The sequence below is a fragment of the Equus quagga genome, chromosome 9 (assembly GCF_021613505.1).
Source record: "Equus quagga isolate Etosha38 chromosome 9, UCLA_HA_Equagga_1.0, whole genome shotgun sequence".
NCBI lineage: Eukaryota > Metazoa > Chordata > Mammalia > Perissodactyla > Equidae > Equus > Equus quagga.
In genome coordinates, this window is record NC_060275.1 from 81,197,384 (window position 1) to 81,269,472 (window position 72,089).

At 42.7% G+C, this 72,089-nt stretch overlaps 1 protein-coding gene across 1 annotated transcript; it reads right to left on the reverse strand.

The window, feature by feature from the left end:
• Positions 1 to 21,834: 21,834 nt before the first annotated feature.
• On the reverse strand, positions 21,835 to 49,219 carry SNX18 (sorting nexin 18). Its single transcript, XM_046671743.1, has 2 exons — positions 47,471 to 49,219; positions 21,835 to 25,203 (listed from the first exon to the last, which is right to left on the reverse strand). Exons 1-2 carry the CDS (start codon positions 49,089 to 49,091, stop codon positions 24,950 to 24,952), a joined length of 1,875 nt encoding a protein of 624 aa, XP_046527699.1. The 5' UTR covers positions 49,092 to 49,219; the 3' UTR covers positions 21,835 to 24,949.
• Positions 49,220 to 72,089: the final 22,870 nt, after the last annotated feature.

Below are 72,089 nucleotides of genomic sequence, written 5' to 3' on the forward strand. Positions count from 1 at the left end.
AAGTTTTTGCCTGCTCCTCAATTCACCCAACCAAGCAGGTTTCCAGAAGTGGCAGGACTTTCTTTAAATCCTTAATATCCTTAATATTTGGAATCTTTTAATATAATGCTTGTAGGTGGTCAGAATTTGTATCTTCTGATACTCTCTTATTGGTACTAAGAAGTTGATCAGTGTTTATTGAAGGCTAACCCTTTTCTAACTGTGTTAGGCCCTTGGAGGAAAAAAAGGAAGTTTATGAGAGAGATTATGAGTCACTCACTTAAATGCATAGAATATAATCTCATGTTAATTATTGGACTAAATTTCTTAGAACTATTTCAGCCTGATTAGATAAATGATGATTAAGCATTCAATGGTTACAGTGCAACTACAAAACGATGATGGAGATTACATAGATATGGGTAACTGGGTTTCCTAGGACTGCTGTAACAAAGCACTTGTCACAAACTTCAGTGGCTTAAAACCACAGACGTTTATTCTCTTACAATTCTGGAGGATAGAAGTCCCAAATCAAGGTGTCAACAGGGCCATGTTCTTGCTGAAGGCTCTAAGGGAGGGTCCTTTCTTGGCTCTTCCCAGCTTCTGGTGGTTGGTGGCAATCCTTGCTATTCCTTGGCTTATAGATACATCACTCCAGTCTTTGCCCCCATCTTCACACGGCGTTCTCCCTGTGTGTCTGTGTGCCTGTGTCCAAATTTCCCCCTTCTTATAAGGACATCAGCCCTGAGATTAGGGCCCACTCTAATCCAGTATGACCTCATCTTAACTCAATTACCTGCACAAAGCTCCTATTTTCAAATAAGGTCACATTCACAGGTACTGAGGGTTAGGACTTGAACATACCTTTTTGGGGGACACAATTCAAACCAGTACACTGTCAACATTATGTAAACAATAATAAAAGGTTGTCAGACTGTTAATATACAGCTCCAAGTTCTTTGGCACTCCTCCCACAGGCAGTGCGGCCTTGGTCCCTTCCCTTGAACCTCGGTGGGCTTATGACTGCTTTGACCAATACAATAGGGCAGAAGTGATGTTATATGACTTCCAAAGCTAGATCATAAAAGGGCACACAACTTCTACCTTGTTCAGTCATAGAGCCTTGAGCCACCATGTAGAAGTCCAACTACCCTGAGGCCACCATGTTGTGAGGAAGCCCAAGCCACACGGAAAAGCCACATGCAGGCACTCCAGTCAACAATCCCAACTGAGTTCAGAATTCCACTGAACCCAACCCAGGTGCTAGCTCTGTGAGTGAAGAATGAAGCCTCCAGATGTTTCCAGACCCCAGATATTTCAATTATCCCAGTCATTTGAGTTTTCCTAGCTGAGGCCCCAGACTTCATGGGCCAGAGGAAAGCCATCCCCTCTGTGTCCTGTCCAAACTCCTCACCCAGTGAATTCATAAGCTATAATAAAATGGTTGCTATTTTATATCTGTAAGTTTTAGGTTGGTTTTGTGTGGCAATAGATCATACAATTTACAGAACATCATGAATAGTAGAGTCACATTTTAAAAAAGTATGAATGTATGTGCATGCACAGGAAAAGCCTAGGAGGTTTCACCCCAAACTGTTAAGAGAGGTTACTTGGGGCAGGGGAGGTACTCTCTTCCTTACACTTTTCTGTATTTTCTGAATTCTTTACAATTAGTTCACATTACTTAAACAATCAGAAAAAAAGAAAACAATTTTCATTCAGAAAAAAAGGTACCACTGAAATGTGGTGGCTGTGTTTCCATCCACAAGGGATGAAGGACTATTGATGGTGGGTGAGGTCTCTCTGTACTATAACCATCACCAACACACAAATTATTTTGCAACCAAAGGTCATTTTAGCTAAGTCCCCTGGGACCCACAGGGCTGAGTCTAGTCTCTTCAGGGCTGGGTCATGTGGAAGCAGCAGTGACTGAAATGGAGGCTCAGTTGCTTTCTCAGGCACTATCCCCCTTCACAGCCCAGCTCAGAGCCCAGACAACCACCCCCTCCTCTTCAAGTGGGGAGCACAGCGGTTGTGTAGCAACTTGCCAAGGGGAGAAGGTGAAAAGCACAACGAAGGAAGTGGGAATTCTCCACCGAGTGCCTAGAAAATGGGTGCGTGGCTTGTTTCCCCTGGCAGGGAAAGAGACAGTTTATGCATCTCCATGACTTGGCACAGGGGTGCCCACATCCCCCATGGAACTGGGCCTGGGTACTGCCAATGTTATTTCTACCACCGCTAACAAAGTTTCTGACATAAAGTGTGTCACTGGAGCACATCCTTCTCCTTCAGAGACATAGTATTCAAAGGTTAACAACACGTCCTGCCAAGAGCACAAACACAAATCTCGGCGTGACAAAGGAGGCCTTGGCCCTCTTGAATGGTCACACTTTAGAAACGGAGGGAAAGCAGGGGAGAAGCAAAAGGCCACAACTGAAAAGAACAGTCCTTGTGACTTCCACAAAAAATGTGTTAGAATGGAGCCAAGAGTGAGTTCAGTATTATATGTGTGGTTTCTAAGGAAACTTTAAAAGCAAACAGTGCATCAGGGAGGAAGGCACTCATCACACAGAGAAGTTCCCAAACCCAGGGACCAGCATTCTCTTCCAGCAGCAACTTCCCACTTCCACGGAACGTGCCATGCCAGGGATCCCAGGTACCCAGTCGCCTCCATGGAGGTGGAGGGAGTCTCAAGACACCAGGCAAGAAGTGGGTGCTAAGGTGCTCTGAGCCCCGCTGGGCCAACGTGAGATACTTTCTGAATATCCCCCAGGGCACCATCACTCTGTTTACAGCCCATATCTGTTCCTGCTAAATTTGTGATCTTATTTGTACCCACTTGTCAATCAGCAGACGCTCTGGTGGTTTAGAGTTAACTACTTATGTGGCTCTGGTTTCTGTAAAGAGATTAAGACAATTCCTTCCAGCACCTTCCTTTTGTTCTTCCCATCGCGTCACCCTGATGTTTTTGTAAGGACAAAATGAAACACCTGCAATTCCTCGGCAAGGCAGCTTGGGGCTGGGGAATGCCCCTAACCTTCCTACTTTAAAATTTGCGTGATACCCTCTGCCTGTTTCGGGTCCCCTTCTGACTGCCCTTCACAGTGTACACAGCTCTGACGGGATCCTTCACACTCCACGCAAGTCCCTGGCGGGGAATAGTTTCTGGCCCCAAGGCCCAATGGCAAGACCTTCCCTGAAGCGGAGGCAGGGAGGAGCTAATGGACTCAGAATGTTTCTAGTCCTGTTGGCAAGATCAGTCGTGGTGGAGACAGCTAACTGTCCACGAACATGAGTTCTTTCCTTCCTCCACAGTAATGAGCCCCTAGCTGGGAGACTTGGGAGGACACCTCTGTTTTCAGAGGTGTGCACCTAGGTGTGATGTGCCTACGTCCTCAAGAAAATGTGAGCAAAAGTGTCCCACTTCCAGCCCAGCCTTTAAAACATTGCACACGAATTCCTCCCCAGTTTTCCCTTCCTATGGACCTGCACCCACCGTCAAGCTCCAGATGAAAACAACATCCCATAACAGAGGGGGAAGCAGTCTTGGATTCCTGAGTGACCACGTGGAGCAGAGAAGCCCACCAACCTACTCTGGACCACTACACGAAGGAGGAATAAAATTCTGCATTCTTTGTCACTATATTATGAGATCTCTTTGTCAGGGTGAAAAACCAAACTTCTGGAATAAGGCCCCCAATGTTTACTGCATCCAGCCTGCTGCATCCACTTTGCACCAGACAAAGCAAAAGCAGAAACAATCAAGGTGCCCTGAACTGGCTGCTTTAGGCTCATCATCTCATTTACTGCAACACAACATCTTAACGAGATACTTTTAGTATCCTACCTGTACTGGTGAGAAGACAGAGACTCAGAGAGGTGAAACAACTTGTTCAGTCTACCCCATAGGAACCAACAAAGTTGGGATTTGAACTCAGCCAGGTATGTTGGATTCTAAAGTTTGTGCTCTCACCCACTACTTTTTGAAGATTTGCCTGCTGAAAGAGAATCTGAGGATGGAGCAACCCATCCCAGCCCATGTGGCTGTTATTTCTCATTGTTCTGATTATATCCACTGGACCCCTAGAGTTTGGTTAATAAGATTGTGTCCAGGCTCCCCAGGTTTCTGACTCACGAGGCCAAAGTTCAGGCCATGGATGTAGTAAATTCACCTGGGTGAGGAAAGCCACATGGTCGAGAGACAGCCAGCCAGGATTTTCGGGGACAGCACGCACCCTTCCGCATCTCTGGTTGGGGCTGAGGAAGGGTCAGTGGGTTTTTTTTCCTGAAATGAGAACATGTTCATTGTTTAATTTTTATAATAAAAGTATGGCTCATTCAATGAGTAAAATCTGAAACAGGATTGAATTGTATGCAGTTAAAAATAGAGCTCCATCCCTCACCCTACCCCACCCCCAACTTTCCCTCTTCACTGCGGGCAAGCCGAGGTCTCTACTGTTATCAGTTCGCAATATGACCTTCCAGCCCCCTTTTAAACAGATACATAAAGTTTTATGTACACAGTATGATATAGTTTGCAAAAAGAAGGTTACAGAGTAATATCATGGACATACCTGTTTACAAACATGAAAATAACTACTCTGTCTTTCTTTTTATTGAATTGTTTTCTAGCATTCCAATTTTTGTATGTACCGTCAGTTTGATCATTAAATGCTTTGAAATGGTAAACAATGTTAAAATAAACATCATTTATAAATATCATTGTTCCAGCAATTCCTTTTTTAGTAAGCTAACTTATGGAAATACACATGTAAATGTACAAGTGGGTATATAAATTTAAATGTGTATTGATATTTACAAATTGCCCTCCAAAATATGCTATCAATTTATATTCCCATGAACAATGTTTGACTTTCTTTGTCTTCACACCATCACCAACACTGGTTATTGACAATCTTTTTTAATTTTGACAAATCTGACAATGTAAAAATTCATTATTTTAGTAGATATTTCATTAATTTTTATTGAAAATGAGCATCTTTTATCATATTTACTCACCTTTTGTATTTCTTCTTCTGTAGAGTTGTCATATATCTTTTGCCAGTTTATTTTGAGTTATTTGTCACTTTCTTATTAAAGTGTAGGAGTCATTTATAAATATAAAATAAATGATTATTTTCAGTAATATTTTGCAAAAACTTTTTCCAAGTTTGTCATTTGTTTATCAAATTTTTTTAGTGGTCTTGACACACATAAAAATTCAATCTTTGGAGGCCAGCCCCGTGGCCTAGTAGTTAAGTTTGCGTGCTCCACTTCAGTGGCCCAGGATTTCACCAGTTCAAATCCTGGGCACGGACATGGTGCCACTCATTAGGCCATGTTGAGGCAGCATCCCACATGCCACAACTAGAAGGACCCACAACTAAAATATACAACTATGTACTAGGGGGGATTTGGGGAGATAAAGCATAAAAAAAAAGATATATTGCATTTCTGGTGTTAGAATACTAAAAAAAAGATACATTGCATTTCTGGTGTTAGAATAAAAAAAAAAAATTCAATCTTTGGGGGCCAGCCCCGTGGCCAAGTGGTTAAGTTTGCATACTCCACTTTAGTGGCCCAGGGTTTCTCGGGTTTGGATGCTGGGCATGGACATGGTGTCACTCATTAGGCCACGCTGAGGCAGCGTCCCACACGCCACAACTAGAAGGACCCAGAACTAAAATATACAACTATGTACTGAGGGGAATTGGGGAGAAAAAGCAGGAAAAAAATTCAATCTCTGGACATTCAAGGTATTCAAACTTTTCTTTTGTGAATTCTTTTATCATTTTGTGCTTAGAAGGTCTTTATTTTTTTTCTTTTCCCAACATTATAAAAGCATTCCAGCAAATTTTCTTCTTAAATGTTTATGGTTTTATTTTTTTATAAATAAATCTGATCCATAAGAACTTCTTTTGTTGTAAGAATTATAATTTGCTTTTTTTCAAAAACAGGAAGCAAATTGGCCCCAATTTATTTATGGATAATTATATCTTTTCTGCAATGATTTGAGAATCTTCTTCTGCATCTACTATATTCCCATTTAAATTCAAACTCATTCTAGACTTCAGATTCTGTTCCACTGATCTGTTTTGTCCTGTCTCAATAACATACTATTTTAATTATTGTAACTTTATAATATGGCTTAATATACAGAAGGCAAAATTTAAATTCTTTTGTTTAAGTCTTCTCTAGAGTAGCACATTTAAATTACTAGATAAAGTTTAACATCATTTTGGTAATTTCCTTCAAAAATTTACTGGGGTTTTTATTGTGTTTGTATTAAATGTAGAGATTAGGGGAAATTTACATCTTTTTTTAATAGAGTTTACTTTAAAAAAAATTCTCTGTCTCCATTTATTCACTCTCTTTAATAGTCTTACACAATTTCATAGTTTATTTTATAGAAATGTTTAATGTTTATTCCTACATGTTCAATTTGTGCTACTGCTGTGAATAATACTTTTTTCTCTATGTTTTATAACATTATTTGAATATGAGAAAGCTGTGTAGAATTTCTTTAATAATAGATTTTTTTTCCATAACAAATATTATCTTCCAGAACAGTTAGGGAATGCAACAGAGAGTTTCAGAAAGTGATCATTAGATGTGGTGACAATATAACCGTTTATGAAAATACGAATTCATAGCAGTGAAATCTGCTTTATTTTCCATTTTGATATATTACACTCTCCATTTCTCTCAGCTAGAAACAGCTCCTGTTTTCTTATTACAGAGCACAATGTCCATTTTCATAGCATAAACACAACATTAAGGTCTAGTGACGGAGTTGCAGATGTCTCTTCTGAGACTGAACTTGTTTCAATATTCCTCTGCACGTTGAAACTTTGCATCTACAAACAGTAGAATCCTAATGCAGTCATGTGTTTAAGTAAAAGATGAGAAAGTCTCTGTGTTGTCCTTCATTCACTAAAATAAAGTAAATCTTAATTAATTGTGGCTATTTTAGAACCTATAGAGCTTCTAGATCAGAGACAGTATATTTATTTACCCACATCAATCCTTTTTCAAAAACCTATAAGAAGATCAGAAGAATTCGTGTAGTACATTACTACTGATGTAAAAAGGATGGACACATCCATATATGTGCTTACATATGTACAGAAGGTCTCTACAATGATATAGGAGAAACTGGCATCAGTGGTCGCCTCTGGGGGAGCCTGGAGGATACAGGTAAGCACCCTTACTTTCCACTGTGTACTCTTTTGTACTCCTTGAATTTTCTATCACACACAGGTATTGAACTTACAGAAAGATATTTAGAAACAGTAATATTCCATGCTAGCAATGGAGTGGTGAGAACACGATAGCAATTTTTTAATGGGGCACACATTGGTACAATTATAATTGATATGTCAGAAGCCTTAAAAAGTTCTTTTATCCACATTTCTGATTCTTCCTGCAGGATGGCCTCCTAGAAGCAGGATTATTGTGTGTGGTGGGCAGAAGAATGGTCCCTCCAAATGGTCCCCCCAAATGGTCCCCCATGTCCTAATCCCTGGGACCTGTGAGTATGTTCTGTTACCTGGCAGGAGGGAGTCAGGTTGCAGATGGAACTGAGGTTGCTAGCCAGATGACTTGGAGATGGCGAGATCATCCAGGTAGGCCCAATGTGATAACTAAGGTCCATATAAGCAAAAGAGTCGGGGCAGGAGAGTCGGTGTCAGAGTGACACAGTGTGAGAAGGATTCAACCAGCCATTGCTAGCTTTGAAGATGGAAGGGCCCATGAGCCCAGGAATGTGGGCAGCCTTCAGAAGCTGGAAAAGCCAAGGAAACACATCTTCCCCTTGAGCCTCAGAACGAATGCAGCCCTGCCAACACCTTGATTGTAGCCCAGTGAGACTCATTTTGGATTTTGGCCTCTAAAACTACAAGATAAGTCTGTGTTGCTTTAAGCCACCAAGTCTGTAGTAATCTGTTACAGCAGCAATAGGAAACACTGTGTGAAGAAGAACTCATAAGAGTCAAAATCTGGAAAGAATCTAAATGTTCATTAATAAAAGAATAGAAAATAAATGATGCTATTTATATGAAGGAATGCTATACAACTAATAAACACTTGATTTTAAAATTTGTTAAATGTTTATGAGAAAATATTAAGTTGAAAAAAGTAGTTTAGAAACCTGTATCCAATTCTAATTATAAAAATGATACACAAATATATATGTTGTATCAGTTGGGGTTCGACTGCGGAAAAGAGAAATTAGTCAAGCTATTTCAAACAGAAAGAGAAATAGAAAAAATCAGATCCATACAGAATCATGGGGGAAACTGTAGGAGCGGGCTGTCAAGGGGCCTCCTGAGAGATCAAACCACCTGCCAGGGTTATAGCAACCTCTACCTGGATCACAGAGACTGTGGCCATGGAGAGGAGATGGTCCCTTTTCTTACTGCTCCCTCTCACAACCTCTACATTCTACTCACAGGGTATAAAGAATATTTAAATCTAACACCACATTGCTCTGCCTCCTTATTTATAGTACTTTTAGAAGACCAGCCAGAAACAAACACCAAAGAATCTATTGTCATTAGGAATGCAGGAGCCAGCACTGATCGCCTACTGGTTAAAGTTCGGCATGCTTCACTTCAGTGACCCAAGTTCAGTTCCTGGGCACAGAACCACATCACTCGTCTGTCAGTAGCCATGCTGTGGCAGCAGCTCACACAGAAGAACTAGAAGGACTTATAACTAGAATATACCACTATGTACTGGGGCTTTGGGGAGGGAAAAAGAAAAGAGAGGAAGATTGACAACAAATGTTAGCTCATGGCCAATCTTACCCAAGGGGAAAAAAAAAAAGCACCAAACAACAATTAAAAACATTAAAAAAAAAGAACGCAGGCTCTGGAGTTAGATGACCCAAATTTAAACCCAGCTCCAACTCTTCCTACCATGGCCCTCTGGCCAGTTACCTCACTCTTGGTGCCTGAGTACCTTTGTCAGTAAAGGGAAGGATATTTGTACCTACCCCACAGGGCTGTCTGAGGATCAAACGAGATCACAGAGGCCAAGCACTTAGCCAGTAGTTGGTGAAGTAGAACTGCTCCATAAAGGGTAGCGATTGTTCTTACAATACTTTCCTGTAGTTATCAGGTATTACGTATCCTGTATTAATTTTATCATCAGAAAAACAAAAACCTCATTTTAGAAAATTCCAAGCTGGATGTTAACCTTCCCAAAATAATCACAGTCTGATGAAAAAAATATAAATTTTAAAACTTCTTGCCTTGCATCAGGTTCTGTCCATAGTATATCTGCTTCCTGTTGATAAGGGGAATGATAAAGACACACAAGAGCTATTTAAAAGTCCAGAGTCAAAAGGCCCAGAGCATTTTCACTCTCAAGGCCTTTCATTCCACATAATAAACGTCACCCTCAATTTGTTGCATAGAAAACACCCTATTTCAGCATTTGACAATGAATAAGTTTGGGAGGAAAATTTATGATATAAAAAGGAGTGAAAAAATCAGTTTTCAGTGAAGGTGAGTTTGCTAGTTTGATTATTGATTTGATCATAGAGCCGTCTAAATAAGGACTTTATAACTGATCAAACGGAAACTTCTCAGAGGCCACCCCTTTGGCAGTAGCTATTCAATACGCAGCCCGGTTCCCTCATGAGGACCACAGATTCAGGTGCCACCCTCTCTCCTTATGGGACAGGGACTCTGAGGAGTACGCTTGACAGTTTACACTTTCACATACAGGATTTGTCAGTCAGTGTGATGGTCTCCCTTTGGGATGAGCAACTCCAGATTCTGTTGCCAAAAGGAGACTATAAGTCCAGTCAGGGCTCCTTTCAGTGTCCCAAACTGCACAGGACATCTTCCAAGTGCCACACAGAGTGATTTAGTTTATAATGACAGCCATCCTTTTTAATTAATTTTAAAACCTCCAGGCTAGTATGAGTCAGGTTTTACTCCTTCCGAATCTGCCGCAGGTTTGGGGTTGGTAATACATTCACCAGAACACGGTAGCGGGTAAACCATGATTCTCGCTGAATTTCAGCACGGCGTCTTCTACGGCCTGTGCTTTTTCTGCATCGAACAACCTCATGGTCCCCAGAGAGGAACAAGCATCCAAGTACATGAACTTTAAGAGACCTAAGAACCCCAATAGGAAGAGATTTTACTTTCATTCCCAAATTCCATTACACACAAGGAAAGGAAGTAAGACTAGTAATTAGTCAGCATTCGAGATAAGGACCGAGCAGGAAATGACTTTTCATGTGATGTCATTGAGGGCCACGTCAGAGCAGGAAGGGCAGGGCCTGTCCTTTATCCCTGACAGATCTTTCCCAGCCTCTCTGAGCGAAAGAATGGCACAGGCAGGGGCAAATTTAATAAGTTACCTCAACGTGGGTTTGCTGCTCTGTGTGACTGTGATGTAGACGTTACTCTGATATTGAAAGAAAGAATGAGGAAGGAAAGAAGCCAGGTAGGAAGGGACAGAGGGAGAGCGGAAGGAAGGAAAGAGTTAACATCCTAATTATTTAGTAAGATAAACCTTAACTGGAGAAACCAGGGGATGTTTCTAGGAATTTTACATCCTAGTTAAGTAATTGTGTCCTGGTGTCACTTTTAATATGGGCGTTTCTACTTGAGAGAACACCTGGGGTAGTGTTCGCAGTGTAAATCACTTTCATCTCCTCCTTTAATTATCAGGCACGAGGACATGGGAGAAAGATAAACTGCGCTCAGATCCCAGCTTGTGTGACTCTGGGCCAGTTAGTCTTTTCACCTGAAAAACAGACCAATTAATACCTACCACATAGGGCTATTGGGAGGATGAAAGGAGATGATGCATGACAGTGTCCAACACAGTTGGCACTCAATCTCTGCAGTAACTTATTCCCACGACTGCTTAGTGGATAACTAATTGTGTTTTCAGATTTTTTTTAAAAAAATGTGGTAAAATCTACACAACATAAAATTTACCATCTCAGTCTTTTTTTTCTTTTTTTGAGGAAGATTAGCCCTGAATTAATATCCGCCACCAATCCTCCTCTTTTTGCTGAGGAAGACTGGCCCTGAGCTAACATCCGTGCCCATCTTCCTCCACTTTACATGTGGGATGCCTACCACAGCATGGCCTGCCAGGCACTGCATAGGTCCACATCCAGGATCCCAACTGGCAAACCCCGGGCCGCCGAAGCAGAACGTGCAAACTTAGCCACTGCACCACTGGGCCGGCCCCACCATCTTAGTCATTTTTAAGTGTAGTAGTATGCACTACAGTATGTAGTTTAGTAGTAAGTACATTCTCATTGGTGTGCAACCAATCTCCAGAACTCTTTTCATCTTGCAAAACTATCAATCTGAGACTCCACACCCATTAAACAACTCCCGCTTCCTCCCTCCTCAGCCCCAGGCAACCACCGTTTTACTTTCTATCTCTATGAATTTGACTACCGGAAGTACCTCATGTAAGTGGAACTTGCCTTTTTGTGACTGGCTTATTTCAGATAACCAATTTTTTAGATTATTTTTTGAGACGACAAATTTTTACACTCAGACAAAAGTTTTGGCAACTGCATGTTATATTGCTGTATTGCATGATTACCCAATATTTAGTTAAAAATAGGAAGCTTTCCAAAATAAAAGTGATCCATTATAATGAGTTAGATCACACAAGGGGCAATGGATGGATTTCACACAAGTACAATCAATTCTCAAATCACATGTGTTGGCACTTGTGTCTTATCTCTTGTACAGCTTTGCAAATTCCTGGAGGTCAAGTAGTGCCTGGCATGCATTAAGAGTATGATAAATACTAATAGACTGATTAATAAGTTAACAAATCAATAGATTCAGATCCTATTCTATGAATTGCTAGCAGGAAAATGTTCATCACAGGGTACTTCCCTTACCTGTGCTTCTGTGCCACATCTTTACTCATCAACTGAGGGTACTCAGAGAATGAAGAATTATTGAAATATTAACCTAAGCAAAGCACAGTTTGAGAGATAAAGGGGATGAAAAACACTACATGAGTCCTTTGAAAGGCAAACCCATCAACTTCAAGATCACAGACACTTCTGTTCCCCATTAGCTTCTTCATGTCAATGTACATGTCAGATTTGTTTAGTTTTCAAATTCTGGAGTACTAACTGATTTTTAACAGTAGAAATGGCAAAGATTTAAAACATTAAAATATTCAAGACTGGTCAGGGGGAGAGAAATAGGGGCTCACATACAGTGCTGGTAGAAAAGTAAACCTTCAAGGGGGCAGTTAAAACTTTTTGTGCATTCTCTCCCCTGACCCCCACCTATACAAGTTTGTTTCGAGCTAATTTATTCTACACAGATAATCATAGAATTGTTCAAAACTGTGGTAAGCTGAATAATAGCCCCCCAAAGATGGCTGCATCCCTGTCACCAGAACCTTAGAATATATCATGTTCATGGCAGGAGGAATTAAGGTTGCAGACAGAATTAAGGTTGCTAATCGGCTGACCTTAATATAAGATGTCTCTGGATTATACCGAGTGGCCCCAATGTAATTCCAAGGGTCGTTTAAATGTGGATGAGGAAGGCAGAAGAGCCAGAGTGACTCCATGTTGCTGGCTTTAAAGACGGGAGGGAACCACAAGCCAAGGATGACAACAGCCTGTAGAAGCCTGAAAAGGCAAGAAAATAGACTCTCCTCTAGAGTCTCTGCAGAGAAACGAAGCCCTGCTGACGCCGTGATTTTAGCTCAATGAAACCTATTTTGGATTTCTGACCTCCATAACTATCAGGTAACAAATTTGTGTTGTTAAGTTACCACATTCACGAGAAATTGTTACAGCCACAATAGGAAACTAAAACAATGACTAAAGATGTTCACTGCAGCATCATTTGTGACAAAAAATTGTAAGCAACCTAAACACCATCAATAAAAGCCTGATAAAATCTCGTGTCATTGCCATGGATGTTGAAGATTCTAGGCTTTCACCAAACAGAGCTGCTGGAGACGACCTCTCTTCCTGCTTTTGGCTAGGGCTTGCCAACCAGTTAAAACAGACGAAGGGGAAATACGGCAAAGAAATTCCAGTAATAAATTGTCCTGCTTGTAAACGCATGGCGAACAGAACACAACACTGCGGCTGTGGCACCCCTGAGTCTCCCAGTCCTATTTCATTCTTACAACAAACCTATAAATATGCCAAGTGCCGGAAAACAGAGAAGAGAAGCGAACGACTAGAGGAGGAGGAGGAGAAGCAGGCACGAGAATTATACCAAGTGCGAGAAATGCCGAGGCCGAGGAAGCATGGGGACTTCAGGAGCACGGGGAGGGGAACCTCACCCAGACAGGCTGGGCAGGTGGGACAGGGACAGCTGCCAGGAGGAGTAAACGCCTGAACCCAGTCCCAAAGGAGGAGTGGGATTCAGCCAGACGAACAAGACTTGGAAGGCTGTATCAGCAGAAGAAACAACTTACAAAAGGCCGTGACATTGGCATGACATCCAATACCGATGTGTGGTGGGGTGGCCTCTGAGAAGCCCAGTAAAGGCTAAAGTGCTACACAAGGACTTTTATATAATTATCTTTTTAAGTTCTCTGAACCTCAGTTTCCCCACCTTCATAATAGAGTCATAAAACCTTCCTCACAGGAGAGGATTGAGGAATCTGCCCAGAGTCCCAGGGCCAGAAAAGGAAGACCAGCTCCTGGGAGCCCCTGCCCCATACACCTTCCTCCAGGTCGCGGCTGCTCCCCAGAGAGACCCCCCGCCCCAGGCAGACTGGAGCAGTCTTTGGTTCTTTAAAGCCCCAGTGCATTAAAAACGGAAAAAAAAATTGTGGTAGATTTTAATCATTTATATTTAACAGATCATTGCTTTTAACACAAACAAAATCCAGTGAAATAAAATGGTGCTATTCAAAATGGATTACAGATTAAACTATATTACTTTATAGTTCATTGCAGGCCCTGTGTTCTGGTAACGGAACAGAGATTTAAATGCATATGATGAACGTTTTCTTCTTTCAATCCCTTCACTGATTCTCTCTGCCTCTTTATAGGACCTCATTTAGAGAGAACCTTTGAGCCCTTGGTAAAGGAGATGCCTCGACAGCCTGCCCATGCTAGCCCCTGTTTATATGGGCTTGAAGAAAGAAAGCAAAGCTGTGCGTCAGAATCTTCTGGGAGCTTTTAAAACATACTAAAGCCTGTGCCCCTGTCTCTAAATTCTGATTCGATTGGTCTAGAGTGGGGTCCAGACGTCTTAGTTTTTAAAGTTCTCCAGGTGATGCTCATGTAAAGCCAGGGTTGAAAAAATACCATAACTGAAAGTAGGAGAGACTGAGAAAGGAATCCTTGAAAGTTTTATTAACTCATTTGCAGATACTTGTTGAAAGACAAACAATGGTAAAAATAAATAAACAAATGGGAGCAAAAGGAAGGTGCAATAGAAAGGCTGACCAAGGACAGACAGCGGTACAGCAGAGGCACCCTGGCCCACAGGCAGAGCTCAGAGCTCACTGCGCCCCAACCATGAGGAGGAACAGGTTAAATGTTTGCACGTTAGGGAGTGGGAAGGAATCCAAAAGAATTGTGAACTGTCTGTTAAAGTTTGTGGATTCAGTTTGCAAATGTCACATGGCAACATCCTGACCAGGCAGTTACGAGGTCCCCAGGGGGCTGGAGAGGCAACTGCTGGACCCTCAACCCCTATGATGGAGATTCCAGGCCTGGTCTGAGGTAGCCCCTATGACGACCAGGCAGACATAACCGCACTGAGAGAGAGACAAGATTCTCAGGCCACAACCAGGATGGCCAATCTACTGCTGAAATACAGATGCATGCACCCAGAACCTTGGAAGCCAATTTTCTATGTCAGAACTTTAGACAGGCTATTATACCTGCAGACAGTGGTGAGGTGGCCCCTAAGAATTTACAAATAAAATGAGTCTTCTCTGAGAGCTGACTCATAAAATCAATACTTAATAGATCAGACGACTCACTCTAAAGAGAACGAATGGCTCTGGAATAGAGCAAGATCGATTGTTAAACTATAAAGAAGTTATCGATCAAAAGGGGCAGTCAGCAGCCATGGAGGCACAGAAAACAAAGGAAGGCACTGTTCCTGTGCTTGCCAAGCTCCATGCTGGGGACACGGTGCCCTGGTCAAGGGACTCCCCCCACTGTCCTCAGCCTCCCCAGCTTCTACCTCAGTGTGAGCCCATCGCGTCTGGATCATCACACAGACTCCTAACTGGTCTCCCTGCTTCTGCCTTGGCTGCCCCCCAGGGAGCAGCCATAGTGACCTGTCACAGCAGCAGGCAGCTCATGCTCCTTTCTGTCCAGCCCTGCAGGGTCTCCCCATCTCACCAAGAGTAACAGCCACGGTCCTCCCCACAGCCTCCATATGACCTCCATGACCTGATCCCCCACCTCTGGGCTTCATCTCCTCCTCCTCAGCCCTGCACCACCACTCCCCCTCCCATCTCACACTTCCTCCTGCTCTGCTTCAAACATGCCAGGTGTACTCCTACCTCAGGGTCTTTGCACTTGCTGTTGATGCTCTGGAATGTTCTTCCCCTGGGTATCCACATGGTTCACTCTCAAGTCCTTCAGGTCTTTGCTTCAAGTTGGGAGGCCTGTCCTGACCACCTTATTTAACACAGCAAATTCTCCCACCCCTCACGACTCATGCTCCCACCCCCTTCCCCACTGCATTGTTCCCCACTGCACTTAGCACCACGGACACAGCACACCTTTCACTAATACATTGATTACTGTCTCCCTCCCTGGGATGTAAACTCAGGAGGGCAGCGATTCGGGCTGGTTTGTTCACTGCTGTATTCCTGGTGCCCAGAACAACGCCTAGAACATAACAGGCATCGAATTAATATTTGCGAACAAATGAACGAATTCATCAATCCCAGTGTCCAGGATGTCTCTGCTGAGACAATGGCTTCAAGCTTTGAAGCTAAACGACTCAAACGTGTGCCAATATTGGGGCGACTCCCTTTTTCACAGCAACCTCTCAATGACGATTTGGTTTCCCACGGGATCAAGCAGGAGAGAATGTGCTGGTCAGAAGACATGAAGTCTGGTCTCCTTCAAAGTTTTTGTACTGAAGGAGTGAAAGAACCAGCATGGCAGTTTAGTACTTTTTCATCCTTAGGGCTTTAGACTCCAAACAGCCTGATGGTAGTGAGTTCCCAGTCTTGACCTCTCACGAGACCCCTCGGCCGCCCGCTCAGAGGCCAGCTTTCCTCGTGATTCCTGGAGCTCAGCTGGCGCCTTTCTTTCAAACTCTGCCAGTTGTATTTAGGGAGATCAAACAGCAGCAACCTGGCCTGTATTGATTTGACAGTCAAAACAACAGCCATTCACAAATGGCTGGGTAGGGCGTGATGCGAGGTCATTGTCACATTGCTGAGGCGCGGATTTGAGTCCAGCGGCTGATGCACAGAAGCGGGCCTGCAGTGAACAAAGCCGGCACTGTGCCCGGCGCCAGCCTGCTCCCTCCTCCTGGGGCCGACCCCTCCGTCCTCCTGGAACTGTAATAGAGGTCTGTCTTTGTGGGAAACCAGCCTCATGGGAAGGCCACTGCTTGTGCTGGTGATGCGAACTCAGAGGGCCAGCATTTCAGCATTTCATTTCTTTCTGAAAATGCAATTTTGTGTTATTTGCAAACCTGGTGGGTGTCAAAGGTCTTCTGTTCGCCAAACCACAGTTCTCCTCTTTACCACCAGTGCTTCACAAATTGCGGGTCCCAGCAAGGTGCAAGACAGGGACCAGTCTTGTCCCCAAGGAGACTCCACACCACCTCCCCATTAGCTCAAGCATGTTCACCTGGTATTCTCGAGTGGTTGTAAAGCGATCAATCCCACAAGCTTTGGAGTCAGGGGACCCTGGAGTCAGGTGACCTGGGTTCAAAGCCCAGCTCTGCCTCTCGGGCTGTGTGACCATTACGGAACGTCTATAAGCCTCTGTTTCCTTGTTTATAAAATGGTTTTGTAGGGGAAGTCTGTAGATAAAATAATGTATGTAATAGCAGTTATAGTACCATACCTAGAGCATAATAAATGCTTGATAGAGTATTTGGTAAATGGTGGGAAAAAGAAATACATCTCAGCCCAGCATCTATGGGTACTCAGTTGCTAAATGCCATCACAGAAGTGACAGGAGGGCAGAGAAGGGGCAGGACACTGGGATTAGAGTATTGTGGAAGGCTTCACAGGAAAGGGAGGAAGATGGGGGGTTTGGGTTTTTTCTTTTTTGCTGAGGGAAATTCGCCTTGAGCTAACATCCATGCCAATCTCCCTCTATTTTTCAGTAGGTGGGCCACCAGCACAGCATGGCTGCTAACAGAGCAGTGTAGGTCTGTGTCCGGGAACTGAACCCAGGCCACCGAAGCGGACAACACCGAACTTAACCACTAGGCCACTGGGGCTGGCCCCTGAAGGTTTTTGATTTAGAAGACTAAAGAGTAACCGCATTATAGAAATCAACAGACTATGGTTTGGTCATATTCCCTCTTTACAGTCTACTTCACACGTTCTCATGACAGTTCACTTCCTAACGCTGTTGAGCTTCAAGGCGGAATATCACAAGGAAGGCTGATTTGGTCATTTTGGCGAGTCCATTGTCCATGCAGGATTGTTCCCTCTATGCTTGTACAATTACTTCCAGGGCCCAGAGACGCTGCCACAGACCTCTACCCCTACTCTCCTTTTTACATCTGTTTTTTTTTTCATTGCTAGTCCCTCTGTCAATTTTAAAATTTATCTTTAGTTATTTTTAATTTTATTTATTTTTTTTTTAAAGATTTTATTTTTTCCTTTTTCTCCCCAAAGCCCCCCCAGTACATAGTTGTATATTCTTCGTTGTGGGTCCTTCTAGTTGTGGCATGTGGGACGCTGCCTCAGCGTGGTCTGATGAGCAGTGCCATGTCCGCGCCCAGGATTCGAACTAACGAAACACTGGGCAGCCTGCAGCGGAGCGCGCGAACTTAACCACTCGGCCACGGGGCCAGCCCCTTAATTTTATTTTTTTAATAGAAAATACACTCAATCATTCAAATTCAAAAGAAATAAAAAGGTATACAATAAAAATCTCCCTCCACCCCTGTCCCCAGCCACCCAGTTCCCAGACCCCAAAGCAAACAATGTTACTTTGTTACCACTTATTTCCATGTACTTCATAATTTCTGCAAAAACACATATTTATTTTTTCTTTTACTCCAAGGATAGCATATAAAATATTGTTCTGCCTTTCTCTTTTTTCCATGTAACTTTTCTTGGGAAAATTCTATATTGGTATATAAAAAGCTTCCTTGCCTTTTTTTTAATGACTGGCACAGATAGTTTTTAATCCTTCAGATAACTGCGGAATTTATCATGAGATCACTTGTCAGCATGAGTACCTAAAAGGCCAAATTTTCTTTCCGTGAATTTAGGAATAGGAGCCCTTAAGCAGCACCATTTGTCAAGAAATGCCCTTTTTTCCAGGATTAGGGGTTTCGTTTTCCGCGTAGGTATTTTGATTCAGATAAAGAACACAGGCTCACGGACCTGATGGTCTCACAGGGTTGCAGCCTTGTGCTGAATATGTCACTGGCCCCTGGCTGCTCCAGTTGGCTCACAAAGGAGTTCACAGCAGGGGCCAGGTAAAAAGTGATCGAAACTATGGACTCTGAACACCAACATGCACTCTGAAACACCATCATTGGTTTTAAGCTGAACCTGATTTGCTAAATCCTAAACTGTACTCCAAGTTGTTTTTTTTTAAAGATTTTTCTCCCCAAGGGAACTATTTTGAATAAAAAGCTAAAACTTTGCATTTTCTAAAACTATCAGGTTGAATAAAAGTAGAACCACCAAGTTGTCCAACCAAACTCACTCTACACCAATATTTTATTTGATGCAGAGCATGGTTGCTCCAAAGGCCACTCAGACATTAAACTCAGCTTCCCAGAGTGAATGCATTGGCCGTCATTCAGCAATGTCTACATGTGGCATGAGGTCATGGCGGAGACACAGGACACTGAACCCCACTGCCCCTCTTCGTCCTGGGCCCCAAGTACATATTTTGGAGGTGTAAAAGCAGCAGACATCAATAAAATCATTATTAATTTGGTGAACAAAAACAGAATTCTGAGCTGCCTTCTTCAGAAGTTCCTGGTAAGAGCTACAGGACAACTTCCTAAACAGGTTTGGTATTTAGCTCTTCAAGACCAAGTGGGGAGGGGAACCTTATTGAAAACGGGTTATCCCTGGAGAGCTGGGCCCCTCCCCACCCCAGCAGGAGGAATTTGGTGAGTCTGAGAAGCGGTGGAGAATTTGGCTTCTGGGCAGAATACGCAAGGATGCTGTGCAAGGGTTCTAGGAGCAGGAACCTGGAGACAGTTTGGACCCGAAGCACAGCTGATAGAGTTCTTATTTAAATCCTTCATCTCACCCCTTCTCACATAATCACAGAGGATCTTTATTGTTCTTCCTCTTGTCGTGCATTGGGCTTGGGGCTTTTGTCTTTCGATTCTCACACTATTTCTGTGAAGGGGGTACTATATCCCATTACAGATAGAAAACTGGCTCAGAGAGATTATGTGGTCACCTAGCTCAAGGTAACACAATGATTGGGAACACTGGTATCATTCATTAAGTGTCTACCCCCGGAAATTTTTATCACTTCCCAGCTTTGTTATTTAGAGAGTACTGCAAAACGGGTAAGGACTTTGCATACTGGTTAATCTAATACTCTCAAAAATTCAATAAAATCTAAGTATGCCTACCATACCACTGAGGGAACTGAAGGTCAGAAATGGGTGGTGAGTGGCCTGAGGTCATTCGGAGAGTGGAGAAGACAGGACATGACCCCTCGCTCCAAAGCATTCACTGCCTTCCTCATGACATGCTGGGTCAGCTTTCCCACAATGCTCACAGAGAACTCCAACACCTCAGCAGTTATTAAGTCCTGACAGCCACTTCCTGGGGTGACTGAAAATTTAAAACACTAGAAAAATAAGGTCTGATGCATCTGGGCACTTCAAACTTAGAAATCATTTCCAGACAGGCTGATGGGACCCAAGCAACAGGACAGCATACATCTTGTGTGTTTCTAAGCCCCTTTGAAGGTACGTTCATGGGGACAATTGGCCTTGCCCTTGGCAGACTTCTTGTACAAGATCACCCAAGGAAGGTGAACTGTCCTTTAAAACAGGCAGGCCACTGTGGCCATTCTGGAAGCTCTATCTCTGTCATAGGAATGACGAGATTGGGACATCCTGGGATCAGGACCAACTAGGAGGAGCTCATGATCTCTAGAAACGCTGTAGCCACGACCCAATCTCAGATTAACTGCCCCCAGCTCAGGGGCCTGGGACAGAGACAGATGCTCAGCTAGGTTAGTCCAGGCTCCTGCCCCCGGAGCCCTAGCACAGCATCCTTCTGTACTGTGCCGAGAAGTCTACTCCACCACTGCTCAGACTCACCAGAGCTTACTAACGGGGAATCTCTGTTGCTCCTACCTGTGACCAAGTGGAACCTGTCACCACTAACCCCGACCCCGACCCACTGGAATTAAACACTTGACTTGTCATGAGTTCCTGTGGTTCTGCCAAGCCCTTTCTAACGGCAAATGAAAGGTGTTTCTATTTGCATGGAGGTGGGGGTTGAAAAGAAAGGGAAACCATTGGGTTTTGGTTCTTTTCCTTCTCTCCCTTCATAACACTATTGAAATGTCACACTTGGCCTTCTTTCCCACGGAGAGTAGTGCAACACACAAGCCACCGAGGACATGGTGATGGGACCAGAGACTCATGTCTTTCCCAACAGAAATGAATGCAAAGAGCAGATTTCCAGAGGTTCCCTTTGCACCTTCAGGCCCAGTGCCCAAAGAATGACAGAATCCTATCGATCCAGCAGTGGGGACCTGGGAAAGGTGTTAGAGATTTCTGAAAAGCAGGGAAATGACACCCAATATAATCCAGTTTAAAAAGCAGAGGCTTGAGCCAGATCTCCATTGGAATCTCAGATCCATCCTTTAGTTTGCGTAATCTTGGCCAAAAGATACTAGACCTCTCTAATCCTTTTAACTCATCTATAAACAGGAGATGGAGTCTCCAGGTTTGTTGTGAGGACTACCAGATATAGTCCATGTTAAGAGGTACCAACCACTTCCTTTCTTCCTTCACACACCCTTTAGGACAATCTCTCCTTCCCTCAGCTGAGCCATGCCTGGGTCCAGCTTGGGTCAGGTGTCCGCCACTGGCCCAAGCAAATCTATGAACTAAAAGATGGCTTGGAGACTTTAGACATATTAGAGGATGCTGAGAAAGCCAAGCCCAGAAAAAAAAGAATAAAACAGACCCATAAAGAAGCAAACAGATTACAAACCCCACACAAAGGGCAAGAATGGCTCCAGATGGGACTTTGGGCCTGTGTAGGACGCACCAGGTCCCTGTACCCATCTATGAGCCTTTATATTCTGGATTAGACTGGTTTGAGTTGGCCTCTTTCTGGCAACCAACAGAGACAGTCCCCAAACAGAGACAGTATGTGAAGTGCTTTACTTAAGCACCTGCTATGACTCAGGTGCTAGACTCATGGCAGCTATTATTTCAAAACATCTCACTCGAAATTTACTGTTATGTGCTTAATAGCTACTGAAGCTACTAACATAAGCAGATACGCAGTGGGACTACCTGAACGGCTTATGGCCTTAAATTAACCAAACTGGCTATAGCGTTTCATGAACAATTTCTATGGCCACTGCAGATGGAAGCTTCCGACACAGAACATTCCTTTTGTTTTCCTGTGTAAGTCTTTCACATTAAATAAACGCCTCCTTGACTAACGGAGAAAAAATAATTATAATATTCCATTGGAGCTGAGAAATAAAGCAACCTTTGTTTATTTTTTAAAAGATAAACATGGCTGATCTGTACTAATCAGAACATTCTGAAGGAAATAAAACACTATTCAACATTTTTAGTCTACAAATAAATAATACCCTGTTTTACTTATTCTGTTAGCCAAAGAAAAGTTGGAAATGAAAAAATTGGATACTGCTTATGGATTTAAAGGTATTAGATACAGTATTTGATTCTGAAGAAATGAAGACATAAATGGAAAAAATGGCTACAGCAATTAATTTAGTAAAGAATGACATTTAAAAGTTTATACATAAACTGTACATGCTTGACTTGACAGACTAAAACATTTTTCAAGTCCTTAATTACGAGAACAGCAGCAAAACTTAAGACAACTAAAAATTGGCATTTAAGAATCTGCTGTATTGTTATGAATAAATGTAAGACAACTGTATCAATGAAGCCCAAGAAAATCCCAATTACTAACCTCTTCAAGCCAACGTGCGCTGACTCTACGTTTCACTTTCGAATGTGCTCCCTTGTTCTGGGTTTAAAATGTACCTTTTCATCCAACAGCCTGAAGAGCACTGGGGTTACACTGCACGGCTGCAGAACCAGGCTCCCCGCATTATGGTCACAGCACAGAAATGACTCCCTCTGTCATTAAAACAGCAAAACCAGGCTCAAGTGCACACCTTCATGGTGTAATACATCATATATCAGAATTATAAATTACAGAAATAAAGACAAATAATGGCATGCAGGGCGTGATAGTTTATTTTTAAAAATTGTACCACACTGATCATGACGACCAGCATACACATTATGATGGCTTTTCTCTTGGGTATTAACATTGCAGTATTTTTATATACTGAAATGTTTCAATAGGACCAAGAACGTTAGAGAAATAAAGATCTTAGAAGAAAATATGGACACTAATAATTAATTTAAACCCCTCATGAATCAGTGGCATTATAATGTTATGTAGTTATGAAGAACGAAACTTCTCTTCTACATAGGCAGCATGAACTTCTACTTCCTTGTATTTTAATCTTTCGTTTTTATAACTTAAGCTACGTCCACGCTGGCTAAAGCAGAAACATACAAGACACCTCAGATAATTTCCATGCTACCATTGCACAAGTTTAGTGATTTTACTTAAAAAAAAAAAAAAAAAATCAAACCACCATCAAAATAAAGAGGCAAATAAAAGTGATTTTCAAATCATTTGAAAAGCATAGTGCTTATTTGTCCAATACAGACTTGAACTTAAATTATATGCTATAATTAATTAATCTCCAAATTTCTGTAATAAAATTAACATTTATATATATATGGGTTTTGTTTATAGAACTGTATTTCGCAATCAACAAGAGAAAGTGACCTTTTAGAGAAAATATATTTGGTTACAGTTCCACGTATCTGTAGTAGAGACAAAGCCACATGATGTTAAATCTGGCTCTAGTTACCTAAGGTATAAAATTTTGATCAAAATTATGATACTCTGATCTTAAAACTTCAACCCATGTGAAATTACTTTTTAGAATAAATGTGCTGTTGACTAATCTTTTCAATAACCTTTCCTTTTCATGACTATCTGCAAACTGACCCTTTTCTTCAATCAATGTGACTCACCAAATATTTCAAACTGACCTCTTTACTTCTGTGTTACCACTTCAATACCCAGGGATTTCTGAGGCAGCATAAGTTTGACTTCATAAAAACAGTAGATACTTTAATCTTTCAGTGACAGTTTTTAAATGTGTAAACTCAAGAATCACATTATTTAGTTCAGCAACTATAAAAACATTGAGATTTTGGCATTTCAAGCCAGAATCTCTTTGTGCTTTTTAAATTAAGCTGCTTTTGAATCTTTTTGGTATTTATCAGCCATTTGTATTTCCCTTACAATAATGAAAGAGCATATTTAAAATAATTTTTAAGGTTAAACGTCCTGGGGGCTTATCAATGCTTAAAAAAAAAATTACTTTTTTCTTTCAGCATTTGGAATAGTAGAAATTGTTTCTGGTCCCTCCTTAGATCAACCAACACTACTTTTCATCACGTATAACACTGAATTTTACAGACATCCCTGAAAAGTTTTTGATTTAAGTAAACGAGTGAATCACAGTGGAGTCTCAATCAGTTAACAGTGTAGATCCATTTAAAAAAAAAAAATCACACTGAATATTAAAAGAAAATCTCCAAGCTAAAAAAAAAAAAGAAAGGAAAACCCTCCTAAGAACTAAAACCAGGTATGTGTCGTCACTGATTCTGTGCTTGTGTCCCCAACTGATTCGACTCCTCCTTCTCCGTGTTATAAGACATGTTCCTTCAAATCTCCACACCAAGTTTCCAGGACACTTGAGGGAAGAGGCTAGACTACCATCGCATCTAAGGGAGTAGAGTGGCACCGTTTTCTTCCCTGATAGACTTCATATCCAAAGATGAGCATCGAGTCTCCCTTTGCTGTGCTCACCAGCATGTATCAGGAGACAAAACTTGCTGTGCACTCTGATGACAGCTGACCCTCCCACCCCGCCCCCAGCGCCACTACGAGGTTACTAGCAGTCTGTCATTGTATGCGCTGGCCTTTCACTCTTTCAATCAGAAAAGTTGTGATTACTTAAAAAGGGGAGGGGGGGGCAGGGTCGAGAAATGAAAAACCAAGAGTCTAAAGGCACAAAGTCGCATAGCTGCTCTAGTTGGAGTTTGTAAACAGAGAACAGGTTGAATTGGGGTAATCCCGATCTATGAGTAAAAGGCATCCACAGCAGGCTTTTGTCCAGCCAGCTTCTTTGAGACCCTTCATGGGTTTTGAGGTCTACAAAGTATGCACTAAAATACCCATACTTCAAAAAGCAATAAGGCAAATAGTATAATCATTATTCCAAAAGTTACAATGGTAGTGTAGGCATACATAGTATAATTTAGTTACAAATGTGGTACTGTTTCTATTATATAACCATATTAACTGTTTCTTTCCTACATAATTATATATTCAGCTGAGTTTCAGTTGAACACAAAACCATCCTTGTACCACCACTGCTAGTTGGCAAGAGCTCTTTGATAGCAGTTTTTATTCTGCTGCAGAAATTATCCTTGAATTGAAAAAAAGTCCACAATCCGATGTCCGGTCATTAAACACTATCATATTTGTGAAGAGCTTCTTCCAACTTCTGTGTCACTTTTTGGAAAAATATTATCTGTTGTTGTAAGAAATGCTGCATCTGCGATTTAAAGTCTCTTACTCGAATTTGATGGAAGTGGTGAATTTCAGCCAAAGTGGCAAAAGATATAGTGTTACAGCGATCCTGAATGCCATCAGCCTTCTGGAGCTCCATCTTCCCTTCTTCCACGTGTCGCCTACTCTCCTTCACTTTGGTAAGAGCTCCTGTAGTTAAGAAAAAATGAATTAAAAAAAATATACATGTATTCCAATGGCATAGCTACATAGTAAACAGACTCTTAGGCACTATAAATACTTGCCTAAACTATTTCGAAGTCCTTTGGAATTCAAAGGAATGACTGTAATTACTTATTTTAAAAAAAGGAATCTGGTGAAGTTTCTGAAAACATCTCCATGACTGAAATTTCACTTATCAAAACTACAGTTCACCATTGATCAAGCATCTACAGCGTGTTTCATCTCTTCCAAGTAGAGATATTATAATTAATAGATGATAAACTGCAAGGAATTGGCCCTAAAAAGGCAAATCAAGAAAACTCTACAGTTTTCACATTCTTAAGAGAAAAGGTGTGACACTATTACATATATATACATGAAAGAGAGTTATCTAAACAACAGATATAAAACAATACCCCACAGAGGATGGGAGCCCACTTCCCGAGAAAGTCTCACTGGAGAATTACTGTAGAAGACTCCAGACTAGATTCTGAAACGTGTTAGCGCCAACTCGGGTTGTGTTTTGGGAATCAGGGCATGTCCCGGAGGGGGCTTGCCAATGTCTGCGGTGTACACTTGGAGGCCACCCTCACTGGTGCTGGCCAAGCCCACGTCTTGTTGGTGATGAAGGGATGAATAATGCATGCATGCCTGCTTCTGACCCCACAGTCCATCAGGAGACCCATACTGGAGCATACGGGGCCCTGTGAAGTAAGGAGTCACCATTTTTCCTTAAGGGGCTGTAAGGAGCAGTGAGTTCTGAGTCTGCCCTAATGAGGACCTGGGAAGGAAGCTAGAGGTGCCATAGCCTCCTATCAAGAAATGTCATCACAGGATGCGTGCGGGGAAGAGGGAAGGGAACAGTCACTCAAGCAGGTGCCACATGAGGGCAAACATTCATTAAAGCGTAGTCACACGAGGACGCAAAAGGCCGAGGATGCTGACAGACAGGAAATAAGGGATATTCGTGGCTTCTTAGAATAAGTGATGATAAAGTACAAATCACTTGATCACAGCCAGCTTGAGAATTTGGATTTCCTGACTCCATCTAACGCTCATTCTACTAAACCATGATGAAAGACAAGAGAAACATCTAGGACACCTGACTTGGCAATCTGAGAACATGATGATACTAAGGGGGGAAAAGTAGCCTGTTTAGAAGGAGGTGGGGAAGCTGAGGGACTTTGTTTCAGAAATGGTCAGTTTTAGCTAATAGTGAAATATACAAGGGAAAAAGCCCTATTTTTAAATTTCTTCAAATCTCCTACAAAATAATATAGAGTAAACCTAGTATTAAATAAAACCCTCAGAGGTCAAACAGTGTACTTTTTTTTCAGGGGAGGGGGGCACAGTTCAAAGACCTGAGAAATTATAACCCACCAACAAATGTTAACATACATATGAATGTATGTGTGTATATTTCCATCTGTTTATTCTCAATGAGATCTTCAAGTGAAAAGCATTAGAGCCCTGGGGCAGAGAGAACACCCCACTTCCACTTAACCCCACAGCAGGGATGTGGGGTCTGCCCCAGTAGAGAGAGGTCGTTTGCATTAACATACCTTCAGGAAGACCCCTTACCAATTCCATTACGAAGCCATCACTCTGAAAGTATGGCACTTTTTTCTACTATGGCTGATAGGACTAGTGAAGCAATAAAATCTGCCTGCTTGTAGTTTATATTAAAAAGAGAAAAAGAAAGAGTTCTCCCCCGAAAAAAGAGAAAAAAATTTCTTGTAGCAAATTTATCTTTGTTATACTTGTACAAGTTTCACAATTTATATACAAAAAAAGAAGTTGAAAAGACAAGGAGAGCATATGAGACAGAATTAAAGGAAAAATTTTTCAAAAAGATGACTGAGAAATGAAATATGATCAAAATGGTAAGAGACAAAGAGAACGAACAGGAAGTTAAGAGGGAAAAGTCTCAGGTGATTTGATGATTTTTTCATCTGATTCCGATCCAAGGTGCCCGAGCCCAGAGTGGACCAGCATCCTCCCCTGCCCAGGTTCCCAGGCATCTGCGTGGCACTTGTTGCCTGCGTCAGTAATACTCTGCAAGGATTACTGTTCTGGTTCTGAGCGCCTGGCTTTTCCGATGGAGAACAAAGTCCACCACAGAGGAGCTCCGAACCCCGGCCCAGGGCTGTGTGAGGTCAACGAGGTTGCAGCGTGACAGACTGCAGATGAGATGACCATATTCTCAGAAACTGCGTTCTGTTCTACACAACTGCGGACGTGCGTCTACAAAAACCAATTTAACAACCAACAATGCAGTGAAAACTTATCATATCAGCATACATTCTCGAAACTCTTGGACACAGCAGCAAAAAACAAATTTCTCTGAGGCTCAAAGACCTTTTGGCATTTAACACCTTTTTTCACGTGTACAGATGAAAGGAGCCAAGGAGAATTTAAGACTCGTTTTTTCCCCCAAGTACGAATTTATTTAGTAAATAATACTCATGTTGCTGTCTTCAAAGTCCCCAAAATGTTGGGCTCTGGGGCAAGAATTTTAATCCGTTTAACAACCATTGATGCAGGGACTAACGGGTACTGAGCACATTGCTAGAACATGGACGCGTTCAAGTCCCCGCCCTCCGTACGTTCTCGAGGAAGCCACCTCGCAAAGCACACTGAGAACAGCGCACATCCGTGACACCAAGTCAAACAGGACCACAGAGCATGTAATTCCACGTGGGAGCTGAATCTGGCTTTCTCCAAGATGACATGAGAATTGTGTCACAAGGAGAAACGCTCAGAGGACCTGCTACATGGCTGGCACTTTGCTGGGGGTGGGAGTGGGGAGGAAACAGGCATATACAACTAGTTAGTGGTGGCTGCCAAAAACAGTAATAATATATGCTAGGCACTTTCCGTATACCATCTCTAACGCTACTGCAGCTTCACAACGGACATTACTCCTATTTTCACAACAGGGAAGCTGAGAAAGCTTAACCAATCTCTTTGAGCCTCAAAGTCACCAGATAACCCAGTAAGAGGCGAAGATGAGATCTGAATGTGTAACTGACTAAAGCAAAGACTACAAATATTTAGATAGAAACTGGAGCCTGAACTGGCGAAAAAGCAAGGTGGGCCTAGGTGAGCAGGGGGCTGGGGGACAGAGGCCGGGCAGCGGAGCATCAGCTATTACCTCTCCTCCCCTTGCCCACCGGCCTCGCCCCCCCCCCCCCCGCCCCGCCCCCAGGCACCGCCCTTGTCCCTTCTCACTTTCCTCATGAGGTCTAAGCTTTTCTTCTGACAAGCAATTCAGAAGGCCTTGTGAGTATGTAAAAGAAACTATATAGGTTTTGAAAATTTCCCTCTGGAATCTTACTAACCTCATTCAATTTACTAATTGTGCCTGTAAAGCTTTTGACAGAAATTAAGAACTACCACCAAAAATAGTAACATGCAACCCCTTCAGGAACACATGGGCTTCGCCTCTCTTTGCTTTGGTACAGTTGGACATCCCAGCACAAAAAAAAAATTACTTTATTTTGCCAACGAGGAAGGACAGAATAAACCACGGAGGAGAGTAAGCACCCAAAAGCTAATTCCACTTGGAATTTTGGTTTAACCCACTTAATGTAATTCAAATACATTAGCATAATGATTTAGGATTGCAGTAGCAGGGAGAGAGGAGAGATAAGATAAGATAAGGGCTCAAACTATTTTTTGAGGTGGCAAGACTTACATGCCTGATACAATTAAGGACTTAGACAAAACAGCATAGGAAGGTATTAAACAGCATACTATAAAAGGACAAACTCTGCTAGAACAGTGAGTGCAAAATGAAATCAAGAAAGATTGTGGGGGCTAGCTCAATGGAGCAGTGGTTAAGTTTGGCGCTCAGCTTCAGGCGGCCTGGTGTTCATGGGTTCGGATCCGGGGCACAGACCTACACGCCATTTGTGAAAGCCACGCTGTGGCAGCATCCCACATACAAAACGGAGGAAGATTGGCACAGATGTTAGCTCAGGGTGAATCTTACTCAAGCAAAACAGAGGAAGATTGGCAACAGAGGTTAGCTCAGGGCCAATCTTCCTCACCTAAAAAAAAATACAAAAAAAAAAGATTATGTCTCCACAAAACTGTACCCATGAATTTAGAGCAAATTAAAAACCACCACCATCTCTTTTATCTGAAATGTAGCTGAAGTGATTTTCTCCCAGATCCACCTTCAGAAGAAAGATGATTAAAGCTGATAAACAATAATAAAAGCTGATAGCAATACACTTTTTAAAAACTCCTAAGAGTTCTTGAATATACCCTGAGTTGAAGAGACAGCAGCGCAGGTCCTTCTGTAAGAGTACAAGCCACTGGCTGTTCAAGTTCAGAATGACAACCCCAAGGGCCTTCAAAATCCCAAGCCCCAAAAGAAGTTATCTATCATAAAATATTTTGAAAAGTTTTAAAATATACTATTTCCTTTAAGAAGAGAATCATTTTTTAAAAATCTTCATCTCACAACCCTCCAGTTAGTTTTTCCATATACTTTTTAACAAACAGTAAGGGTTTAGCTGTTTTCTTTCTTATGAGAAAGACAAAGTCAAATTATTCAATAAGTTAATCATGGAAGTTAACTGACCAGTTTACTGCCTGGGAGTAAACAGAAAAAAAAAAAAAAAAGACACCTTCTTAAGAGCTCCAGCTCTCCATCTGAACACATCGCAGGGTGTTTAAACACTTGGCAGCTGACAAAGAGAACCACCCTCTGGAGTTCTGGAAGCTTCTCTCTACCCCACCTCTTCCCACTGCAGGTCTAAACTCTGGGTTCTCTCAAGACAAAAGCGGGAACATATTTTTCCAATAAAATATTACAAACATTGGTTAGACACAAGTGGAATAGTATTATTAGAACTAGAATTCAGGTTTTATCTCAAATGGCTGTGTTCTCATAGCCGATTTGACAATTCTCAAACTGGGAATTATCTGTCCATGTTTCTACACTTCACATATTTTCATATTTAAAATTTTACATATCCCAAGAAAGACAGAGACAGCCCAACTTTCAATCAGGTTTAGCCTCTAAAAAGTGAGAGGCTGGAGAAAGAAAACTATGGAGGCAGAGTCAGACCACTACAGACTTGGTACTTCTGGGTGAGCCTTGAAAATTCATCTGTAGCTGCTCCAGAGCTGCCACGGACCAGCCGCAGGGCTGCAGCGCAGCATTACGGCATCTTCCAAGCATTCTCTCAGCTGCACTGTGTTTTTTTACCAAACCCAAGAGGAGTGTAAATAAAGGCTAAAAACACCGCCCAGAATCTAAAGAACAAAAGGAACGCACATTTTTATCGTGGAATCAATACGAAAACAGGCAAAAGTTTTCAAAACCTCTACTTTTTAAGTGGCTAATTTAGGAGGACTCTGCTCTGTGCCGGCCCCCTGCCCTCATAAGCATCATATTGCCTCACTTCTTTCACAACAGAAAAGGGAAACGAAAGAATAAGGGACGGAAACCATACAATAAAGTCGAAGGCGGAAAGGGCTCACCATTGGATTAAACAAAAGACCCCATAACACTCCCAGGTGGGGCAACCCAACCGTTCAAAACCAAAGAAAATAGAAAACAGGAGTGATGAGGGGGCAAAACATTTTAAAATGGGAATGTAAGTACGTGACTATGAAATTGTTTCCTGGGCTAACAGACAGACATTGGGTAGCCGCATCTGGAACAGTACACGGGCACAGGAAGATTTTATTACGAAAAGAGAATGCAGGCAAGTATTAAACTCTGAGATTAAACGAGAAGGGGCGGACAATATAGAGCAGTATACCCTTCACAAAACAACCAATAAAGTAGTAACATTTCTAGTTCAGAAGAAAACACAACTTACTAGAAGTGGTGCAGCTCCCCAAGTTACGCAACTGAAGATCAATTCTTCAGATGTTCCGGCAGCACAGGAGGGGCTCCTCAGAAGCCATGCCGTGTGTTTCAGCCGCAGCCGTCACGGTGCTCCCGGCCAGGCAGGAGGCACCGGCCACCCTCCAGGATGCCAGGCTGAGCCCACCAGGCTGCAGTGTCCCTTCCCAGGGGATCTCTGGGGAAGCAGGTCGGGAGGAGCACAGAGACCTCCCCTCGCAAAAATGCTCACACGCAGAGAGGGAATTTTCAGTCGAGCACTCAATCTAATTAAATTAGCTTGGCGACTTATTAGAATTTCTCCACAGGATGGAAAGTTCGCTCAGGAACTGATAACCCTAAGACTCTATTCCAAACGCAGGAGCAAGAACCCTGAGGACCTCCTCCTCAGCGCTCCAGTCCAGACAGGACACCCGCCAGGGAAGGTCAAGGAGGACCGACTCTGAGGTGAGAAGGGCGGAGTTGGTGCCCAGGTTTGTTTTTCTTTTCAGTAGCTGAAAGGGCCTTAGAAAAGCTTTTGGTACAATTCTCTCAACCTCACAAATGAGAGGCTGAGTCACCGGTCCAAAGGCTCACAGCTAATTCGGCTACCATCCCCGCCTGCCTGCCACCTTCCATGTCACACTGCGCACAGGGCCTCCCCTGCAGGAGACAGCTGACCCTCTGTGCGGGACAGAACATGGATCAGTGCCTTAAGACCTGAGGTGGAGACTGACCTGCTACACCCTGTTTACTCCTTTCCACATTAGGAGTGATAAAAGGAAAACTAAACCAGTATTTTGACTTTGCTTTAGGACCTGTTGTTAACAAAATCTCCTGGACTCCTTTGGCCTTCTTAGCTGACTCTGTACATGCAAAATTCCTAACGGGGTTCATTTTTACACTTAGTGCAATTGCCCGGGCTCAAAGAAAGGCACTTTGCCCCTTGCCCATCGCCAAACCCAGTGCCACAAACTCGTGTCCTAATGCACCGCCACCCTGCTCCTACCATTTTCTTTGTATCTTACCAGTGTGGGCCATCTTGCACAGTTTTACAGCATGCTCAGGCTGGAAAGAGCAAAGCATGAAATAAGCACCACCTGGTTCATAATCCATATGTACTCAGTTTTAGAGGGATAATATTACACGTTTGCAACAAATACAAAATAATTAAAACTAAAGAATTTAATCATATGACAAGGTTCATTAATATTATAACCTTAAAGGGCTCAAACTCAAACAAACCCATTTTATAGATTAATTATGATCCAGGACATCAGCCTCATTTTCAAAAGCACCACATTATTTACACAGCATGGCAGTAAATTATTTCCAGCAGTAAAAACTATGTAAGAAGCATTTCGATGCCATTTTGGCTTTTCTGAAAAGAGAGGAGCACAGCTCTGGTGTCATCTAGTCAATCAGCACAAGAGTGATGAACGGTACTGTCACTTCCTTCTGATTTGCAGAGAGAAGTCACTTTGCTGGCAGCTTCTGACCCAGCACAATGGTGTGAGGGGTGGGGGGGAGGGTGCCTCTCACACACCGCACTGCCTCCAGCATTTTCAGCAGGGAGAGCCCTAAACCTAGCTAAGAGGCCATCTAAGCACCAGTTTCCCTCTTCATGCCCCTCTCTTCCCTTCTTCACGCCCCAGAGGGCTTGCTGGCTGCGCCAACCGCTCCCAACCCAACCGGGTCCAGTTTTGCACCTGAACTTTGCCTTCCTTTCCTCGACCAAATCTCTTCTTCTCAGGAAGTTTTGTCCCTCCTAAGACCAAGTATACAAAAGGCCCAGTCACTAGGCAACAGGGATCCAAAGGCTACATTTTCTCTTTAAAAAAAAGAAAAAGAAACAAGCACTTTATTTAATTTTCAAATCAGGAATGTACCAAAAACATTTAGATTTTCTGTCTTCCCAGGGCCCTGCCCCAGAAAATCAAAGCCATGGTGTGAGGGACATTACAGGAGAAACAGGCTGAAGGGCGACAGGGACAGCTGAACAGAAGTTGCCCAAGACTGGACCAGGCCTGTTTTTCTTCATTCCCTGTGCATGTAAAATCTAACAAGCAAATGCTAATTTGGCCAACGTGGCCTACTTCGCACTTAGCCTCTCATCACTGGTACCCACGCCCTCCTGGTCCCTGTGGTCCCTGCTGACTCCCCATTCACTTCTTCCCCTCCCCTTTCCTTCTTCCTTTTTGGTCTCCACCCACTTGCTGATTATTCTTTCCCCTCTCTGCTCCAATATTTACTTTTCAATTTTTTTTCTTAGTAAAACGTTTCAAAAAACAAAGGCCAACCTCCACCTAACAAAGAGAGGCAGGATGGCCGTCCACACAGGCAAAATAGTCACACATGAACATGTGCTCTGTGCAAACCTGCGCTCTGTACTTTGCATGTCTCATTTTCTTCTCTAACCCTCCCAAAGAGCAATTAGCGCTCCCATTTTCAGAGGCAGAAAGTGAAGCATTGGTAAGGTGAATAACTTTACTACAGGTGACTGGCTACAAGTGAACGGAGTCTGCCCAGCTTCCCAACTCAGGCAGCTCCCTTGTCCCTGAACCAACTGGGACTACTCGTCCATGGAGATTTCAAAGCCTCGTGGATCAGCCCCAATACACAGTGCACAACGCCAGCACACGGCCGGGCCCCCTCAGGAGCCTCGTCTCATGGATAAGCAGCCCACAAACTGCCTCCAGGCCCTCAAAATCCTATTCTCACATCAAGCATACTAAGTGCGCTCCAGGCTTGGACCACATTAATAAACTCTGGAGGTGCAAACAGTTAAGACTAAACCCAAGTCAGTGAGAGCAATTTTTTTTGGTTTTTCTTGTGAGGAAGATTTGCCCTGAGCCAATCTTCCTCTGTTTTGTATGTGGGATGCTGCCACAGCATGGCCTGATGAGTGGTGTGTAGGCCTGCACCCAGGATCCAAACCTGCGAACCCTGGGCCGCCAAAGCGGAGGATGCGAACCCAATCCCTACGCCACGGGGCTGGCCCCTGAAAGCAATTTTTGAAGGGACTAAATATCCCTAAAGCCAAGAACTATCAAATTCAAAGATAAAATTAAGTTAAAATTCACTTTCAACTCATTCATAAATGACAAAGAGAACTGGTGAGTCATTTTTTAAAAAGGAGGGAAGAGGGCTGAGACAAGGATAATAAACTACAAAAGGTTGTTTGATAATAAGAAAGATCAATCATTTAAAGAATTCACGCCTCTAAGCTTGGTTTGGTCCTGAAGAGACAATAAGCAGTAGTCCGTTCTAGGTAAAAGCCTCGTTATATCCTAATTAAGCAGCCCTTACAGCTTCATTCAGCAATCACCAAGTGTGTAAGGGCAGGATGACATTTACCATGAATGAAGGCATTCAGCTGAGTGTGTCACATCTTAAAACATTGGATTACTTTTCCTCACTACGCACATCCATTCATATAGCTCCCCTGGTTCCAAAAATGCAGAGGGAAACCACACGCTTCTCTCTCGTGGCTTACTTGGTAAAGCGAGCTGTTACATAAAGGTTCTTGTGTTTCAGCTTACACTGAATATTAAATATGTGATACAGTTACCAGGGTGATAGATTCAAGAGAATTCTGTAAACACAGTGTGTTTTTATTTCAGAAGAGTCTGGATACAATGGTGAAAATGTTGATCTGCCTATGGCCAAGCAAATATAAAGACTTTAAAATCTGAGAATAGGAAAAGAAGAGTGTGTATCATTTCTTAAAGATTTTATACCCACAGAATCTTAATAAAATGAGGTAGAAAGAATATCCCTGATAATCGTGAATATACAATAAAATTACTAAAAAACAACTTATTTTGTAAAATAAAACCCATATAATGGTTTAAGTTCAGAGAACACGACTGATGCCTGAGGTCTGCAGCTCATAACTCCTAATTTCCTAATCCTTTTATTCCTGATATCTGGGCATGGATATTGGTCTGTACAATTAAGGCAGCATTAGGTATGTTTGCAAGCTGCCAGCACTCTGGGTTTAGATGACCTTAGACATACAAAAAACATTTATACCAAAGAGAAGAGTGAATTTGGAAACTATCATTATTTAATCAAAGGTAAAACCTTAGTTTCTTTTTTTCTAGCAAGATAAAGGGAGACCCAAGCTAAAATCAATCTAACAGAAGCTGATCCAGACAAGCCCCTCGATATGGGGCAGGGAGAGGGCGGAGTGGGGCCAGCTCTGGAGAACAGAAACGGGGGAGCCGTGCGCTGCATGCCCAAGGCCAGGGTCCTTGACGGCACGTATGCTTCTGAGAGCACTGCAGTTAATACTGTGGTTAGAATATTTTCTAAGAAAACATTTCTTCCTTTCAAATATTTTCCCCCAATAATGCCTAGTTTTTAACTTCAGAATTGTGACTGTAAACCCCAGTGTAACAAATTGCTACTTAGGCTATGGTGCACTAACTGGTGAGCAGCACGCATTAATCACCTTCCTTAATGCCACCGCCGTGGCCATTAGGACGGGCACCTCACATCACTTTATGATCACTAAGCTTTGCACACAATCCCTAAATCAGCTGTTTTAAACTTAAGAACACCCTCGACCCCGGGGTTTTCCTGCTTCCTCATGCTGGCAGGGACCAGGGGTCCAGTGACTATGAGTCTTTACTCTGGCTGCATGTGACTTCCTCGAATTAGATCATAATTAACCGATTACAGACAAAACAAAGCACCTAGAAACCTATCAAGATTTAAAACACACACAAAATACAAATTGCAAAATGTGAACACTTACAGATGACCCATTTAAAGATGTCTCGCTGCAGACAATGGGTGGTTTTTGTGAAAATCGCAAATGTCAATATAACTGAATACAATAAAAGGGCCAGAGAACGGGATCTCTAGGGCTCCCTTCAGCCCCATTCCTTATCTTCTCCCACTGATCCTGCTCCTCTTTCAACCCGCCTATTTCTATTACTGGCATCACCACTTCCTCTCACCCAAACTTAAAACCTCAAAGGTAACTCTAGACTCCTCAAGAGAGCCACGCCTCACCACAACCTGCCAGTCTATCCGGACGGTGTCTCGAGGTCACCTGCTCCTTTCCAAATCCACCTTCATGCCTGGTCTATCCCAACAGCCTCCTCACATCTGTGCTCAGCCAACAGGAGGAGCTTCCCAAAGCCCTGCCTGGGAGCCAGGCTGCACAGGGTGAAGGACGCCTCCAAAAGCTTGCAGTTAAACTTCTGTGGCTCAGATCCTGTCTGCAAAATGGGGATAATGACGTATGTACCTCAGAAGCTCCCACGAGGTTTAAGTGGATATAAAACATGAAGCATCAGGCCCGCCACACAGTAAGCCCTCAAAATACATTAGCTATTTTTATCACCATTCAGATGTCTCTCTTCGCTTCCAAACCTTTAGTGGCTGCTGACTGCCTACAGAATCAAAGCAGGCATACTACTTACTGCAACGCAGAGCGCCCCGGTCTCAGGTCAAGGCAAAACGAACTCAACTCCTGGCCCTCCTTATCAGCTGTGTGATCCTGGAAATCCCTGAACTTCCCCGAGCCTCGGTTTTCACAGGCATCAAATGGGGATAACACTCTTCTGGGGGAGGTCATAGCTGTACTGGGTTGACTAGTATCCCCCAAATTCACATCCACCCGGAACCTGTGACTGAGACCTTGTCTGGAAACGGTCTTCGCACATGCCATCAGTTTAGGCGAGGTCATACTGGATGAGGGCAGGCCTTAAATCCAATATGACCAGTGTCCTTAACAGAGGAGGACAAGACGAAGAACCAGACACACAGGGAGAGCCCAGGTGAAGGTGGACGCCTAGGGTGGAGCGAGAGTCTGCAGGCCAAGGCACACCAACAACTGCTGGCAACCACCGGAAGCCGGAAGAGGCAGGGAAGGAGCCTCCGCTGAGGCCTTTGGAGGGAGTGTGGCCCTGCTGACACCTTCATTTCAGACTCCTGGTCTCCAAAACTATGAAAGAATCAATTTCTGTTGTTTTAAGCCGCCCAGTTCGTGGTAATTCGTTACAGCAGCCACAGGAAACTAATACAACAGCTAATAACGGATGCTTAAAAATATATGCCATACAAAATGGTTATTCCACGTTACACAGGAGGAAACCGAGGCAGAGAGACAGTAAGTCCATGGTCCAATGTTACCCAGAAAAGCTGGAATTCAAACCCATCTGGTTGTAGAGAACATGCTCAAAAGCACTCTGCTGTCAGACCCTCCCCTGAATGGAATCAGACCCAATATGCAACTGTCCAGAACACTGCTGCTCATACGTAAGTACTCCACAAACGGCAGCAATTACTATTACTACCCATTGTCCAACCTCTCAACCTGCTTGACCTCCAAGTCAAAGGTCAGCGAATATTTTCCTTGAGGGTCAAGTAGTAAATACTCCATGCTTTGCAGGTCAAGAGGCAAAATTTGCGCTATTATGTAGGTACTTAGACAACTGTTAAAAATGTAATCATTTAAAAACGTAAAAGCCATGCTTAGCACAAGTGCTGAGAACAAGCAGACGCCTGGGAGGGTCTGGCCCACAGGCTGCAGTCTGCAGGCCCCAGCTCCCTCTCCAAGCATCTCCAGTGGCCCCACAGTCCCTGGCCTGCAGGTCATTTTACACTCCCCCCTCTCCCTTACCCCATGCCTGTTGGCAAACAGCCCCTTCCGTCTCCTCCCTCCCCTTCCATGGACACTGCCTCAGTTGAGGATTCATCATGTCTTGCCTGAATCACTGCAGACGTTTCCCATCTTGCCCCACCCTGAGTCTCCCTTTACACCTTTACTCCTATCCACTCCCCAGAGTTAATTAGCCCCTCCTTGTCCTACTTCAGATCGTGGCACACGCCTATGACTGTATGTGTCACACTGCATGGTGATAGCTACTCACCTGTCAGTCTCGCTCACTGACCTGAGCACCAGGTATGCAGTGTATCTATTATTATATGCTTATCGAACCCATCCTAAAGCATTTCCAAGATCAAGAATGCACTCTCCATCTATGTTCCTCCAAAAGTCAAAATACGACCATCTTTCAAAGAGGAAAACCAAATGCTACCCACCCAAGCCTCTAAGGCAAACGACAGTATCTCTTCGTCCTCTTGACCCCCATGTACTCTCTTACTCTCAGCACCAGGTTAACCCTACCTTTTATTTCAATTCTCTCCACACACATCCTACCTCCCTTATGGAAGTGGAAGTGTGAAGATGAGGGCAGGGACGTACTGCTCAACACCTAAGCCCAGTGTTGTGTGTACCCATGTCATTCAACAAGGTGAACGCACTCTGTCTGGATCTTATGCTCTGAATTAAGCAAAAGGAACCCCAGTAAAAGTATTATAATGAAAGCCTAAAAAGAGGAAAGAAGTGTATATATACAAGCTTAAACACTAAGAATCAATATGAACTGAAATCATGAGGTACACAATATTCATTTTTCTGGCACATAAAATAAAGCATTTTCAAATTTCCTCTCCTCATGCCAACGAATTCTGGAAAGTCACTTCACAGATATATAAGTCTAAGACTTTTAAATCACTCACATGTTAATTAATGACTTCACCCATGAAATATATCCAGATCCTATCTTTATTTCCTGTACAGTTTTAAACTCTATTATCGTCATCATGTAAACAGAAAAACAAAAACATTCTATAAATCACAGAAGACATCTATTTCTAAATCAACCAAGAAGTACGTACTGAGCGCCTACTTCATTACTTCGACAAGCATTCATTAAGGACTCATGTGCATGTGCAGAACAGAGGAGCTACACACCAGAGGAACACAGAAACAAGACCCGCACAGGAACCAAGAACTGAGCATACCCTTCAGCATTCTATCAGCAGGATTACTTGGAAAAGGACAGGGCTCTAAGCGGGCTACTCCCAGGAGGGGAACGACATCTGAGGCTTGACTGTCTGCACACGTTTTGGGGTGGGGAGATACAGAACAGAACGCAGGAGCCGGTCAATCTAAAAAGATCAGACTCAAGTCCTGATCACCCATCCCCACCCCCGTCCCACTCACAGCCATCCTCATCTCAGTTGATGGAAACTCCATTCTTATTGTTGGTGTCACTCTTGGTGACTCCTCTGCTAGTGTCACTCTTAGTGACGCCTCTTTCTCTCATGTGCTACATCTGATCCCTGAAGAAAAGCTGTTGATTCTACCTTTAAAATACATCCTGAGGGGACTCCATCATCACCATCTCCATCGTCCCCACCTGGTCGAGGCCACCATCCTCTCGTACCTGGATTAGTGGAATTCCTTCCCGTTGGCTCCTTGCTCCTACCTCTGACACTCAATCCCATCCCCCATTCTATACTCTACACAGCAACTGGGTTAAGTTCATTAAACGTCCAGTTGAACATCTTTCCTTGACTCAAAACCCTGCAATGCCTCCCTTCTCACTTGGGCTTTTACTCCAGTCCTGAAAATGACCTACAAAGCCCTACAAATCGGACCTTCCGTGACCTCATCTCCTACTCGGATCCTCTTAGTTCCAATTCCCTGGCCTCCCTACTGTTCTCAGCCTGCCCAGGACACGCTCACCCCAATGCCTTTGCTCTAGCTGCACCCTCTGCCTGAAAAGCTGTCCTCTAGACACCGGTGTGGCTAATCCCTCACCTCCCAGGTCTCCACTTAAATGGCCCGTTCTCAGTGAGGCCCACTTTGACCATTCTTTTCAATACTTCATTCTGCCTCCCCATGCCCTCATGCCCTGCGCCACCTTTTTTTTTTCCCCAACTCACACCATACTCCACCATACATTATAATTTACTTACTGGGTGTGTTTTTCCCTGGGTGTCTCCACCCTACTAGAATGTCAGCTCCACAGAGCAGCAATCTCTGTTTTGGCCACTGATGCAACCCTAGCATCTTCAATAGTGCCTGATCTCTAGTGGGCACTTAAACATTTGTGAAATAAAATCTGGTTTACCTTTCAGAGGATCCTGTGAATAATTCTAATGATTTTAGCTCCCCCTCCTTCACCACTGTCTCCTGACCTGCTAAACAATACATAAAATTCCACCATCAGAAGAGAAAAGTTAAAATCACAGCGAGAGACAAAAAGTTCCAAGATAAAGAGGAGGAATGACATGTGGACTAAAACTCATTCACACTAAAGTTTAACCGAGCTACAAATACAAGATCAATATCAGATTGTTTCTACTTTTGGAAGAGATACAGTATTTAAAATTCAAAGTGAAGAACAAAAGGAGGGGGACCATGACGATTTCTCTCTTTGGTGGCCCTATCAGTTACATCCCTCATTCGGGTCAGAGAAGTTGCTCCAGCATCCCCCAGGCCGCAGCTTCAGGACACCTGGCGGCTCTCACTAGCAGGCAGGAGGCCAGGTATTGATCACTTTTGCTTTCGCAGCACCTGGCAGGCTAAGCCTGCGATACACATTTGCCGATCTAAGTATATGTGTGTGAATTTTCTTTCACATCAACTGATAAAAGGATTTTCATGCTCTTAGATTATAAAGTCACATAAGCAGACAGAACGCTACTGAAACTAGCCTGAAATAATGCCTAAATGTTCATCATATACTTAGGAGGATTTTATATTCAATATAGGAATGAAGCTATTAAAAAAAACAACCAACAAAATGGTACCTAGGAAATCATGAACCTCACATTGACAGCTGAGGAACAAAGCTTGGAAACGTTACAGTGATTTGCACAAGAACACAAGTAAGTTGGGGCGGAGCCAGCAGGAGACAATTTACACAAACCCTTCAATGTAAACAACAACAAACTGGGGCCTCCCAATAACACCCATCTTTAGTCCTCGGTCACCCTTTCTCCTGGAGGGCACACAGGACAGACAGCCGTATTAAAATACAACAGTTAGCTGCTGTACCATCGACTCCTTGGGCTTTTCTACTTTTGCCTGCAATCCTGGGCACAGGCTATCAGGAAGGCAGGATGGGAAGATTACTGGAGTTGTCTTTTAAAGGGGAGTGCCTCTCATTTTAAAAGAACCTTTCTACTTTTCAAAATTAAGTATTTAGGGAGTAGCTACTGAGAACCATGACATGTCATCCTCCTGATGACCTTGTGAGGAAGTGTTCCCACTCTGCCAACCAGAAAACCGAGGCTCATGGAGGTTCAAATAACTTGTTCCAAGCTCCCACCTCCGCACTGGTCCCCCAGAGACCATGCCGGGACTCTGCACAGGGGGCTCCTGGCTTGGGATGCCCCCCTTCACTGGCAAGGCTGACTCCGCTCCCCTGTGCGACTCGGGCTGGCCCCATGTGCTCTGCGTAGCCTTGGGAGGCTCCAGCTACCTGGCACCCGGCTTCTCCGCCACTAGTCAAAGAACGCACCGAGGAGCAAACAGTCCCGTCCACCCCTCCCGCAGACGCAGATCCAGGCTGTGCCCTACAAAGGTGAGACAACCACGGTAGAGGTCTTCTGGACACAGTCTCCCCAAACAGAGCTAAGCATTACTGTGTCATTTTATTTGTGATTATCATTTAGTTAATGATATTACAGAGCTTCATAAACAGATGGCAAAATAAATCTAACTTGGTATTACGCTTTGATTTAAAAATACTGTGAGACCAAATGTTGGAGAGGTTGTGGAGAAAAAGGAACCCTCACACACTGTTGGTGGGAATGCAAACTGGTGCAGCCACTATGGAAAACAGTATGGAGATTTCTCAAAAAATTAAAAATAGAAATACCTTATGACCCAGCCATCCCACTGCTGGGTATCTATCCTAAGAACCTGAAATCAGCAATTCCAAGAGTCCCATGCACCCCTATGTTCATCGCAGCATTATTTACAATAGCCAAGACATGGAACCAACCTAAGTGCCCATCAACTGATGATTGGATAAAGAAGATATGGTATACACACACACACACACACACACACACACACACACACACACACAATGGAATACTACTCAGCCACAGAAAGACAAAATTGTCCCATTCACAACAACATGGATGGACCTTGAAGGTATTATGTTAAGTGAAATAAGCCAGACAGAGAAAGACGAACTCTGTATGACTCCACTCACAGGTGAAAGTTACACATAGAGACAAGGAAAATTGATTGGTGGTTACCAGGGGAAAGGGGGAGGGGGGGAGGGCACAAAGGGTGAAGTGGTGCACCTACAACATGACTAACAATAACGTACAACTGAAATTTCACAATGTTGTAAACTATCATAATCTTAATAAAAAGTTAAAAAAAAAATACTGTGAGACAATACAACAATAGATTTTCATTCGGCCTGAAGAAAAGGAACATAGTTTAAGGGAAGTGTCATGTTTGTAAGGGAACTGACATCCCCCTTCTCCTTATAAAACTTCTCGAACGTTTGGGTCCCACCATCATATTTCAAAATCCTAAGATAATCAGACAGAAACTTGTGCGGATGACATTTCTGAATAAAGAGGAAAGTCCAAAGGAGTCCAAGAGCGAGTAGGAGTGCGGGTCCCTTCCTCCTTTCAGTTCTGTGGTGATCAGCCTAACAGACCGGCTTCCTGGTGTGATGCTGAGGACTTCGTGGCTTGAAAAAGAAGCCTGCGAAGCCAGTGACGGGGTGAAGTGAGCAGCACCGGCATGAAGCTTCATGACCAGGACTGCCCACGCCCAGTCACACTGACGTTTAACACAAGGGACTCAGGCATCTGCTTCAGAGACCCCAGAGGTAACCTTATTTTTACTAAGAAAATACAGATTGAGCCAACAGTTAAGGCTAGAACTGAAGTTTCCTTAGAAAACAGCTGGGGGTGGAAGTAGGGGAGAGGAGAAATGGGTTCAATTAAGACAGGGCCAAAACAAAAAAAGATGAATGACCTCAATTTCTAGCCCAGAGATTTCAAAATGAGGATGAGTCTGTAAACAGCCCGCTTAGTAGACCTCTGCACTGTATTCCTGGCACAGTCCTCTCAGGGCTATTTTTAGCCACAGGAGAATGGGGAGCCAGAGGGAAGGGCTTACCTTGCAGCCCTGCTGGGAGGGACTCCTGCTATCTTTAATTAATGTCTGAGGGACAGAAGACCCACCCCACACGTGGTGAAAGGAAGCACAATGGTGAAATTCTACCCGCCAGACTGAGAGGCCCATTACTGGTGTCCCATTCCTGAGGTCCTGGGGCTATTTCTTGTTGAAAGGAAGGCTCATATGGAACGTTTACAGACGCAATGAGGTAGACTGCATATTTAATTTAAGAGGACAGAAAACAGGACCGCCTCACCGTCTAGTTCTGTCTTCCCTGCTTCACACACTCAGACTAGAGTTTACCAACAAATCATTTTTACATTTTATACCTTCTCTCTGGAATAAAGAAATTTCACTCTAAGTGTCTCCCTCCAGATATCTAGTCCATATTCATAAACAAAGGTGAAATCAGCATTTCTCATAATCTAATCTTTAGTCTCTCCCTTTCACAATACCCCCAAGAGATAAGCCTAAAGCTTTTAAACCACAAACCACAACGACTCTCTGCCATCCAGATTTAGCCTTATGAAATATCAGAGATTAATCATATCTTTAGAAACAGAACTGAATATGCTGAGCAGCTCAAAGTGAAATATGCTCTATGTTCTACCCCAAACTCACCAACATCAGCCTATAAAGGCATACTGCAGGCAGGGATGATAAAGAGGGAGAAGACAAAATGCTACCATTTCAGGAAAAGAAAATTGAGACCAGAGGCTTACAAAGCTGCCAGTGACAGACCTGTGCATGCTGCCTAGTCGAGGATCAATGAGCTGCCTATGAACAAAGAATTTAAGCGACTCCTGTTACGACAAAGCGAAATATGAATAAAATTCAAACAGATTCTGAATCCCCATTTACAGTACTGCACACTACAGCAAACTGCCTTCTTCCTCCACTCGACTCCATTAACGGAAATAGGTTTGTTTATCTAAGACTCTATTAGTTGATGCAAAAAATAGAATTACAGAATTCTCTTTTAGCTAAAGGAACCATATGGCTCTCTTCACTTTTGCAGAAAGGACTTACACGAAAACTATTATTAAGTTTAAGCAATGGTTTCAGTACTAAGTATAGTCAGAAAAATGCTAGTCCACCACATTTAAGAGTATATGAGTTTTCCACCCTCATTCTGGAGATGGTTCCTCACCAGCCTCAAATGTCCATCCTGAGACCAGTTGCTTTTCTGAATGAGACAGGAAGGCAGGCTGCAAAATGGATGGACGTCCTCACACCACAGAAATATTACTCACTGGCTGTAAAGGGGGGTCTAGTAAGGCCCGCTTCCCCTCCCAGTTTTTACTACATAAGCCTAGGTGGAAAGGAGGGGAATGCCATGAGATGACCAAGTAAAAAGAAAACCATGTGGAAAGTATGTGAAAAGATCATCAATTTGCTGAAGAAACTTATGGCAGGACTGACAAACTATGGCCAACTGTCCAATAGAACCTTCAGCACTGATGGAAATGTTCTCTATCTCTGATGTCCAGTATGGTGGCCGCAAGCCAAGAAGCAGTGGAAATAGAGCTAATGCGACTGAGGAACTAAATTTTTAAATTTTATTTCATTTTAGTTAACTTAAATTTCAATAGCCACATGGGGCTCACAGACCCAACACTGAGTAGCACAGGTCTAGAACTCTGGGAAAGCTGATCACAGCAGTCTCCCGGATAAGAAAAAACCCGAAGAGCCCAACGTTCCTGTCCTTTCCTCCAGGAATTAAGGGAAAAAATCTAATTAACTTGCCTTCGTAACTGCTTTGTAATTAAAAAGCCCTTTCTAATCATTTGTCTCATCTGAATGTGCACCTCCTAATATGAGAACACGCAAAATGCAGAAGTAGTGGAACTGCTTTCCTCTTATTGTAAACAATGAGTCGTTAAGAGGTGAAATTGATTATTTTGAATTTTAAAATTTCTCCCTAAGTTGAAATATAAACTTTGGACCAAATACAACAAAAATATTGTTTAAATTGCTTAAAGATTTTTTATTCTTTCTTTCTTTTTTGGTTGTCCTCTCAAAAGGCACAGTAAGACCTTTGATGTGGTTACGCTTTGAGACCTTGGAGGAAAAAAAACTGTAAACAAAATCCCCAAGTGCTCAGACTGAAAAAGATTCATTCCAATAGCAACTGTGTAGTTAAGGGGGAGTGGAGGGTGAGCTGCTCTTTATAACCACAAGTTCTGAACATCCAGGACATGTTCAAAAAGCTTTATTCAGCCTGGCTTATGATATTCATCTCATCTTTATTCCTCAAAATCACCAACGCTAGCATCCCTGATAACCTCCGGTTGTAAGCGAATGCTTTTAGCCTTCTGCCTCGCACAGGATAGCTTTCAGTAGCAGTACATTCTAAACATATGTCATCTAGGGACACGGCTCCCTTTACGTTACACACCAGGGCTCCAGCAGAAACAAACTATATTGTTCTTTCCAAAGTTCCTACAGATTATGTTGAGTGCCCTTGAATCTGTTTAAACAACATAAAATTGGTATCAGTTTTAATGAAGGAAGTTTCTCAAATCTCAAGCAATAGGAGACAATTTTAGTTCTAGGATTAAAAAAAATAAACTACATGACTTAGATACAGAGACTACTGAGGTAAACTCAAAATAGACCTCAAAACAAACACCACACCTTTTCTAATAAATAATTTCCACAGCAGGGTACCTGACAAGGCTGAGTGTGTGGGCCGAATGACAGTAAACCAGTGAATGAACTGATGCCACCGTGGAGCAGCCAGCCACCTGGCTGCAGGTATCTGTTCTTAGTTCTACCCTTCCCGCTATTTACTCACAATCTGCATAAACTCACAGAAATATGTGAAAAGGCAGCCAGCTTGGGTGCAGACAGATGTCACACAATTGAATTTAAATGTAAGGTCCTACCTTAAAGTCTCAAACCATCAGTCCCACAAGCACCAGCCAAAAAGTCAAGAATTTCTCTCAATTTATGCAGAAAAAGGCATAAGGAATGTAGATGCAAGTTCCATATAGGCCACAGCACTATGGTTGCTCCAATAGCTAATTCAGTCTTAGACCGCATTTACAAAACGTAAAGTGCCAAGAAAGTTACATTCTCCGCTAAGATGAGTACTGCAGATGTTTGAGGGCACTGCATTTCAGCAGGGGCCATGGCCCGGTCAGTGTCTGAAGGAGCCCCCATGGTGAGTCAGAAGGCTAGTCACACACTTGGAAGGGGAAGGAGAGCAGCAGAGGGGAAGGAAGCGAGACTGCTGTCTCCAAAGGTCTGAGGGCTGACATGTGGATGAGAAAGAGACTTATTTCAGGAAACAGAATCAAGAGAGGCGAACTTTAGTTCAATACGAGGAAGAGGTCGAAGATCAGGGTTGTTCGTAATGGACTGGCCCACCTGGAAAGGCAGTGAGCCCCTCCTTCCGGAAGCGCAGACCTGACACCCAAGGCGGTTTCCACCACAGAGGGGGGTTAAATTAGGTGACTCTCCTTCCTCCTCTCCCCCACAATGGCCAGAAGACATCCACAGGCAAGATCCCTCCCGAACTCCAACACCTCCCCATTCTCTCCCACTCAAGGCATTCCATCAGAATGCAAATTCATGAGTAATGGCAGGACACACATTACTGCCCTAATTTATAAGAAATAATATGCAAATCTGAGTGCTTTAACAAAAACTACTAACAAAACAAGCTCTGACACTGTGCAGCTTACTCACTGGGATTCCAGAAACACTGCTCTCAGACACAACACTCAGACTGCACATTCTGTATAGCTTCTCTACATCACTTTCCTAAATAATATTCTTAATCTCAGTCAGTTAACAGACTCCAAACTCAAAACGACTGAGGTTAAGTAGATTTTCTTAAAACCTCCTGAATTAGAGTGAGTCTTTTCCCTCATTTTATGAACACCGCAAGCAAGAAGCCTGTGCAGGAAGTTCTTAAACTGCCCCAGCTAACACCACCAAGAGCTGATCCTGATTCCTCTACCAAACCAGGGACTGAAGGTACGGAGGGAAGACAGCAGACTTACCTTTATTTGCAGATATCTGTTCTTTCCCATTATCTCCATAATTCCTGGAACGCATGCCTAAGCGACACTGCAGTGTTCAAATGGATGCCTAATACGGTTTGGGTCCGTTCTAATTCTACCCCAGACACAAGATTATAGATGCCAGAAACTCATTACTCAACTTTTCAAACTCTAAAATGATAGCACTGTCATGAAAGTACTCTCAGAAGCTTCTCTGAAGAGTACCCACTCCCTGTTTGGAAATACTTTGAGAAGGAAGCTACCTCCCCACGATCCACCGTGCACTCAGGGAACCTGCCTAGCTGTCCACATCCCTAATGGATCCCCGACCTGTAGGATATTAATCTGGCACAGACAACGGTATTTCTGTCAAAGTCACCCCTTTCTGACTGTACAGCACATTCCATACCAACTCCTCTAAAGGCCAGGCTTTACCTTTCTGAACGTGGATGATGTCGGGGAAGTTGGCCAGGTGCCCCTGATACAGCGCTAACAGGTCCATGACGGGGTCCAGGTCCTGCCTGGGCTGATCGGCGAACAGTTCGCCGATGGCGTCGTAGGCATCTCCGGTGAAGGCGATGGCCTGGTTCAGGCCGGCCGAGAAGGCCTGCTGGTCCAGCTCAAAGGCCTGGCTGAGGCCGCGGAAGGACTGGCCCACCTTCTGATACTCCTTCTTGAAGCCCGTCACCTGCTTGCGCGCGAACTCGTTGGCGGTGTGGTTGAGCTGCAGCGCGCTGTCGTCCATCTTCTTGGTGAAGCACTTGAAGCCGTCGATCTTGCTCTCCACCTCCTGCAGGTCGAGGGCGGCGGCGGGGGGCGTGCTCAGGGTCAGGAAGAAGTTGGCGCCCACCATCTCGTCCTTCTCGGCCTTCCTCTTGCCCTGTTTCCAGGCCTTCTCGTCGGTGCTGCTGGGGCAAGTGAGGAAGTGCTGGAAGACGTCGCACTGCGCCAGCACCGGGTGGCTGGCCATGTGGTTCATCCACCAGATCAGCCCCTTCCTGCGCTTGGAGATGAAGTCCTCCTCGAAGCGGCCGGTGGCCTGCTTCTCGGGCAGGTGAGGCACCGAGATGACAGGGAACTTCTCTGCCAGGCGTGCGTACAGCCAGTCGAAGTGCTTGTAGCGCCGATGCACCGGCACCTGCGTGTGCGTGGGCACCAACTTATAGGAGATGTAGCTCTTCATGCCCTTGAACTTGGTCTGCTTGGTGGGGTCGTCGATGGTACACTGGAAGGGGTAGGGGTTCTCCTGCCACTCGGGGCCGTAGGGCCCCAGCACCACGCACAGCTTGTCCCCATCCTTCACGAAGCCCGACGCCTCGCCGAGCACGAAGGCCTCCCCGCCCGACTTGACGAACGTGGAGAAGCGGTTGAGGTTGCGGCTCACCGTGGCCGAGCTCTTGGCCCCCGACGGGTGGTGCTGCGGGGCCGCCGAGCCGCCGCGGGAGCCCAGCGACAGGTCCGAGCGCGTGGACAGGCGGTAGCGGCCGGCCACGCCGCCCCCCGACGACGAGCCGTCGAGGTCCGGGTACGCGCCGCTGCCCAGCGCGCCGGGCTCGTCGGCCACCGTGGAGCTGTCGTCCCACTCGTCGTCCCAGTCATCGTCGCTGCCCTGGCTGGCCTGGTAGCCGCCGCCGTAGAGCTGCTGCGGCGACGGCTGCAGGGCGCCCCCGCCGTATGAGAAGCCCGCGCCCGGCGGCTGGAAGGTGCTCGGCGGCGGCGCCTGCTGCGGCTGCAGCAGCGGCTGGAAGGCGTCGGGCGGCGGCTTGAAGGAGGCGGGCGGCGCGGCGGGCAGGGGCTCGAAGCCTCCGGGCGGCACGTTGGCGTAGCGGGCCGGGGCGCCCGGGCCGCCGTCGCCCGCCGGGCCGGGCTCGGGGGCGCGGATCACCTGCACGTACGAGGCCGGGAAGAGGCCGCGGTCGCCGCGGCTGTTGACCCCCTCGAGCCAGCCCTCGATGTCCTGCTCGCTGCACAGGCTCAGCACCTCGTGCTCCCGCAGCGAGATCTCACCCGGGTTCTCCGACCTGAAGTCGTACAGCGCCCGGGCGCGCAGCGCCATGGTGCCGGCGCCCCGGGTCCGGGCCCCGCGCCCTGGCGCGCCGAGAGGAGCCCCGAAGGCGGCGCGCACTCCCGCGCCGCTCCGCTCCCTGCGCCGACTGCCGCGCTGGGCCGCCGCTGCCGCCGGCCGGGGGCGGGGCCCGCCGCCTCCCACGTCCCCAGCTGCGCTAATCCACGGCCGAGAGCCGCGCGCCAGGCGAGAGCAAGCGATAGCCGAGCCGCCGCCCGCCTCCCTGTCCGACTCCTCAGCCGCCACTGCCCCCTCGTGGCCAGTGCCGCGCAGTGAGGCTCCGGGGTGAGAGCTCCGGTGCGGGTTTCTATTCAGAAAAGAATTGTCTGAGAATTTTATTAGGCTTTTAAGTTAAAAAACGTATCCTAGAAAGTAAATTAATGTTTGCATTCCTGATAAACGTTCCCACTCTGAGCGCTCACTGAATGCTCCTAGAATAACTTAACCCACGCATCTAATAAAGGATTTTCAATGAATAGTAGCGATTGCACTAAAAGGAAAAACGGGATGTCTGTGCTTGGGGCCATACGCTGATGGAGCAGCTCCCTTTCATCTCCTACCCCCTGGAGACTTTTGGCAAGAAAGGGAGGAAAATGACAAGAGCAAAGTAAGGAAGATGCTGTGTCTGATAAATTAGGAGGCTAAAGGTGGTGTGAGAAGGGAGACACTGGAGAGTTTACAATAAAGTAAGTGGGCACGCACGGCTAGCATTTTGCACGTGTCCCTTCTCCTTCCTAAGACGTGGGTAGTGCAGTGAATGAGAGCTTAGGTTTACAAGCCAGGCTGCTGGGTTCGAATCTACCTTCTGACAGTACCTAGCTTGACCTTGAGCAAGTCGCTTATGGTACCTACCTCCTAGGGTTGTTGTGAGGCTTCGATAATAATGTAATCTCTATTTACAGATAAGGAAAATGAAACTGTTTCGTTTTCAAACAGTGCCACATTAATATATGGCAAACACTCTACATGGTGAGCACAGTTTAAGTGTTTGCTGTTATTGTTATTTTGGAAAGCAAAAACTCTGCCCTCCTTCATAAAGAGAATAGGGCTCCTACAATGACAATCCCAGGGTGTATGCACCAGGAAGGGTCCTCATGTTCACACCCTACTCCTAGTCTGAGATCAGTGACCACCCCTCTCTGTGCATCTCTGTCTCACTATATTTATATTATTTTTAAGATAAGTAGATAAAAAAATCACTTTGTGAAATATTAATCAGCTCCAATCTCCCATAGTTGCCTTGTTGCACATCTTTTCCTTTAGTGTATAATTTGCTGAAAGCTTTTTCTTCTCATAATCCCCTCTTACTAAGTCTAGCCTAATTATTCCTTTGAAGACACCTCTAATTGGGATTTAGCATTCACATGTGATTAATTTCAGCCTGTCCTCTGACCCTTTTTAAGCAAATCTGGGAAACGAGCCAGAAGAGTATACAGTTATTATAAGGGCTGTGGTATTCTAAGCATCCTGCACAAAACCACCAGCCCAGAATACCAGAATTACTCCCACAGTGTTTATCCCTAATGCAAAACCTTAATTCAATTCAGCAAGCAAATTCTGAATTACAACATTTTTAGCTGAAAATTCTGGGTTAGGACAATTCTTACAGTAAGCCATAGAGGTCATTGAATTTCAATGTCAACAATTTATGTGGTCAGAAACATGAAGTCAACATTTACGAGACGTCTAGAATACAGTTTATTTTACTTATTAACTCATGAGAAGACAACCTAGAATATTTAAGAGAAATACATTTAGTTTCACTCATACTATTCATCTGGTACTTTTTAGGTTAAAGAGCTAATTAAAGTAACATGAAACTTGCAGTGCTTCAGGCTTTGAAGCAGGGAGACTGAAAGTCTATTTCAGGCGTGAAAATTCCAGTAGCTGGAGGTGATGGTGTTTACAGACGGGTTGGGCTGCTCCGTGGAAGCGGTGGTTGAGGGACTATTGGGTGTCAGAGGTTATTTGCAGCACCAGTGCACAAGCGAGGATTCAGCTTGTAGGATCCCAGTGGAAGGCCAGGCATCAGGCTTTGTACAGGACAGGTACAGGCTATCCATGGTGCCTGGCCCTATGGCATCCAAGTGACAAGAAAAGCCTACCCTTTAAGGATCTTCGATATTTAGAAAATGTGCTCAAGTCTTAGAAACATATAACTGTTCACTCAGGGAAGTAGACACAGTAATACATTTTTTGAAGATTTCTCTAGAAAATGGAGCATACTGTTCATAATTTAGTTTATGCAGTCATCATTATAACCATCAACTATTTCTATTCCATTATGCTTTTGTAAAAACAAGTCCTTATCGGGCACTAAATGGCCCCAAACAACCATGTTTTCATACTTCTTCCGTTGGTCTGAGAGGCCTTAGGTGGCCTGCCTCTCTTTCCATCCCTCACTTCCACTAGAGAGAAACCATGATGGTTTGTTTCTTATTTCCGGAACAAGTCAAGCACATTCATGCCTTGAATGTTTTTTAATATACTTTATTTTTTTAGAGCAGTTTTACGTTCATAGCAAATTTGAGCACAAAGTACAGAGATTTTCCATATACTGGCTCCCCACACACACGCGTAGCCTCCCCCACTATCAACATCCCACACCACAAAAGAGTGGTACATTTGTTACAATTGATGAACCTACATTGACAAATCATCATCATCCAAAGTTTATGTTAGGATTCACTCTTGGTGGTGTACATTCTATGGGTCTGGACAATTGTATAATGTCATGTATCTACCATTACAGTATCATACAGAATAATTTCACTGCCCTAAAACTCCTGTGTTCCACCTGTTCAGCCCTCCCTTCCCTAACCTCTGACAAAAACTGATCTTTTTACTGTCTCCATAATTTTGCCTTTTCCAGAATGTCATATAGTTGGAAGTATACAGTATGTAGCCTTTTCAGATTGACTTCTTTCACTTAGTAATATGCATTTAAGTTTCCTCCATGTATTTTCATAGCTTGGTAGCTCATTTCTTTTTAGTGCTGAATAATATTCCATTGCCTGGATATACCACAGTTTGTTTATCCACTTATCTACAAAAGGAAATCTTGGTTGCTTCCCGGTTTTGGCAGTTATGAATAGAGCTGGTATAAACATCCTTGTGCAGATTTTTGTGTAGATATAAGTTATCACCTCCTTTGGGTAAATACCAAGGAGCGTGATTACTGAATTGTATAGTAAGAGTATGTTTAGTTTTCTAAGAAGCTGCCAATGGTCTTCCAAAGTGGCTGCACCACTTTGCCTTCTCACCAGCAATGAATGGGAGTCCCTGTTGCTCCACATCCTCATTGTCATTTGGTGTTGGCAGTGATCCAGATTTTGGCCATTCTAATAAGTGTGTAGTGGTATCACATTATTGTTTTAATTTTCATTTCCCTGGTGACATATCATGTGGAGCATCTTTTTTTTTTATCAAAGTATAGTTGACATACAATACTGTATTAGTTTCAAGTGTACAACATAGACCCTTATTTATTGACATTTATTTACATTACAAAATGATCACCCTGATAAGACTAGTAACCATCTGTCATCACAGAAAGTTATTACCATATTGTTGACTGTATTCCCTATGCTGTACGTTGCATCCCTGTGGCATTTATTTTATGACTGAAAGTTTGTATCTCTTATACCCTTCACCTACTTTGCTCTTCCCCCAACCTCTCTCCCCTCTGGCAACCAGCAATTTGTTTTCTGTAACTATGAGTCTGTTTCTGTTTTGGTTTGTTTGTCCATTTGTTTTATTTTTTCTAGATTCCACATATACGTGAAATCATACAGTATTCTTCTGTCTGGCTTATTTCACTTAACGTAATACTCTCTAGATCCATCCACGTTGTCACAAATGGGAGGATTTCATTCGCTTTTATGGCTGAGTAATGTTCCATTTTACATGTGTGTAGATATAGATACATGTATAAATTTTCATGTATCTATACACACACACATATATATCACATCTTCTCTGTCAATTCATCTAACAATGGACACTCAAGTTGCTTCCATATCTTGGCTATTGTGAATAATGCTGCAATGAACATATGGGTGCATATATCTTTTCGAATTAGTTTTTGTCATCTTCAGGTAAAATACCCAGAAGTGGTATTGCTGGATTGTATGGTAGTTCTATTTTTAATTTTTTGAGAAACCTCCATACTGTTTTTAGTGGAGCATCTTTTCATGTGCTTATTTGCCATCTGTATATGTTCTTCAGTGAGGTGACTGCTAACGTCTTTGGACCGTTTTTAAACTGGGTTATTTTCTTGTTGTTGAGTTTTAAGAATTTTTTGTATAACAGTCTGTTTTGGATAACAGTCCTTTATAAAATGTGTCTTTTGCAAATATTGCTCCCAGTCTGTAGCTTGTCTTCTCATTCTCTTGACTTTGTCTTTCACAGAGTTTTTTGTTTTTTGGGTTTTTTAAATTTTTTTATTTTTTAAAGATTGGCGCCTGAGCTAACAACTGTTGCCAATATTTTTTTTTTCTGATTTTTCTCCCCAAATCCCCCCAGCACATAGTTGTGTATTTTAGTTGTGGGTCCCTCTAGTTGTGGTATGTGGCACGCCACCTCAACGTGGCCTAATGAGCAGTGCCATGTCCACACCCAGGATCCGAACCCACGAAACCCTGGGCCACTGAAGTGGAGCGTGCAAACTTACCCACTCAGCCACGGAGCTGTCCCCAAGAAGTTTTTAATTTTAATAAAGTCCAGCTTATCAATTATTTCTTTCATGAACAGTGCCTTTGGAGTTATATCTAGAAAATCATTACCATACCCAAGGTCAACTAGGTTTTCTCCCATGTTATCTTATAGGAGTCTTATAGTTTTGCATTTTACATTAGGGTCTCTGATACAATTTTGAGTTAATTTTTTGGAGGGTGTAAGGTCTGTGTCTAGATTCATTTTTTTACTTGTGTAGTTGTTCCAGCATCATTTGTCAAAAAAAAAAAAACCTGTCTTTGCTCCTTTGTCAAAGCTTGGTTGACTATATTTGTGTGACTCTATTTCTGGGCTCTCTGTTCTGTTCCATTGATCTATCTGTCTATTGTTTCACCAACACCACACTGCCTTGATTACTGAGCTTTAGAGTAAGGCTTGAAGTTGAGTAGTGTCAGTCCTCCAACTTTGTTCTTCTCCTTCAATATTGTGTTGGTCTATTCTGGGTCTTTTGCCTCTCTATATGTGCTTTAGAATCAATTTATCAATATCTACAAAATATCTTGCTGGGATTTAATTGGGATTGCACTGAATATATAGACCAAATTGGGAAGAACTTACGTCTTGACAATATTGAGTCTTCCTATCCATGAACATTGAATATCTCTCCCTTTATTTAATTGTTCTTTAATTTCAACAGAGTTTTGTTGTTTCCTCATATAGATCATGTGCATATTTTGTTAGATTTATACCTAAGTATTTCATTTTTGAGGGGTGCTAATGTAAGTGGTGTTGTGTTTTTTTATTTCACTTCCACTTTTTCATTGCTGGTATATATAGAAAAGCAATTGTCTTTTGTAATGTTAACCTTGCATCCTGCAACCTTGCTATAATCACTTATGAGTCCCAAGGTTTTTTGTTGATTCTTTTGGATTTTCCATGTAGACAACCATGTCATTTGCAAACAGAGACAGTTTTTTTCTTCCTTCTCAATCTGTAGACATTTTATTTCCTGTTCTTCTTTATTGCATTAGCTATGATTTCCAGTGTGATGTTGAAAAGCAGTGAAGAGAGAGGACATCCTTGCCTTGTTCCTGATTTAGTGGGAAAGCTTCAAGCTTCTCACCATTTACTGTGATTTTAGCTGTAGGGTCGTTGTAGACATTCTTTATCAAGTTGAGGAAGTTCACCTCTATTCTTAGTTTACTGAGAGTATTTATCATAAACGGATGTTGGATTTTGTCAAATGATTTTTCTGCATCTGTTGAAATGATTGTATTATTTTTCTTCTTTAGCCTGTTGATGTGATGGATTACACTAATTGATTTTCTTTTTTAAAAAAGAAGACACTGTTGAAAATGAAATCTTATAATTGCCTTTTTTGTTTGTTTTTTGCAGGGAAAGATTTGCCCTGAGCTAACATCTATTGCCAATCTTCCTCTTTTTTTTCCCCCCCAAAGCCCCAGTGTATGGTTGTATATCCTAAGTGTAAGTCATTCTAGTTCTTCTAGGTGAGCCACCACAGCATGGCAACTGACAGATGGGTAGTGTGGTTCTGCAACCAGGAAAGGAACCCGGGCCACTGAAGCAGTGAGACTGCCAAACTTGAACCACTAGACCATCAGGGCTGGCTCTACATTAATTGATTTTCAAATGTTGAACTAGCCTGGCATATCTGGGAAATCCCACTTGGTCATTATGTGTACCTCTTTTTATGCATTGTTGGAGTCAATTTGCTAATATTTTAAGGATTTTTGCATTTATGTTCATGAGAGATATTGGTCTGTAGTTTTCTTTTCTTATGATATCTTTGTCTGGTTTTGTATTAGGGTAATGCTGGCCTCTTGGAATGAGTTAGGAAGTATTCCCCCCACTTCTATCTTCTGAAAGAGATTGTAGGGAACTAATATAATTTCTTCCTTAAATGTTTGGTAGAATTCACCAGTGAACACATCTGGGCCTAGTGCTTTTTGTTTTGGAAAGTTATTCATTGTTGACTCAATTTCTATATAGATGTAGGTCTATTCGGATTGTCTATTTCTTCTTATGTGAGTTTTGACAGATTGTGTCTTTTAAGGAATTGGTACATTTCATCTAGGCTATCATATTTGTAGGCATAGAATTGTTCATAGTATTCCTTTGTTATCTATTATCCTTTTAATGTCCATGGGATCTGTAGTTATGTCCCCTCTTTCATTTCGATGTTAGTAATTTGTGTCTTCTCTCTTTTTTTCTTAGTCTGGCTGGAGGTTTATTGATTTTATTGATCTTTTCAAAGCACCAGGCTTTGATTTCATTGATTTTATCCACTGATTTTCTGTTTTCTATTTCGTTGATTTCTGTGCTAATTTTTTAAATTTTCTTCTGCTTACTCTGTATTTAATTTGCTCCTTTTTTCTAGTTTCCTAAGGTGGAAGCTTCGATAATTGAGTTTAGATCTTTCTTCTTTTCTAATATATTCATTCACTGCTAAAAATTTCCCTTTTTACCACTGCTTTTACTGCATCCCACATCCCAAATTTTGATAAATTTTCTTTTCATTTTTATTTAGTCCAAATATTTTTTAATTTTTCTTGAGATTTCTTCTTTGACCCATGTGTTTAATCTCCACATATTTGGGAGATATTCTAGATATTCTATTCATATTTCTAGCTATTTTTCTATTATTGATTTCCATTATAGTTCTATTGTGGTCTGAGATCAGACATTGTATGATTTCTGTTCTTTTAAATGTGTTAAGGTGTGTTGTATGATCCAGAATGTGGTCAATTTTGGTGAATGTTCCATATGAGCTTCAGAAAAATGTGTATTCTGCTGTTGTTGGATGATGTAGTCTATACACACCCATTATATACAGTTGATTGATGGTGTTGTTGAGTTCAGCTATGTCCTTAATAATTTTCTGCCTGCTGGATCTGTCCATTTCTGATAGACAAACGTTGAAGTCTCTAACTATAATAGTGGATTCATCTATTTCTCCTTGTAGTTCTATCAGTTCTTGCCTAACGTAACCTGACACTGTGTTTACACATACATGTTAGGAATTATTATGTCCTCCTGGAGAATGTCTTCTTCATCCCTGATAAATTCTCTTACTCTGAAGTCTGCTCTGTCTGAAATGAATATAGCTACTCTTGCTTTCTTTTGGTCAGCATTAGCATGGTATATCTTTCTCCATCCATTTACTTTTAATCTATATGTATCTGCATATTTCAAGTGGGTTTCTTGTAGATAACATATAGCTGGGTCTTGTTTTTCGATCCGCTCTGACAATCTCTATCTTGTAATCAGTGCATTTAGACCATTGATGTTCAAAGTGATTACTGATAGAGTTGCATTAATATGTGCCGCATTTGTTCCTGTTTCCTATTTGTTGACTTTGTTCATTGTTTCCATTTTTGTTTTCCATTTTTTCTGCCTTTCGTAATTTTAATTGAGTGTTTGTGATTTCATTTTCTCTCCTTTCTTAGCATTTTAATTAAACTTCCTTTTTAGTGGTTGCCCTAGAGTTTGCAATATACATTTACAACTAAACCAAGTCCACTTTCAAGTAACACTATATTGCATCACAGGTAGTATGAGTACCTTATAATAACAAAATAATACTAATTCCTCCCTCCTGTCTCTTGTATTATTGCTGTCATCCATTTGCATAAATATGTATGTATGTATATATACATACATAAACATACATAGTCAAAGTGTTGCCATTCTTATTTGGAACAAACTGTTATCTGTTAGATCAACTAATAAGAAAAGTAAAAAGTTTTTATTTTACCTTTACTTAGTCCTTTTCCAGTACTCTTCATTTCTTTGTGTAGATCTGAGTTTCTGATCTATATCATTTGCCTTCTCTCTAGAAAACTTCTTTTAACTTTTTTGTAAGGCAGGTCTACAACAAATTCTCTCAATTCTTATTTGTCTGAGAAAGTCTTTATTTCTGAGTACAGAATTCTAGTTTGGTGGTCTTTTTCTCTCGACACTTTAAATATTTCGCTCCATTCTCTTCTTGCTTGCATGGTTTCTGAGGAAGAGCAAGACATAATTCTTATCTTTGCTTCTCTATAGGTATTTTTTCCCTCTGGCTTCTTTCAGGATTTTTTTCTTTACCTTTCATTTTCTGTAGAATAAAGTGATACGCCTAGGTATAGTTTGTTTTGTTTTTTGTGTTGTGTGTGTGTGTGGCATTTATCATGCTTGGTGTTCTCCAAACTTCCTGCATCTGTGGTTTGATGTCTGACATTAATTTGAGGAAATTCTCAGTCATTATTATTTCAAATATTTCTTCTATCCTTTTCTCTCTTCTCCTTCTGGTGTTCCTGTTACATATATGTTGCATCTATTATAGTTGTCCCACAGTTCTTGCTTATTGTGTTTTGGGGTTTTTTTCCCCCAGTCTTTTTTTTCTGTTTGCTTTTCAGTTTTGGAGGTTTCTATTAAGATATCCTCACTCAGAGATTCTTTCTTCAGTTGTGTCCAGTTCCATCTACGATAGCCCATCTAAGGCATTCTTCATTTCTGGTACAGTGTTTTTGATCTCTAGAATTTCTTTTTAGTTCTTTTGTAGAATTTCCACCTCTCTGCTTACATTGCCCATCTATTCTTGCATGTCATCTACTTTATCTATTACAGCCCTTAACATATTAATCGTAGTCATTTTAAATTCCTGATCTGATAATTCTAACATCCCTGCCATATATGAATCTGCTTCTGATACTTGCTCTCTGTCTCTTCCAACCATGTTTTCTGCCTTTTAGTATGCCTTGTAAATGTTTTCTTGATAGCCAGGCATGATGTACTGGGTAAAAGAAACTTCTGTAAATAAGCCATTAGTAACGTGCGATTAGGTGTAGGGGGAAGGGAAGGGAAGCATTTTACAGTCCTATGATTAGCTCTCAATCTTTTAGTAAGCTTCACATATGCTTCTCAGTTTTTTTCTTTCCCTTAGGTGGAACAAGATGGCTAGAGGGGGCTATCATTGGATATTTCCCTTCCCCCGGGGTCAGTTAGGCTCTGATAAAACCCCAGCAGGTTAGGCTCAGGTTAAATCATTTCTCCCGAGGGCAGACCTTGTTAAGAAGAACAGAATGCTCTGGCATGTTTCAAAATGATTCGTTTTTCTCTCCCCTGAAGCACAAGGAGATTTTTCTCCAATATTCACTGTGAGAACCTGGTAGAGATCCAGGAAATAAAACTCACAGAAGTTTGGGATACCCAGATGACAGGGTTCCCCTGGAGTTTTTAACTCTCCGAGTTGTCCACACTGAGCCTCCAGCAATTTATCAATCAGAGTTCAGGTTTTCCTACCCCAGCACTAGTTCCTAAGGAGGTTGTTATTCTGGTAAGCTGTGATTCTCTGCACTGGGCTGCCTGCCTTTCCCATTTAGGGGCAGTGGTTTGCCCTGTGACCTCACTTCTCTTCCAGAGCTAAGAGTTGTTGATTTTTCAGTTTGTTCAGCTTTTTATTTGTTGTTAGAATAGAGTGGCGACTTCCAAGCTTCTTACATGCCAGACCAGAAACCAGAACTTGCCTTGGGTTCTTGTCTTTCCTGTTTTCTCTGCCTGGAATCCTCTCCCTCCGGAGATCCGCCATGCTGTACCTTCACTTCATTCAGAATCAGTATGGCTCCTCCATCCCTCCTTTTCCTGCCTTAGAGAAACTGGAAGTAAGATAGAGAGAGCTGTAGTCCTGCGTCGCTGACCCCAGTCAGACTCTGTGAGAGAAGAAACCTTTGTTGGGTAAGCCACTGAGTTCGCAGTTTGTTTATTGAGGCAGCTGGCTTTAACTATCCTGGCTGATACCATCTCCCTCCCTCCCATCCCCTTTCTATCATCCAGTGCTGCTTTTCTCTGTAGCACTTACTACCTAACAGAAACACATCTATATATTCATTGTCTCCTGTATTAGAATGCAAACCTTTTCAGGGAACCAAGTTTGTTCTGGGTACTGAGGATACAGCAATGAACAAAACAGACATGGTAGGCAACCAACAAATATTTGTATGATGAAAGAATAAGGGTGCTCACTTATTTGCTCCCTGGAGATCAGCTCTTGTCAGTGGCTCTTCATCTATCTGGGTCCATTTGCCTCTGTCCCCATGCTGCCACCTCTAACCAAATGTGTCCAAGGGTAACTAAATGACACTTCTCTTTAAATCAACAACCTTAAAGCTAACTCAACCACCCAGAACACCACTCCAAATTTTCTGAGACTGCTAGAAATTTAATCATTGGTTCATTTGTATTTGGCTATTTGCATAGTAGTATAAATAACACTATGTATTGTACTTGAAAGCTCTTCATATAATATATCAAGTGTTATACAAATATATACACAATTTTATAAGCACTTCCATCTTTTAAAATCGTATTTTCTGCTGTATTTTCACAGCAGCTCTTCCATGAATAGAGCAGATATTATCTCCACGGTCACAAACCAGGAAACCCAACCGCAGGGGTGGGGTTCACTGCTGAGGTCAGTGGCCCAGTGGTTGCTCAGCTGTCCTGAGACCTTCTGTGGTTTGGGTCACAGATCTGCCCCCTGCTGGCTCCTCAAAACTGCTATTATTAAAGAGTACTGACCACTTTCTAGAAGCTTTGTAGCTGAGATTTAATAGAAGGGCTGGATTCAAGGAAGGCGCCATGTCTGAAAGGAAGACCACTTCCTATGTCTCCATGTCTACTTGATTTCACAGGGAGTGTAAGCCCCATGAGGGCAGGAACTCTCATCTGCTTTGTTCACTACTGTAGGCCAGCATATTAAATCAAATAAATACTTGTCAAATGACTGAATGAATGAATGAACAGATGAACCTTTCTGAACCTTAGTTTCTTAGTCTGCAGAATGGGGATAAAAATAACTCACTTCATGGGGTTGTAGCAGGATTTAATGAAGTAATAAATTTATATGGTGTCTTACAATGCTCAAAGTGTAAAAGTAATTTTAATCTAATTTTAAACATAGCCCAAATCTTAATTAAAATTGATTTTCCAAAGTGTGCAACTCATTCTTGAGATAAGAGCTCATTGACTTAGACACATTTTCATATTTGGATTTTTATGATGTTCATCTCTTTTGCAGTGGTATTTCTAGCTGAGAATGTACCACAAGTACCTAAGAAATTATCCACCACTATTGAAGAAATCCGTCTTTTTTCAGTACTGGACCCCTTTCACACACAGCTCATTCCTACTCTGAAGTCAAACCAAAGACCTGATTGAATATTCACTACCTGACAGCTCCCTTCATAAATTTTCTTACTTCTTCAAACATGTGTTTCCTAAATTAACTCAGTTATTGACTGATGAATGTGTTCTTGTAGATACATTTCCCCATTTGCTTTTGACTACCCTGTTTTGAATCGTGGTCTCTGTTTTTCTTTCCATTGTCAATATATACACAATTTCATAGTTTACAAGTCAACATTCCTCAATGTTTTGTACTAGAAGTCACAAATTGTCAAGCCAAGGCCTGAATCTGGCCTAATGTTTAGTTTGATCAGTATTTAAAATGTAGGAGATTTCTCATTCATTCAAAAATATGGAGTTCTGAATTCTTTTAGAAAAAAAAATCAGAAGGTCTGGCTACACTGGACCAACATTTCTGCATAGCAATTATTATCTTGTTTCCTTTAGACAAGGCATGGTCTTGTGAATCCACCACAGTCCTCACTATTCTTTGGTGTCTTATACTCAAGGCCACCTTCCACCTCAGCCCTGTAGACACAGGAGAGTTTGTTCCTCCCACCTCTTCCAGGGCAAAAGCAATCACCCCAGTGGCATCACCATGGATATCCACATGGATGGCATCACCATCAAATCTCTCTGTACTACAGCCTTCTTCTGAGCTCCATGCTCCTTTCCAGATATGCTCTGGATATCTCTCACAGAATATCTGCTAGTCTGTCCTTCCTTCCTTCTTTGCTTGCTTCCTTCCATCAAACAGGTAGGCACCAGGATATAAAGAAGACACCTGCCTCATCTTTCAGGGAGCTGCTGGGTGCAACTGGGTGCTATGCATAGGGTGTATGCAGAAAATTATGGAGCTTAGCAGACCAGGGCGGGAAGAGGGGTGGAGTCAGGAAAGGCTTTCTGAAGCAGACAGTGCCTAATCTGATTAATTCAGGCTACGGTGGGTTGGGAAAAGGCAGAGGATGACTGTTATTCCAGGAGAGTTGATAGAAGCTAGAAACCTATTCTGCCCCCTTGGTTTGTTGTACCAATATTTGAGTGTCTGCTATGTGTGGGCCACTCACTGTGCTAGTGGAAACCAAGAGTGAAACAGTCCCATGGAACTTAGAATCAAGAGGAGCCTGGGTGACCAATGGATGGAGGGGTCATTTGCTGAGATGAGACATGCATGACAGCAGGTTTTGGCTAGGGAAGATGAGTATAGTTTTGGATGCTGAGTTTGACATGCCTACAAGATGCCCAGGTGGAAATGTTGAGCAGGCAATTGCACCAAAAGGTCTGGAACCCAGAGAGAGACAAAAGTTGCAGACATGGAGTTAGAAGTCACCAGTCGATAGATAGTAATTGAAGAGCTGTGAAATGGAAAATTACCAGAGTGAGAGAGTACAGACAAGCAATAGGAACAGTGGGCCAATGATAGATAGCCTCCTTTACTTGCTCCTTTTCCCCTGCATGCCTGAGAAGGAGAGATCAGATAGATAAAGGGAAATTTAGGAGAGTGATATCTTAGAAAATAAAAGAAAAAAAATTTCAAGGAAAAGAAAGAAAAAGTCACATCAGAAAAAGATGAAGAGCATCCATTTGGATTCAGCCAATGAGGTCATTCAACAAATTCAGCGTCCAAACCCTGATGACTGACCCCAGATCTGCTGCCTCCTGGGTTTTCCTCCTCAGATGATGCTGTTAGCATACAGAGATGCTCCCAAGGTAGAAACTTCAGAGTTCCCCTTAAATCCTGGTGCTCCTTCCCCTCCTACCTGTATGCTGAAGTTAGCCCCTCTTCTCCATCCACTCCACCACCACCTGAGTTTGGGCTGCATTTCTTACTATAGTGGTTCATTGCAAATGCCCTCTTAGGTACCCTGTTATTTTTTACTTTCCACTTTAGCCATACGAGATTTCCCACTTCAATAGGCTACGTGCCTATCAAGACTTGGGGCTTTTACGTAGGCTGTTTTCCTCTGCCCAGAGTATCCACCTCTCTTCATCTGCTTGGCAAAACTCTTAGTCATCCTTCGAAATCCTCTTCCCCCAAGAAGCTTCCCTTGACTACTCTGACAGAATAATTTATTTCTTCCCTTGTGTTCTCAAAGCATTCTGTTCACAAGTGTTTTGTAACATCTATTTCATTGTGTTACAGATTCATTACCAATCTACTCATCTGCACCCTTTATGGATTTCAGGGTGAAAATTCCAAGAGTTTAAGATGCTGGTTTTTACAGGCTGGCGTTATCCTTGGCTCATCCCTATATTCTCTGTGGCTATCCTAATGGTGGGGATACAGAGGTACCCAAATATTTCATGTTGGAAGTAATCAAATGTGTAGTAGCTACAGGAAATATAAGCACATTATAAATATAGACATTAGCCAACTTTGGGAGAAGAATTGAAGGATACATTTTGGGATAAATGCGGTGAGTTTCAGTTCCTGGATATGGAAGTAGAAAGAATCTTCCATTTTCATCCTTTAGCTCAGAAAAGAAAACAGGCATTTCTAAAGTTAGAATGTAGGAGATCAGGAAGAGAACACAAGAGAAAGAAGAGAAAACCATCCTGTTGCTCCAGGAAACCAACCTAGCACTCTGACAGAAGCCCTTACTCCCCTCATTGCTGGTGATGGTGGCTCTCCCTGTAGCAGCTGTGTCCCTGTCTCGCTGATGAATTCTGATGAGGGCTTTATCTCATTGACATATCAAAACTCCTTTCATTCACCTTTATCTGGAGATTGCAGGAGAATCTAAAATTCAGAGAAGTAAACCAACAAGCAAACCTAAAAGAATAAACAACCAAAGAAAACCCAAGTGATCATTTGCTAAAGATCGATTTTCACAGTCTATTAACAACTCCTCTAAGACACCTACCAAAACACACTGTCTCTAAGACTAGGGAAATGGCTTGGAAGAGAAATGAATATGCACATAATAGACAGAACATTGATCACACTAAGAACTTAATCAACATAGCTTTCCAGGAGAGTACTGCCATTCACAAATTAGATTTTGTGAGGATAAAAACTATGTGCTAGTTCAGTAATCTGATTTACACGAGAGGGTACAGAGCAGACCTACTATCTAAATATGAGAGATAGATGCTTAAATGTGAGAGAGAAATTACATTTTAAGTAAGAAGTCATTAATTCAAGTGCCTGGACGGGACAGGTAAGTAACATAAAGAGTCCTGGTGGAGGGGTGGGGTGTGGTAGGAGTTGGGGGCCTGTGGGGAGCTGAGGAGAGCCCGCCCCATCTCAAGGGGACACTGAGACTCCGTCCTGCCCCTTGTTGACCTGCCAGAATACAGGCCCTGTATTGCCATATGGCTGATATTTCTAAGAAGCCAGAAATCCTGATTTGTATGTCAAATGTCCTGATTTTTAAAACATAGTGTGAGTTAGGGGCCGGCCCAGTGGCACAGTAGTTAAGTTCACACATTCTGCTTTGGCGCCCCAGGGTTCGCCAGTTTAGGTCCCAGGTGCGGACATGGCACCGCTTGGCAAGCCATGTTGTGGTAGGCGTCCCACATATAAAGGAAGAAGGGCACGGATGTGAGCTCAGGGCCAGTCTTCCTCAGCAAAAAGAGGATTGGCAGCGGATGTTAGCTCAGCGCTAATCTTCCTCAAAAAAAAAAAAAACCATACTGTGAGTCAAATAACATGTATCTAAGGGCAATATTTGCTCTGTCAGCTTCCAGTTTGCAGCACCAGTTTTGAAAGTCCAAGTTATTTCTACTTGCCTTAATGCTGGCTGGAGAAGGCAATGCTGTGTAGCATGAACTGTACTTCTCCTGCAAATGTGTAAAGGTCTTCAAGGACGTGAGGCTGTGGACACGGCAGACGTCTGCAGGAGGAACGCCCATTTCCAGTCAAGGTAGGACAATGGATTTTCCCCAGAGCAGCTGTGGAACATCTCCTCCTTTAGAGAAAAGCTCTGCTCCCTTTAAGATGACAAATGTCATTCAAATGTCCCCTGTCACAACAGGAAAAGACAGCCTGCTAGTGATTAAACATTTTCTCCATCCCATTCTGTGCATATTGACCAAACTGAGAGAAGATGTTTACAAAAATTTGAGGAGCATGGAGGAGTGGCAGAATGGATCAGACGACTTTTCAATGGCATAGATAGCACCAACATCAGCAAATTCACTTAAAGAGCTACAGAGCCGCTATGTGCCATTGTCACAGTTTCCAAACTGACTCAAAAATATACCTAGAGAAGAAATTACAAAAGGAAAAAGTAAATATTGGTACTTCCTTTAATTCAGAATATTATACACACATCAGAGACACTGCCTTTTTTTTTTTGGAGGAAGATTTGCCCTGAGCTAACATCTGTTGCCAATCTTCCTCTATTTTATATGTGAGCCGCTGCTGCAGCATGGTCACTGACAGATGAGTAGTGTAGGTCTGCACCCAGGAACAGAACCCAAGTGACCTAAGCAGAGTGTGCCAAACTTAACCACTAGGCCACCAGGGCTGGCCCAGAGACACTGCTTTTATATCAGATAAATTTAAAAAATTAAGATTCCAGTAAATAAAACATTTTAAGTGAACACGAACAACTTTCTTTTTTAGGAAATCTTGCGAATGAATTTTTTAGTAAAGAATCCTTTTAACATATGAAACAGATATGTAAAGGGTCTTTATAAATTTATGTTCCTGTGTAAAATAAATTCATGTTTCTATATAAAATAATGCTCCAGTATCTTGAGATGAGTCTAACAGTTAAATCAAGCATGCAGGAAAATTGTAACCCTGAAGTATTTCTTAAAAAGCATCATTATCCAAGGCAGCACATGAGAGGCCTGAGCTTCATGCCTTGATGGAAAGAGGCAAGATGGGTCGGGAGCTGACAGGAGACCTAACACTGACTGCCTTTTCAGTGTCCAGAAGGAAGGGGTGTTAGAACTGCCTGGCGATGATTGTCGACATTGAGCTCTCAGGAGCAAGAGATTTTGCCTCAGTGAGATAATCAGGCTTTCCTCTACCCCAACAGACCCTCAGTAGACCCATGTTAAGCCAAACTACTACGAGACACATAGGGCATGGGTTCCTACCTAGCTAAAGGGGGATGTTTCCTTTCAACCAAGTCCAAAGAAACCTCTTATCATTGTCTATTTGTGCTGCTTATCAAAATCTGGGCTCCCGTGAAATATAAGCCAAGCATGAATGGCAAGTGTGTGTGTAGTCTGGATCTGAAGCTTCCTAAGTGCAAATTCTTGGAGGAACTGCTTGCTGGGGAGAGCACTGAGAAGGCCAATTTGGGGACAGTTTTGTCCTTCCATTCAATCTTCAACTGTGTCTAATGAGAAGCTATGATAGGAGAGGAAAAGACTCTCCATCTTTGGCTCAGATTGGTCCATAAATACTTTTCTGGTCTCCTGGGGCCGGGGGATAGGGCGACAAGAAACTTGCAATAATACCAACCTTAGGAGTCATTATTACTTGGCTGAGATTTTTCAGGATGTTCCTTTTGATTTTTTCTCTCTGTTCAGAAGGTCTTAAGAACTGGCCGTGCTTAATTCATCAACAACTTGACAAATATTTCTTGAACACCTGCAATGTGCCAGTAGTAGAGATAAAAATAGGATAAATCATAGGAGCCTACTGTCTGGGGATGGGGATAGGGAGAGCTGAGGCAGAGAGATATAGACACAAATGGATCATTTGATCATTTCAATACAGTGTGTTAATCATATGCATACTATATTGATATATATACAAGTGTATATATGTTAAGAATATAGACAAATAGTATGTGTGTATTTATGTGTGTGTGTATATACATATAGTACGTATGTATAAAATACCAAGTGCTAATTGTACATGAAGCATTGTATTAGTCACATTACAAACATTATCACACTTAATATTCCCCTGAAAGGGTTGTTTTGAGGATTCCCAAATTATAAAGGAGGAAATTGAGACTCAGAGAATCTATGACTTTCCTAAGGTCAAGAAGCTGGTAAGTGGAGGCGTGGGACTGAAGCCAGGTCAGCCCGATGCCACGCCTCTGTTTGCAGCCACCACACTGGACTTCCTCTCACATGCAAGAGACATAAAGGAGCAGAGTACTGCCTGAGGTTTTGTTTTTTATTTTGTTTTTCTTGTAAGTCTTTTGAATAAGTATTAAACTCACATGATTCAAACCTCAACAACATACAGTATACAGTGGAAGGTCTTGCTCCCATACTGTCCACTCTCTACTTCCAAGCCTCTGCACTATCCCTGTCCAAAAGCAAAAACTTTTGTAGTTTCTTGTCGTTATTCAAGAGTTCCCTTACACAAATATACTTACCCCTTCTGCTCCGTTACACAAAGGAGGCACACTGTATGCATTGTTCTGGAACTTGCTTTTTTAATTTAATGATATATCTCAGAAATATTTCCATGTCAGGATATAGAGTATCCTCATTCTTTTTTACATCATCACAACATCACATTATATAGACGTACCACAACTTATTTAAATGTTCCATTCCCCATTTGATGGACATTTCTGGGGGCTATCTTGACCGTGCTACCTTACTGAGTTCTCTTATTGCTTGCAGTAATTTTTCTATTGGTTGTGTTGGGTCTTCCTGGATTATAATATCATTTCCAATTTTATACTTCTAATTTTCTCTTCTTGTAACATGTCGTTGGCCATTACCAGACCTGAGTTTTTAAAGGAATAGGGCTTAGTCAAAGAGAAGTTTGGTTCCAGGTAGGAAAAACATCAAAGGCACGAAGATGTAAAACATGGGTCATGTGTGATTAGAAAACCAGGTGGAAAGGAAGTGTGTCACCTGTTCCTCTGCCATAGCTTGGCTATGTCACCATGCAGTCATCAAACAGGAATATGACTTTCTAATTTTAACCAACATTGTATATTTTATTCCAATTGCATAGAAGTAAGAATTGCCATAAGTCTTAGAAAGAAATTGTTCTGCTTGCAGAAAGATTCTTTTTTTTCTCCCTCTTCCCATCCAAATTCTCATGTCTGGTATTTTCACCGTAAGCATCTTTGCCACAGATATCTTTGCCACAAGCATTTTCGCCATAAACATTTTCACAGCATAACAAATTGGACATAAGGCAATTTTGCAATAAAAGATAAAATCACAAAAAATAAGAGGGACATTTAAAAAAGACATAATGAAACATGAAAAATGAATAAGAAAATTAAAGTCTTTAGTGCAAAATACAAAATATTTGAATACACTTAAAATGTGTGTAGATTCATGGCAATACTGGGCAAATAAATGGTTTTATTTGGGAGTTTGTATCTAAGCACTTTTCTTCGAAGTCTTTTGTTCATAGTATTATACATTTTTGTTCTGCTTGTTGATTCATCTTCTCATTTGGCATACATTGCACTTTTTCCTTTTTGCTAAAATTTCCTCATTCAGTAAGAGAAGTATCAGTTTCCAAATACTAAGACACATATTTGTAGCTGAGCTTCATACTGCATTGTGAAAGCCTTCCGCACTGTTGTTCGTTCTTGGCATATCGTCACGTGTCTGTTTCAAAGTTCTATGAGAAATGTGGAGCTAATATTTATATAATATAAAAATGAGGGTAGATGGGGCTGGCCCCGTGGCCGAGTGGTTAAGTTTGCGCGCTCCGCTGCAGGCGGCCCAGTGTTTCGTTGGTTCGAATCCTGGGCGTGGACATGGCACTGCTCATCAAACCACACTGAGGCAGCGTCCCACATGCCAGAACTAGAAGGACTCACAACGAAGAATATACAGCTATGTACCAGTGGGCTTTGGGGAGAAAAAGGAAAAAATAATAAAAATCTTTAAAAAAAGAAAAAATAGGGGTGGAGGCCTGCCCCATGGGTGAGTGATTAAGTTCGCACGCTCCACTTCGGCAGCCCAGGGTTTCACCAGTTTGGATCCTGGGCACAGACATGGCACTGCTCATCAGGCCATGCTGAGGCAGCATCCCACATGCCCCAACTAGAAGGACCCACAGCTAAAATATACAACTATGTCCTGGGGGGATTTGGGGAGAAAAAGGAGAAAGGAAAAAAATAGATTGGCAACAGTTGTTAGCTCAGGTGCCAATCTTTAAAGAAAAGAAAAAAATGGGAGTACAGAGTGATGTCAGCATCATGACTGAGTGAGTTGTTCCCTTTGTCTCTCCTCTCTAAGTTACAACCAGTAGGGCATCCACTAACCAAGAAAGGACTCCCTGCACCACACACCAGAATCCCTGAGAGACCTACACATCTATACATCTGAAGGTGGGTAGACTGGACCTCCAGGAAGCAGTAGAACTAGGGGAGCGGCTCCTCCCTCTCTCCCCGTGGCAGCAATTTAAAACATGGATACCCCCAGCAGGGGCAGTGGTGCCCTGACCTGAGATTTCAAAGACCACACTGGAGCCAAAGACCAGAGGCTGCAGGAACAGCAACGGCACTTGCAACTTAGCCCCTACCCCTCTTCCAGCATTGTCAAGTGGCACATCCATGACCTGACCCTTCAGGAAACCCAACAGTGCCAGTGACCCTGTCCCCTCTCCCTCCCCCAGAAGCAGCACCAGTCTTTTCAACAGTGAAAAGATGCTGGGGACAGCATCCAGAACATGAATACCCCCAGCAGGGGCTGTGGGCCCCTGACCTGAGGTTTCAAAAAGCACACTGGAGCCAAAGACCAGAGGCTGTGGGAGCAGCAGCAGTGCTCAGGCTCATCCCGTCCCCCTCCCCCAGCAGTGGCAGGTGGTACCTGCAACCTGAGGCTTCAGGAGCCACAGCAGAACCTGTGACTTAGTGCCCAGTGGTGGCACCCCCAACACTGGCCCTACCAGCAGTGGGGGCTGCATACAAGATTCCAGGCTCCAGGCTGTGGCAGCAACACCTATGAAACCAGTGCCTCTGACTGCAGGGCTGCCAGCATCCACAGATGACCCAGGAGCAGCAGCACAGCTGGGTGCATGGGGCAGTAGCATCTGAGTCCATGGAGAACCCACAGAGTGCCAGTGGGGGAAGACAAGACCCAGGTGACCCTGGAAGCAGCAGAAGTGCTCACAGTCTGGTGACTTGAGTGGCAACCCCTATGACTGCAGAGGCATCATAAGCAGCATGGCAACAGCAACCTGAGAGGCACAAGCAGCACGAGGAAGGCACTGATGATGCCTCTGGCAGAAACAGTAGAGGGTGAAAAGCACAGGCTCTCAAATACAACCAGAAGCAGCTCAGAATCAAAGTAACCAGAGCCTTACCCAAATAAGAAAGGTGTTTACTACTACAAATGTGCCTGCAGAGGATCAACTCATCAAGCACCATGAAGAACTACAGTAACATGGTAGAACAGAAAGAAAACAACAACTCTCCAGAAACCAAACTTGAAGTCATAGAAGATTGCAATCTAACTGACAGAGAATTCAAAATAGCTGTCATGAAGAAACTCAACAAGTTACAAGAAAACTCAGAAAGTCAGTTCAATGAGCTCAGGAATAAAATTAATGAACAGTAGGAGTATTTCATCAAAGAGATTAAAACTCAAAAAAATAAAAAAACAGAAATTCTAGAGATAAAGAACACAATTAATGAAATGAAGAATAAAGCAGAAAGCATTGGAGACAGAGCAGACAATATAGAAGAGAGAATTAACAAGCTCAAAGATAGAAATGTAGAAATGGTTCATGTGGAAGAGGAGAGAGAACTAAGGTTTTTTAAAAAATGAAGAAATTCTACAAGAAATATCCAACCCTATTAGAAAAAGCAACATAAGAACAATGGGTATCCAGAAGAAGAAGAGGGGGAGAAAGGAGTAGAGAGCTTATTCAAAGAAATAATAGCTGAGAACTTCCCAAACCTAGGGAAGGAACTAGATATATGAGTACATGAAAATAATATATCTCCTAATTATCTTAATGCAAAAAGACCTTCTCCAAGGCACATTATATTAAAACTGTCAAAAGTCAATGACAAAGAATATTAAGGGAGGCCAGAGAGAAGAAAATAACTTACAGAAGAACACCCATCAGGCTATCAGTGGATTTCTCAGCAGTAGCTCTATAAGCTAGGAGAGAGTGGAATGATATATTTAAAACATTGAAAGACAAAAACTATCAGCCAACAATACTCTATCCAGCAAAATTATCCTTCAGATATGAAGGAGGAATGAAGGCTTTCCCAGACAAACAAAAGCTGAGGGAGTACATCACCACTAGACCTGTCTTACAAGAAGCATTGAAAGGAGCCCTCCTACCTGAAACAGAAAGGCAAATTTTACAAGCTTTGAGCAAGGTGATAAAAAGACAGAATCAGAAAATTGCAATTCTATATCAGAATATATTAATAAACAATTATAGCATAAAGGCTAAAAGGAAAGAAAGCATCAAAAATAACTATAACCACTTCAATTTGGTAACAAACTCACAACACAAAAAGAATAATTTGTGACAACAAAAATACAGAAGGGGAAGAGAAAAAGGAAAGAACCCGCATAGGCTAATAGAGATAAGATGCTATCAGCAGAAAAAGGACTATCTCATCTATGAGATGTTTCCTTCAAACCTTTTGATAACCACAAAACAAAAAATCAGAGCAGATTCACAAAACATAAATAAAGAGGAAACTGAGAAAATCTTCACAGAAAACCACCAAACTGAAATGGCAGGCAGAAATAGAAGGAAAAAGAAACAAAAGAAATATAGAACAACCAGAAAATAAAAGATAAAATGGCAGTACTCAGCCCTCATATATCCATAATCACTCTAAATGTAAATAGATTGAATTCATCAATCAAAAGACATGGAGTGGCTAGATGGATTAAAATACAAGACCCAACAATATGCAGCCTCCAGGAGTCCCACCTCAGCTCTAAAGAGTGAGGGGATGGAAGAGCTCTAAACATAGGCTCAGAGTGAAGGGATGGAAGATGATACTCCAAACAAATGGCATCCAAAAGAAAGAAGGTGTAACTATACTTATGTCAGACAAAATAGACTTCAAGCCAAAAGAGATAATAAGAGACAGAGATGGATATTATATAATGATAAAAGAGATATTTCACTAAGAAGATATAACACTTATTAATATATATGCACCTAACATAGGAGCGCCAAAGCATATAAGGCAACTATTAACAGACCTAAATGGAGAAATTGATAGCAGTACGATAATAGTAGGGGACTTTAATATT

Excerpts from the sequence above, each read along its gene's own strand:
- SNX18 (XM_046671743.1), bottom strand. The coding sequence starts at position 49,091 with ATGGCGCTGCGCGCCCGGGCGCTGTACGACTTCAGGTCGGAGAACCCG. Across the intron at positions 25,204-47,470 it reads CATCATCCACGTTCAGAAAG|GAGCTCTTACCAAAGTGAAG; the intron begins GTAAAGCCTGGC and ends TCTTAACTACAG.